The sequence below is a fragment of the Equus quagga genome, chromosome 11, assembly GCF_021613505.1.
Source record: "Equus quagga isolate Etosha38 chromosome 11, UCLA_HA_Equagga_1.0, whole genome shotgun sequence".
NCBI classification, from domain to species: domain Eukaryota; kingdom Metazoa; phylum Chordata; class Mammalia; order Perissodactyla; family Equidae; genus Equus; species Equus quagga.
Genome location: NC_060277.1, coordinates 33,024,365 through 33,083,475, shown reverse-complemented (window position 1 = coordinate 33,083,475; position 59,111 = coordinate 33,024,365). Strand labels below are relative to the sequence as shown.

General features: G+C 44.0%; 1 protein-coding gene across 1 annotated transcript; it reads left to right on the top strand.

The window, feature by feature from the left end:
* The first annotated feature begins 32,431 nt into the window (after positions 1 to 32,431).
* PRDM13 (PR/SET domain 13) lies at positions 32,432 to 39,851 on the top strand. Its single transcript, XM_046676254.1, has 4 exons — positions 32,432 to 32,575; positions 34,054 to 34,185; positions 34,484 to 34,604; positions 38,107 to 39,851. The coding sequence occupies exons 1-4, from the start codon at positions 32,432 to 32,434 to the stop codon at positions 39,849 to 39,851; spliced, it is 2,142 nt and encodes a 713-aa protein (XP_046532210.1).
* The last annotated feature ends 19,260 nt before the right edge of the window (positions 39,852 to 59,111 follow it).

Here is a 59,111-nt window from a genome sequence, read left to right as displayed (position 1 = left end):
CATAACCTGGGTGGCTTAAACAATAGACATTTATTTCTCACAGTTCTGGAGGCTGGGAAGTCCAACATCTAGGTGCCAGCAGATGCTGCTCCTAATAAGAACTATCTTCTTGGCTTGCAGATGGCCACCTTCCAGCTGAGTCCTCACATGGAAGAGAGAGAGAATAAGGACACTTATCCCAGTATGGGGGCCCCACCTTCATGACCTCATCTGAAACTAATTAATTCCCAAAGGCCCCACCTCCACATTCCATCACAATGGAGATTAGGGCTTCAACATATGAATTTGGAGGAAGTACATAGGTTCAGTCTATAACAGTAACGTTGGTCAAACTCCTTAGCCACTCTGAACCTCAGTTTCTTCATCTGTAAAAGGAGAATAATCATACTCCCTAAGTTATAGTGTTCTGGTGAGGTTTAAATGAACCTTAAATGAAATTAGAATACTGCTTGGTACACAGTAAGAGCTCAGTAACTCTTACCTTATACTTTTTTTTGCTTTCTGCTTTTATTATTTAAAACAAGTTTAGGGGCTGGCCCGGTGGCACAGCGGTTAAGTGTGCATGTGCTACTTTGGCGGCCCAGGATTTGCCGGTTTGGATCCCAGGTGCAGACTTGGCTCGCCATGCTGTGGCAGGCATCCCACATATAAAGTAGAGGAAGATGGGCATGAATGTTAGCTCAGGGCCAGTCTTCCTCAGCAAAAACAGGAGGATTGGCAGCAGTTAGCTCAGGGCTAATCTTCCCCCCCTCCAAAAAAAGTTTAGATGCTACAATCTGGACTATAAACAAGTCTGTTCTGAGAGATAAGGAAAATAGTGCTATCTTGATACAAAGAAAGATGTACACTATCACTTAACACTAGCCCTTGACACTTGAATGCATTTGTCCTCCATAGGGAACAATAATCCAATACGTTGATTTACAATGTGCTGGTTTACTTATGCCATGAGGCATTTGTTCTGCCCTGTACACTCCTGGGTTTGGAATCCCCAAACAGTTTGCGGGATTCCGGAATTCACTTTCTGGTTTCAGTTAGTCTGGAATGGCCTTTGAGAGAACACAATGTATCCGTAAGAAATCTTAGAGCCGGAGCCCAGTATTCTTATTGTTGGAAGACTCCCAGGACCAAGAAATGGCCCATTTCCAGAAAGATTCCCCAGAACATAAAATGTCCAAATAAGTTCAATCAAGGTGATCCAGCTGGGGAATCCTGTCTGGATTGTGATTATAACAAAAAGTTGACACCAAGTTATTCTATTATTTTACTTAAAAAAAGAAGGTATTTAAGGAAGGGAAATTTATGGACTATATAAAAGGAGATCAGAAAGATCAAATTTGTCACGGTGTCTGTATGAGTTCCATATTGCTGCTATAACAAATTGCCATAAACCTAGTGGCTTAAAACAACACAAGCTCATTATCTTACAGTTCCAGAGATCAGAAGGCCTAAATTGGTGGGTCTCACTGGGCTAAAATCAAGGTGTCCGCAGGACTGTGTTCCGCTCTAAAGGCTTTATTTTATTTTTTTTGGCGACAAGGATTCATCCTAAGCTAACATCCATTGCCAATCCTCTTCTTCTTTTTTTTTTTTTTTTTTTGCTTGAGGAAAATTAGCCCTGAGCTAACATCTGTGCCAGTCTTCCTCTACTTTGTACGTGGAAAGCTGCCACAGCATGGCTGATGAGTGGAGTAGGTCCTCGCCTGGGATCCGAACCTGTGAACCAAGGTCGCCAAAGCAGAGCATGCGGAATTTTAACCACTTGGCCATGGGGCTGGCCCCTCAAAAGGCTTTAGAGGAGAATCTGGGTTTTTTTGGCCTTTGCCAACTTCTGGAGGTTGCCCACATTCCTTAGCTCATGGCTCCTTTTCATTTTCAAAGCCAGCAATAACCAATTAACTCTCACAGAGCATCACTCTGACGCTGACTCTTCTGCCTCCCTTTTCCACATTTAAACTACCCTTGTGATTACTACATTGGGCCCATCTGGATTAGCTAGGGTACTCTCTTTATTTTAAATTCAACTGATTAGCAACCTTCATTCCATCTGCAAGCTTAATTCCTCTTTGCCATGTAAAGAGGATGTGAACATCTTTGAGGGGGAGGCATTATTCTGAGTTCCACAGTGCTTTCAGCTTTTTCAGTGGCTCTGGCCCACAGACTTAAGTATCTAGCCTCTACAGCAGGCATGTTCTTAGAATAGAATTAGATGCATCAGAGTATTATAGCTTGATAGCACTAACTCTAACTGATCTAATTATACGCTTACCAAGCAATCTTCCAATAATAATTTGGCTTTCCACTGATTTTCCTGTAGAAATATAGTTCTCTGAGCATTGAACAAAAGTATCTGGTCAATTTGGCAATTGTTGTTATCCTTATAAATCAGTAAATTTATATTAGTTTTTCAATATATTAGTTTCTGTGTGCTTGATTTATGTGTGCCTGCACGTAAGAGATGATCTAGACTTGGTAAGCTGGCAGGTCAGGTTTCTGAGTCTGCAGGAGTAAAGGCCAGATCCCCAGACCCTGCGGAAGTCCATCTGTCTCAGTGGTCTTCCCAAATGATTGAAATCTGACTTTAATATACTTTTCTCTTCAAATCAAAACTCAAAACAGATCTCACCATTTGGCTATGCTCTCCTAACTTATTCCATTACATCTTTTATCTTTGGAACATTGGCAAATTCCCTTCCTTCTTTTTATTTATTCTTATTTCACATATGTGTATTTTAATTAGACTCTTTCGGTTGCTAAAGTTACTTCCACAAATTTACGCTTCACTGTAAAAAGAAACGTGCATTGACACTAGAATTTTAATTAGAAAACTGTCCAGAATTGAGGCCCACTTCTGTCTGTGTGTTTTCTCTGTTCCCAATTGGCCCATACTATCTCCCCATTCTGTATCTACTTCATAGTATCAGCTCATTGTAACTTTAGTTGGCATGCTCTTCAGCTTTTCTCTACATGATGAACTTTCAGCTTCACTTCCACTTTGCTTCATCATCTACTTATTTCTTTTATTTTGCTTATTTTCTTATATAGATAGAAGTCAGATACAAAAAATATTTTTCTGGGGCTCTGTGTAGTAGTGGCAGCACTGATTAGAATTACTATGATTGGCTTGGAGTGGTGATCCTTACCCTTGATTATACTTTAAAGTTACTTGGGGTACTTCTAAAACATTCTATTTCTCAAAGTCTACCCCTAGACCAAATGTCTTCTGTAGAACAAATACACATATACATGTATTTATACGCCTGTGTGCTTGTTTTGTTTTGTTTTGTTTTGTTTTTGAGGACGATTAGCCCTGAGCTAACTACTGTCAATCCTCCTCTTTTTGCTGAGGAAGACTGGCCCTGAGCTAACATCCATGCCCATCTTCCTCTACTTTATATGTGGGACGCCTACCACAGTATGGCTTTTGCCAAGTGGTGCCATGTCCGCACCCGGGATACGAAGTGGCAAACCCCGGGCTGCTGAGAAGTGAAACATGTGCACTTAACCACTGTGCCACCGGGCCGGCCCCTGTGTGCTTTATTTATGAGCAAGGAGAAAGATACGGACATTACAATGGTAATGGGGTTAGTGGGATAGAACAGGGCCACTACTAGAGTGTGGGATCTTGGGCAAGATTTTTTGTGGAATCTCTTTCTGTATAAACATTCAGATTAAAAAATGCACTCCACTGGAAATTGTAAGACTAAAGACAAAAAGAACTGTATATGAAAATTATACTCTGGTTTGTAAATTTGTTTCTTAGAGGAGTATAGATTAACAATTCTGAAACTGCTTTACATTTGTGCTGAGGTTGAGCAAATAAGTGAATAGATGGTAAATAATGGGAGCCAGTTTCTCATTGTTAGAGAAAGAAGGTACAAATAATCAAGGAAGGAAAGATAGAATGAACTCTATGGTAATAGGTTAGAGTCAGAGATTACAGAATTAACTGGGTTAATATATATACACAGATAGATATAGAAATAATTATAGATATGTTTCTACACATATATTAGTAATAGAAGCAATAGCACCCCAATTGCCATGAGCACACTCACACTCAAATCTTGGTTTCCAAATATCATTCTCCAATAAAAGGAACCCAGGATCTTTGGAGAAATGGCTAATTCTAAGACGAGGCAGGGAAAATACAAGATTATCCTGACTCATGCTACCAGTAAGGAAGAAAGGAAGTGCTCAAAAAACAGAAGAATGGGAATATGTCTAAAGCCCACAGGAGTCAACCTGAAAGAGACCCCAATGGCCTGAGCTGGAACAATGTGAACAACAACACAACAAAATAATGTAGTGTTATAACCCAAATAATAAAATATCTGAATCCATACTGAAGCAACTATATGATTTAGTAAATAAATGGGTGAAAAGAGATAAATCTTCCTTACTGAAGAATTCCAAATAATACATGTAAATATTCCTCCCCTCCATAAGATGGAAAGTAATCCCTCTCCCTTTGAGTTTGGGCTGAACTTAGTGGCTTGCTTCCAAAGAAGGGATTATGGGAAGGGAAAAATAGAAACTTTATAGGGGAGACACCCGGCAAACATTACCTTAACTAAGTGATCAAGCTTAATAACAGTGATAACAGCGATAAGTCATGTTGATAGATTTCCGACATGATGTGATGAGAAGAACATTTTACCTATGTGGTCTTCCTCCAAAGGCCCATAACCCCATAACTAGTCATGAGAAAAAACATCAGACAAACCCAAATTGAGGGATATTCTACAGAACACCTGAACAGTACTCTTCAAAATGGTCAAGCTTATCAAAAACAGGGAAAGACTGAGAAACTGTTACAGACCAGAGAGAGCTAAGGAGTCTTGATGACTAAATGTAATGTGGTGTCCTGGGTGGGATCCTGGAACAGGAAAAGGACATTAGTGGGAAAAACTGATGAAGCCCAAATAAAGTGTGGAATTCAGTTAATAGTAGTATACCAATATTAACCTCTTAATTTTGACAAACGTACCATAGCTATATAAGATACTAATACTAGGGAGAACTGGGTGAAGGATATACAGGAACTTTCTCTACCATCTTTGCAACTTCTCTGTAAGTTTAAATTGTTTTGAAATAAAAAGTTTACTGTAAATATATATACTCCAACTTATGGGGCCCCTGAGGCGTGAGCTGGAGTAGCGTCTCACTTAACTGAGTCTAGGGGCAGTACTGGTTCAAATTTGCCTCGTGTGTGGTTGATTTAGGCATGGGCATGTGACAGTTCTGGCCAAGCAACAGAGGCAAAGTCCACTGAGAGCTTCTGGGCAAAGTCCTCCTTGGTCTTAAACTGAAGCATTTGGAGGAAAGAAAAACAGTCTCTCTTCTGCTCCTGCTGATTGTTGCGTCCGTAAGTCAGGGGTTGTTAACTGGGGGTGATTTTGCCCTCCACAGAACATTTGGCAATGTCTGGAGACATTTTTGCTTGTCACAACTGTAGGGAAGGTGCTAAGGGCATCTGTCGCATCAAAGCCAGAGACGTTTCCAAACATCCTACAATGCACACAGCATAGCTCCCCCTAACAATGAATTATCCAGCTCCAAATGCCAATAGTGACAAGGTTGAGAAACTGCTGTATGTGATTAACGTGGTGCGGCAGGTGTGTTACGATTATGAGAACAAGGAGATCAGGCTGAGGATGACAGAACTGAAGGACAGGAAAAAAAGTGGTTCATGGTGACAATATGGTGGAACCACTGAATTAACCGGCTCTTGGGCACCTGCCTCTGGACTTCTTGTTAGGTGGAAATAATAAGTCCCTTTATTGTTTAAACAGCTTTCAGTTGCCATTTCTGATACCCGTAGACAAAAGCATCCTAATTGACATAGAAGGAGAGAGAACGAGTAGGACAAAAAAATGTGATGGGGCTGTAAGAACTGGGTAGGAGGAAATGGCCATTCTGGTACCAACTTTCTCTGAAATCCTACTTCCTCTGGGAAGCCCCTGAAATTAGTTCCAGTTGTTGGGATGCTCAACTGGACACTTCCATCACATTAAATTGCACTGATTTTATTTGTCATGCTCAGAAATTAGGATAAAACTTATTCGTAAGTGATTTGAAATCAGGAAGCATATGTTATACTTTTTATATATTCTTTGAGGAAATAGCTCCAAAACTTTTCTGTTCAAAGACACTTAAAATACTAAAAAGGAAAAGTAGCATGATAACTTTAAATCTATAACTTAGAAAAATTTTTGGAACTGAACTTGGAAAATAATTTTTATGTTAATTATTAAAACAGTGGGTAAATAGGAATAGAGAAAAATGGAGAAAGAAAAACATCGTATTTTTCTTTTCTTTTTTTCTCTCTTTCTGATATGATAGGAGGGGAAAAAATCAAGGAATACATACCATAGTGAAAAGCGTTAGATGGTCTTATGGGAACCATTTATTTAACAAGAGATGCGTGGTAGCAACACTGGAGGCAAGAGAATCAGGCATCTATGGCCAGTAGGAGCAGTGCTCTGGATAAACTGATTTACAAGTTTTCTTTAGACCAGCCTGGTGCCCTAGTGGTTAAATTTGGTGTGCTCCACTTTGGCAGCCCAGATTTGGTTCCTGGGTGCAGACCTATACCACTCTGTCAGTGGCCATGCTGTCGTGGCTCACATAGAAAAAGAGGAAGATTGGCAGTGGATGTTAGCTCAGAGCAAATCTTCTTCAGCAAAAAAGTAAATAAATAGAAGTTTTCTGTAATTTGAAAGCCATGGTTCAGTCAAGTTGTAAAAGAAAACACTTGAATTTGGTGACCTAATGCTCTGTCTCCTAACAAATTGTAAATTTAATAATGATTAGAAACACTTCAATATGAGTTAGTCTTCTTAATTCATATTTTTGAATATAGAATTCCTTATTTCACCACTGGGTAATCAATTCTTGATATTCTCTGTATTCAGCTACCTGAAATCAGCTACCTGAAATGTTATCACAGTTAATAATAGTTACAGGTATATATTTTATTTACTCCTATTAACAAGCCTTTTAAGTAGGTATTATTATTATACTCTTTTTATGGATGAGAAAACTTATGCTGAAATGTTAAGTAATGAGCCCAGGTCTACATATGTAGTATGGTGGGGCCAGGATGCAATACCAGTCTGTGTGCCTGGAGTGTGAATGACTTCTGTTTCATACTGAAGTGCCAAGAAGGAACAAACGAGCTATGTGTCAACATTGAACATATTAAGGACCAGCAAATATCACACTCCCACAGGCCCTTACATAATATTGAGTACTTAGTTACTAGTGGTTCTTCCATAAATGCTTATTAATTAAATTTTTTAAATGTCCTTGCTGAAATATAACTCTACTGTAACAATGGTGGGCAGAGCACAGAGCTAAGCATCACACCAAGATGCTAACTAACAGGGACTCTTTTATTAACTAACCAGGGGCCTTGGACAACTTACCTTACCTGAGGCTCAGTTTTAAAATCAGAATAACAATACCTGCTGAGCCTCCTTCCCAGTGTTGGGACCATCTATGGAGAAGTTCTTTGGAAAATGTGATTTGTTGAACATTGAAAGCCTTTACAGTCTCAAACTCTAAGTTCAAAGAAGCCTATTGGATACAGAAACGGGAAACCCCTCCTTTGGAAAAACCAGCTCAACCTCTACTACACAGACTTGACTATGGTGTGAGCCTAGCTCAACATCCCACCTGCGTCTGGCTAACAACTCAGGATTCCCTCATTGTATCCTACTTCTTTGAACTTTTTTTTTTACTTTTTCATTTGAGTCCATCACCCCTCCACCCAAACTAATCCCTTTCCAAAGTCATTTTCTGGAGCTGAAGAGAAGAAAGTAGGCTGCCCAGAGTTAACACTGTCAGGGGCATTCTGTTCAAAGAACACGGGAAACTTATATCCATTTTTCTCACCCCAGGCTGTATTAACCATATTTTTAATTTTCTGTATATTATGTTTTGACATCTTAAAAACTCTTTCTGGCTGGAAGGGGAGAGACTGCCTCTTCCAGGGCTAGCCAATTCTTCGAGATTGCAAAGGGCCCAGCCTGCAGCATATCTTTGACATGCAAACCAGCCAAGCCAGAGCCACACTCCTCCATCCGCCCACACACCCCAGGAGGCAGTATTCCTCTGCCTCAATCATCCCAGGACCAGGTTCCAGGCAACTAGGGACCATTCCCAAGGCCCCAAATCCAAGGAATTTATTCAAACTAACCAACCCTACACTGTTCACCCTTCCCAGATTTACTCGTCTCACAGAAACTCTAATAAACACTCTGGCGTAGACGTATTGCTTGCTCCTGCCTTTGCTTCTTGACTAAAACCTGGTGTCCCTCTTGTGGCCCTGTGTAGCAAGCTGTGCCTCTTGTTTCTTGGGGGAACTGTGAGTAACATTAAACTTTTCTTTCAGTGGTGTTGACCTCTCCGTGTTGTCACTCAGTCACATTTATAAATTAAGACCTAGGCACAGAACACAGGCCCAGCAGGTCTTTTCAAAGCCAGAAGCTAAAGTAGCTTAAGAGGAAGTGGAGTAGCTAGAACTATTACCAAGACTTCTAATCCTCCGTGAAGGTGTCAGAATGTATTTATTTAATGATTCTAATTCCTTTAATTGGCAGTCCTCCATCTAAGTTAAAACAGTCAAGACTTCATGTGACTAAAACTCACAATGTTTCTTTATGAGAAAGGAACATGGGACACAGTGTTAGCCCCATGATTCTCTTTGTTTGTTTTTAATCATTGGGCTGTCTGCATGCTCCCTTCTCCTCATGCTGCTTTTTTCACCTTACTTATTCAGCCTTTGTCTTCTTTGGATGTTCTTCCTTGACACTAGAATGGAAGATTATGTTTAGACCTTAAAGACAGACATCTTTCTCTAGTGTACAGAATATACCCAATGTCTCAGTCCATTTGAGCTGCTGTAACAAAATACCATAAAATGGGTGTCTTAATAACAAACATTTATTTCTCACAGTTGTGGAGGCTGGGAAGTCCAAGATCAAGATCTCCTGTAGTTTTTTTTTTTTTCAAAGATTGGCACCTGAGCTAACAACTGTTGCCAATCTCTTTTTTTCCTGCTTTTTCTCCCCAAATCCCCCCAGTACATAGTTGTGGTATGTGGGACACCGCCTCAGCGCAGCCTGACGAGTGGTGCCATGTCCAGGCCCAGGATCTGAACCAGGGAAACCCTGCGCTGCCAAAGCGGAGCCCAGGAACTTAACCACTTGGCCACCGGGCCCACCCCTCCTGTAGTTTTGGTGTCTGGCGAGAACCCATTTTCTGGTTCACAGACAGGGTTTGTCTTTTCCCTGTACCCTCATAGGCCAGGGAGGAAGGTATCTCTTCCGGGTCTCTTCTACAAAAGCACTAATCTCATTCAGGAGGACTCCAACCTCAAGGCCTAGGCACTTCCTGAAAGCCCCACCTCCTAATACCATCACGCTGGGCAATAGGTTTTAACACATGAATTTGGCAGGACACAAACATTCAGACCACAGCACGGAATACCATGAGAAAGCAGGGGATACTTCCTTATGCCCACAGAACACAGAACTGATCACTGCAGGAGATCCCTCCCATCATCCTTGACCTTATTGCTCTCTCCCTGGAGACCTGTGGAAGTGGGAGGGAATGGTTCTAGATCTATCTGCCCGGCCCTGCTTTCTCTTCCTGTTCTTTTGGAGGTGACCAATGAGAAGGTGGCCCAGAGGTGGCATCTTCTTTTCTACAACTGCTCTTGATACCTGCTTCTTTTTTCATTCATTCAACCAACTGGAAATGTAAGCTTGCTGAGGCCAGTTGCCTGGTCTTTGTTGTTCACGGCTGTATGGGTGTCTGGCACATACTGGGCGCTCAACAAACACTTCAATGAATGAACCATTATTTTACTGAGCGCTGCTGTGAGCTGGGTACCGCTCTAGGAGCTGAGAATAGGGAGGTAACGACTACATTGAGCTTTCTTTGGAGGCGGACACTAGGGAACTAAAACTGACGCACTCTGCTCTGCCCAACAGGGGGAACTCGGGGCTAAGACCAGCGCGAGGCGGCGCTGGGTGGCGTGCGCGTCTGTAGGGTCTCTCCTGGCCTGGTTCATGCTCCTCTGGCTCCCGCGGCGCGGACCGATCTGCAGCGCCAGCAATAGACCTGGGAGCAGCTTAAACGCCAGATGATTCCTCCCGACGGAGGCGCCCCGGGCGTTGGGCTCTCGCTCCCAGACGCCTCCCGGTACCCCGGGCTCAGCAGCACACACCTGTCGACCGCGTCGGCCCAGCTGCGGCTCAGGCCTGCAGGACTCCAGGGAGCGATGCGCTCCTCGTCCCCAGGCTGTGGACCAGAACAGCAGCGGGGCCTCAAAAAAACCTATAATTCTTCCCTACGACCCCACCCACTCCGCTCTGCTAACGAGGCGTGGACTCGGGTTCGAGTTCCGGGCAAAATGCGTGGAGAGCAGCCTCGAGGGCATTTGAGGCGCAGCACGGCTCTGCGTTTCTTTCCCCGCGTGCTAGAGCGTCCTCCACTAGGTGCCCTCACCTCCATCAGAGCAGGGTCGAATCGCCGCCGTAGGGCTTCTTCCGCAAGCCTCAGGTTTAGTTGGAGCCAGAGAAACCCGTCATGCCCAGGGACCAGTCTCACGGGCGGAATTCCAGAGAAAGCTGGAAATTCCTCTCGTCTCTTAAACCCCAAACGGCTGCAAGAGACCCGGAGAAGGGAGCGCGGCTGCCACGTTGGGGCTGGCTGGGGAAGTAAGTTAGCAGCAGAGGCAGCCGGTGTGTGAGCCTCCCTCCCCTCCCAGACGCAGCCTTTGCCAGCCTGCCCGGCCTCGGACGCACGGGGAACGTACTAACCATCTTTTACTTAAGCAAAGAGCCCTGAAGACCTGTTACCTCTCCCTGACATCCCCAAACACTGGCAGCCCTGCCGTTGTTGTGTGGCGAGTACGGCGGTGGAGGTGGGAGCGAGGACTAGCAGGGGAAGAGTTTATTTCCCGCGAGGAATATCGCATCTGTACCCTCCTGTCTCTTGCGTTTTATTTAAGGATAATGTTAGACTTCACCAGATAGTTCAACTGACAATTTCAGCATTTTCACTTTCAAAATTTTCTAAGAGAAAAAAAAGTCCTTTCTCTCAATAAGCATGCTGTCTTGTTTGTGTTTCATAATATACAGAATCATATTGCCCACTATGTACACAGGAAGCAATCGCTACCTTTTACAATCACAGTCATCAATTTCCTGTATTTTCCCTTAGGATATGAATACTTAAGTTGACTACAGTTTTATTCAGCTGTAGTTGTAACTCTTTAAGTAGAATTGATTTTACACATTCAAACCTTTGGGAAAAAAAGGAAGTAATCATGATAAAAATCATCTTTAGAGTCTTCCAGATCTTCCTCGAGGCAGTGACTGCCGTGCACCAAGTCCTTGACCTTGGTGCATTTTTTCCCAACCATCAAAATCTGGGCCTGACCCCAGACCTGAGCCTGGGACCACGCAAGTGAATTGAACAATTTTTTTCCTGAGCGCCACCGAGCCTTTCTTTCTAAGTCACCAAGCTCTTCAGACCTTTTGACAAGTCTATGTAACAGCTACCTTGCCGTGCTCCTGGCAACGTGGGGGAAGATCATTTGGAAGAGCCTGCGAGGGCCTAGAATGATGCTTGTCAAGCACGAGCAGAGCTGTCCCAATAATAAGTGCTCATTACGTGTCTACGGAATGCGTGAATGAGGCGTGAATTCATACAGGGGGCTCACACCGAGAGGCCGGTTACTCAAGCTTTTACAGACGCAAGTGAGCTCCTGATTCTCTTTTGTTACCATTTACGTCTTTATTAGTAAAAACATTTAATGAAATTATTTTAAAAGGCTTCCTGCTTGGGAGTCGGACGCCAGCCTGAAACAGTCACGGTGGCACCTGTCCAGCTCTGATTTAGGCACCCCTGTCCACCTTGCCCCCTGCTTTTCCCGAGCTGTGCGGGCCACGGGACCCCAAGACCCGGCTCGCTGCGCTTTGCCTCCGGCAGTAAGCGGCGCCCGGGGCAGGGGAGCGGGCGGGTCCGCAGACGAACCACCCAGCTCCACCCGGCCACCCTGGGCAGCTCCGGGACCCCACCCCGAGGCGCGCTCCCACGCGCACTTCAGAGAGGGTTGCAGTCGCCGTGAGCGGCTTTCCAGGAGCGTGTGGTCCCAGGGCCACGGCGACGCAAGCTGACCTCCAAGAAAGCGTTAGGGGAGACGTCCCCAGGGAAGAGGCCCAGGGCCGCCGCGGAGGTCCGGGCGAACCTTTCCTCTCTGCCTCCGCACGGAAAGAGCCTGCCGGGCCGGCGGGTCCAACACTCGCACCCCGTCCTTTCCAAGCCGGGGAGGAGGCCGACGCGCTCCTCCTCCCTGGGGCGCCGGAGGGAGCAGCAGAGGCTCGACTGCGCCTGAGTTCGGCTGTCGGGCAGAGCATCTTGGCTCACCGCTGCGGGCATCCCTGGCCCAGCGTGGTGCCTCCCCAGTCCCCAGCCGGGGATCAGGGTGTCTCTCTTCGGCGGCAACGGTGGGCCTCGGCCGGATCTGCAAACATCCCCGGCGTTCCTCCCTCTGCCTGGGCTTGCTCTGCATCTGCGTTTCTGCCGATGACCGAGGTCAGACAATTTTGTAAGAGGCCCCGAAGAACCAAAAGGGGGAACCGATGTAGTCTCACTCTTCTTTCCTTTCTCTCTCCTGTGTTTGTCAAAGGGCGCCTTGTGTGGAGCTTTCTGCACCTGAGCATCACTGTGATGGAATGAAGAAAGTCTTATGCACTGAGCAATCACTTCTTGTCGGAGATGACCCATTTAATCATTGGAAAACCAGTCTAATTGCATTGCTCCAGAAAGAGGAATCGTTTTGAGATCCCAGCATTCATTGTAACATTTAGCATTTCAAGAGTGTAAAACCGATTGTTCGCATCGATTTTCTAAAAAAGGAGGTAGAGTTGTAACGTGGTTACAAACTTCTAACGAGTTTTTAAAAGACCATGCAATGCTGAACATTAGTTGGTAAATTAGTAGGAAGTACAGGAAGGAAAACGTGGTTAGAAAAATTAATTTAAAACGCCTACTGGAAATTGGTCCCCCTTTCTTTATCCTCTCCTAGCAGTTTTCTTCCTCCTATTTCAATCCCCAATTTGCAGGAGAGAGAAGCAAAGCAAAATACCCACATCTCACATTTAGGTTACAGAAGTTATTGTCAAATTATTCAAATAAACACCCAACATTTCTTTATTCTTTGATGTGGAGGTCTAACTGCCTAGGTGTAAAAAGTTGGGCAGAAAATTTCCACGACCTTTGAATAGTTGAAGCACTGGTTCTTTTCGATGTCTATATCCAGCCTCAACCTTCCTTGATCTCCTCAGATGGAACAATCCTACCCAGCGAAGTAGAAAGAACAGTCTGATTCGGAATGTATTTTGGAAGGAATAAGTTTATGATGCTGAGAGCAAGAGATCTTCTTGCCTCTTCCATCTATCACCATGTTTATACCAATATCTTTTCTTAAAATATGTATGTCTGCTTGCCAGATCTCAATATTCTTACTCTTGAATTTAGTTGGTAATATGAAAAAGGGACATACTCTTTATTTTAACTTTCTTCCATGGTTACTGCCTTGGGTGCCAAGAATGAAAAGCCGTAGGTTAGAGCTTTGAGTAAATCACAACCATCCTTAGTTCACAAATTCTTTCTAACTTGGAAGAGGGTGTAACTTTCTTCCTGAGACCAAACAGTATTGACTTCTCTTTTTCTTATGTTATCTCCCTGGCCTTCCAGTCTACTAAGAGGAAGTCTTGAAAATTCCTTCTCCATTACATAGAGAGTATGAAAGAAGTAGGAATGATTTCAGTGGTCAACACACATACTGAATTTGCTTTATTTTCCGTGTAAATATTATGTAGAGTCTAGTTAGTTCTCCACCATCATCGTTATCATCTAAAATAGTCAAAGTTAGAATTTTGAGGATAACGCTATCCAGCATTTAAACAATATCAATAATTTTAAAAATTGCTTCATTGGATGTCTGGGCAATTTAGTCTTGACTGAGTAGCTATGGATTCTTTAAAATGGACTAAAATTCAAGAAAATTAGCCTCTGTCTTCAATATCCTCATAATTAAAGAAACATTTTGTTGCTTTTTATAACTTTTAAATATTTCAGTTGCTCTCAAGTGAAATGTTTAAATTGTCTTGTCCTTAAACACACCAAAATCTTGGGGATTTACCCACTTGTTGTTTCTGTAGAGGGACATTATTGGAAATAATAAACTGCCCCGAATTTATGCCTGCTATTTGACAGTGACTTTGTGGATGTTCCCCTCATTTTTGGGTATAATTTATGTGCTATAATGAGAGGAAGTAGCTCTCTTTTGTTGGACTGTAAAATATTAAGGCCAAGGAAGCTCAAATGTGACTAGAGTAGAGGAATAAAAGAATAGTACAAGAACCTATGACTCAGATGGTCACCTGTTCGGGTACCAGTAATATCCGATTAAGATGTCCTGGAGCCAGCCCTGGTGGCCCAGTGGTTAAGTTTCATGCACGCTGCTTTGGTGGCCCTGGGCCTGATTCCCTGGCTCAGACCTACACCACTCATCCGTCAGTGGCCATGCTGTGGCAGCTGCTCATATACAAAAAAAGAGGATAATTGGTGACAGATGTTGGCTCAGAGCAAATCTTCCTCAACAATAACAGCAACAAAGGATGTCCTGCAGGATTTATTTTAATTCAGGAGCCTGGAAAAGTGCTATTTATTTTATTTGAGTTATATCTTACCTATATATATTTGGATTTTTAAAAAGTATCTTAAGATTGGTACCTGGAGCATCTAGATGTCCCTTCAGTTCTGAGATACTTGGCTTCATGAGATGCAATACAAATGGCTTTTAGGAGTTGCCTGGTAACTGGGATATGGTGGTATTTGGTAGGGCTGTATGAAAGGACGGGAATTCAGCCAGGCTTGGGAGAAAAAATAATGGTTTCCCCAAGGAGGTGATCAATTCAAACTAGACTATAAACTCATTTGATTTCAGACCCCAGAATCAAAACTCTTTAGATGAATGCATCTAAAAACTCATTTAGACCTTGGTTCACCCAAATTAACAAGGGTCCCAGTGCTGTTTGCAGGAAAGCTGGGGGCCATGCTGGGGATGACCCATGCAGGTCAGCCTTCCTGCCTGCACTGGAGGAGTGCTAGGGACAGAGTCAATCCCTTTGACTTCCAAGAGGAGACACAAGAGGACCAAGATGAAAAGGAGACATTGCTTCTCTCACCTCCTCCCTTTTAAATTACTCTAGAGGAAGCATGGGGAGGTGGAAAGGGCAGGCTTCACCTCTTGCTGGTTGGATGGCTTTGGGCAAGTGTGGCTACCTTCTATGCCTCAGGTTCCTTTTATAAAATGAAGGGGTTTAGACTGGATGATCATTAAGGCCTTCAGTTTCATGATTTGATGAGAGATGAGGAGGAATAGCCTGAAGGATTAAATTTTTGAGCCTGTCTCCCAATATGCTAGAAATTTTCACCTATGTGCTGTTATAAATCATCCTGATTTAACTCTCAAGTAACTCAGCAGTTGTCCCCTCCTCTCTCTTGCACCATCAATATGTTCCTCTTTTGTGAATCATTACCATCATCATATAAGCCTGCAGTAATATCTACCAACCTTTAAAAACTCCTTGATTCCATATCCTCCTCCAGTTACTACCCTATTTCTCTGATTCCCTTTATAGCAAAACTCATTTTAAAAAGTAGCTTATGGTCACTGTGCCTACTCCCTCTTCTTCCATTCTCTTTTGAACCTACTCTTTTGTGTGTGTGTGTGTGAGGAAGATTGGCCCTGAGCTAACATCTGTTGCCAGTCTTCCTCTTTTTGCTTGAGGAAGATTGTCGCTGAGCTAACATCTGTACCAGTCTTCTTCTATTTTATTTGGGATGCTGCCACTGCGTGGCTTGAGGCGGGGTGCTAGGTCACTGAAACTGTGAACCCCAGGCTACCACAGTGGAGCACATGAACTTAACCACAATGCCACTGGGCCAGCCCTGAACCCACTCTTATCAGATTTTTACCCCCATCACTCCAATGGAAACTTCTCCTGCCAAAGTCAGCATTGACTGCCATGTTGCCACATCTAATGGCCGGCTCCTTAAATCCTCATCTTACTTGACTTTTTGGCAGCATTTGACACCATCATTCCTTTTGTCTAGAAACTTCACTTGACTTCCAAGACACTACCCCTTTAGTTCTCCTTCTGGTTCACTGGTTGCTCCTTCTGTCTTCTTTGCTGGCTCATACTCACTTCTCTGACTTCTAAAAGTTGAAGTGCCCCAGGGCTTACTGCTTGGATTTTTCATCTTTATATGCACTCAGTCCTTTAACAATCTCATCCATTAGCATAACTTTAAATATATACTTTGTGCTGATGACTTCCCAATTTATGTCTCTAGCCTGACTGCGCCTTTAAATTTTAAATTTATGCATTCCTACTTAACTTCTTCTCCACTTGAATGTCTAATAGACATCTCAAATTTAATATGAACTCCTGTTTCTCCCCAAATTTGCTTCTCTTTCAGTCTTTTTCATCTTAGTAAATGACAAATCCATACTAACAATTTGCTTATGCCAAAAACCTAGGAGTCATCCTTGATTCCTCTTTCTTTCACATTCCAACCCAATCCATCAGGAACTCTTGGTGGCTCTGCCTTAGAAACATCTTTAGAAATTTGCCTCTGATCACCACCACCACCGTTTCTTTCCTGGTCCAAGCTACCATTGTCTCTCTCCTGGATGTTGTTAAGTCTCCTAATTAGTCTCTACTTCCAGCTTTGTCCCCATTAGCTTTTTGTCCATATTGCAGCAGCGTGATCCTTTTAAAGTAAAATTCCAATCATCTCACACCTCTGTTCAAAAACCTATAGTGATTCTCCATATCACCAAAGTAGAATACACAGTCCTTAACACGACTCAAAGGCCCTACGTGAATAGGCCTCATTATTTCCTCTCTAATCTCATCTCCTACTACTCTTTTCCTTACATGCTCTGTTCCAGTCACACAGGCCTTCTTGCTATACCTTGAATTTACTAGGCACACTTCTACCTCAGGGCCTTTGTATCACCCCCAGGTATCTTACATAGCTTTCTCCTCCATTCCTTTGAGTCTCAAATGTTACCTTATCAGAGAGACCTTTTCTAGCCATTCCATGTAAAATGGCTTCTTACTTCATCAGTCTCTCACCATTTATCTTGATTTCTTCTTCTTCATAGCACTTATATCTGCAGATATTATTTATTTATCTAAAAGTAGAACTTCTCTAAGCATGGTTAATTCAGTGGCTCAGAATGGCTTAATGACAACAAGTCTCTGGCCTCCTTGGCATGTTGGTTTCTGTTCTCAGGTTTGTTCTCTCATGATTGATTGACGCTGTTCTAGGAAATCTCATCCTCATGCAACATTCAAAGACAGCAATAATGGGGACGCTCTCCTTTTGGATACCACTGTTTAGGATCAGGATAAACCTTTCCCAAGTATCTCCAGAAAACTTGGCCTCATGTCTGTTAGGCCAGAATTGTCCCGTATGCCCATTCCCAAATCAAGCACAAGCAAGAGGAAAGAACTGCCAGGATTGATATAAGCTAAGCAAGACTCACTTCCTGGGACTTGGAGGGCCTTAGAATTCCCTAAAGCACTTGACCACTTTTTATACACAAATAAAATCAGGATCTGTTAGCAAGAAAGAAGTGAGGACAATGGCTGTTGGATAGACATATTAATAGTGTTTTACATACTTGTGATCAATCAAAACCCCCATTTTGTTGGCCATGTCTTGTCTTAATAGGTTGCTCTCTCACATTTCTAGACAGCTGATATTTCATTCAAGGCCATTCCTCCCTGTACTTAATTGTACAGTATTTACTTATAAGAAGTGTGCCTATTATCTGTTGTTAAATATCTAACGACCTTGAAACTTAGTGGCATAGAACAACTATTTGCTCATGATTCTGCAATTTGGGCTGGGCTTACCTGGATGGATCTTTTGCTGGTGTCACCTAGGCTCATTCAAGTAGCTATAATCATTTAATAGGCAGCTGGAGGCTTGGTTTCTCTCTTCGTGTGATCTTTTACCCTTAAGGAGACTAGGTCAGGCTTCTTCACATGGTAATCAACAGTGTATCAAAAGGGCAAGCCCCAATGTGCAAATACTTATCAAGTCTGCTCACGTCACATTTGCTGATATCCCACTGAGCAGAGCAAGTCATATGGCCAAGCCCAGAGTCTTTGTGAGAGGACTCTATACAAGAGTATAGACACCAGGAGGTTTGAGTCACTGGAGACAATTATGTAACAGTTTACCACAGGAGATTAACCACTAAAGAGAACAGAAAAATCACTGGAAGAATAGTGAAAATCAAAGAGCCATCTTTTTGGAGATGAAACTGGACCACTATCCTAGACCACACAAAAAAATAAACTCAAAATGGATTAAAGACCTAAATTAAGACCTGAAACCATAAAACTACTAGAAGAAAACATAGGCAGTAAGCTCTTTGACGTTGGTCATAACGATGCTTTTTTTCAATCTGTCTCCTCAGGTAAAGGCAACAAAAGCAAAAATAAATAAATGGGACTACATCAAACTAAAACGATTTTGAGCAATGAAGGAAATCATTAACAAAATGAAAAGGCAACCTACTGAATGAGAGAAGATATTTGCAAATGATATACCTAATAATGGGTTAATATCCAAAATATATTAAGAATTCGTACAACCCAATATCAAAAAAACAAAGAATCTGATCAAAGAATAGGCAGAAGATTTGAATAGATATTTTCCAAAGAAGACATAAAGATGGCTAACAGGCACATAAAAAGATGCTCAACATCACTAATCATCAGGGAAATGGAAATCGAAACCACAGTCAGATATCACCTCATACCTGTTAGAATGGCTATTATCAAAAAGATAAGAAATAGCAAGTATTAGCGAGGATATGGAGAAAAGGGAAGCCTTGTGCACTGTTAGTGGGAATGTAAATTGGTGAAGCCACTATGGAGAACAATATGGAGGTCCCTCAAAAAAATAAAAATAGAGCTACCATATGATCTAGCAATTCCACTTCTGGGTATTTATCCAAAGAAAACACTAATTTGAAAAGATATATGCACACCTTGTTCATTGCAGCATTATTTACAATAGCCAAGATACAAAAGCAACCTAAGTGACTATCAACAGATGAATGCATAAAGAAGATGTGGTATATATGTACAATGGAATATTAGCCATAAAAAGATTAAAATCTTGTCATTTGTGACAACATAGATGGATCTAGACGGTACTATGCTAAGTTAAATAAATCAGACAGAGAAAGACAAATACCATATAATTTCACTTACATGTGGAATCTAAAAAATAAAAAACAACAAACAAAACAAAACAGAAACTCAGGGGCCGGCCCCATGGCCAAGTGGCTAAGTTCGCGTTCTCTGCTTCTGTGTCCCAGGGTTTCACAGGTTCAAATCCCGAGCAGCGACATGGCATGGCTCATCAAGCCATGCTGAGACAGTGTCCCACGTAGGACAACCAGAGGCACTTACAACTGGAATATACCACTATGTACTGGGGTTGGGGGGCTTTGGGGAGAAGAGGGAGAGGGAGAGGCAGAAGAAAGAAGATTGGCAACAGATGTTAGCTCAGGTGCCAATCTTTAAAAAAGCAAAAAAACCCTAGAAACTCATAGATACAAAGAACAAATGGGTGGTCACCAGAGGAGAGGGCGATGGGTGAAATAGGCAAAGGGGCTTAAGAGGTACAAACTCTAGTTATAAAATAAGTAAGTCACAGGGATGTAATGTACAGCACAGGGAATATAGTCAATAATATGGTAATAACTTTGTACGGTGACAGATGGTTACTAGACTTGTCATGGTGATCATGTCATAATGTATAAAAATCACTAAGTTGTACACCTGAAACTAATATAATATTGTATATCAACTATACTTCAATAAAACAAACAAAAACAAATGAAGAACCATTCTTTTGGGAATACTACACAACTTTTCTAAGCTATGACTGAGTGAAAAGTAAAAATGAGAGCACCAAGTCTGCAGAATAATACTTTTGTATGTATGATTTATTGTATACTTTTAAAAGTAATTAAAAGTTAATTATCTGAAAGTAAATTCAGGTATGGATGAAGGCAACAGAACCAGGTACAGGATAAAAATGAAGCATCTTCCCAGACATTTTTCATGTACAAAAGCAACTGAGCTTTGTCCTGATTTATTCTCTGGCTATTGGTTTTATTTTACCCAGCATCATCGGGTTATGAAAACAAAAGTCAAGTCGTTATTAAAACAAGAACCAGAAAATTGTCTTCAGTTTATCAACTTCATTAATTACTTGGCTACATATCCTAAAAAGACATATCCTTTCTGCTCTTGTATAATAATGAGGGAGTAACTTCTGATTGCTGATCTTTTGTTAAACCACTGTTTTTATGGCTAGTTGACACTGAAATATCTAAGTCATCACAGAAGAGAAAATATTTTGCTAAATTAAATTTTTCCTTATGAAGTATTAAATCCAGATGTCGTCCCATCAGAATCCATCTCTCCCCGTGTTTGCAATCATACTAATCAGCAAGTCACTCCGTCTTTCTCTGTTGTTCAGCTGTAAAGAATCCTTTCTAACAGCTTCTCTCCCCCTCCTCACTTCTCTTCCTTTACCTCTCTCCTACCCCTTTGTCATCTACTTCTCTCTCCCTGCTTCTCTTTTTTATTATTCCTCTTTCTCAAATCAACTCAAGTCTTCACATGACTCAAAATGAAGCAGCTGAAATTAGATACAGTCCTCTGTTGTCACCACCAGAGCTAAAACTAAGGACTATATGCTTATGGCCTTTGGTTTGATCTTGAAACCAGTAAAAGTATCTCTTTCATCTTCAGTGATGGGAACCTGCTTTTTCTCCCTCCACTTAACACAGTTTTGCATTTGTTGCTTTTAGCTGAGAAGCCTAAAATACATCACATAGCTGTTTGGTATCAGGAATGAATAAATTCATCAATTCTGAAAAACTGAAGCTAGATACTATGTGAATAGTTTAATATATTTTACTAAGCAGCTACTAAAATATTCTTAAACCTTGGGTCAACTGACAATGTCTATAATTTATTCCACAAATCCATGAATGCACAGCACTGCTATACTGGATTCAAAGGATGTATTTAATTAAAAAAATTAAATGGCAGTTTTCAGGAGAATGGTTCCTGTTTTAATAATAACTTGAAATTTTGCTTTTAGTCTCCAAGTATTTTGGGTAAAATGAAATCAATAGTATCTCAATTGATAAGGTTTGTATATTTATAAACCTCGTGAATATAACAATCAACATAAATTACAAGGAAATCCAAAAAGTCAATTTATTGATAACACACACCCAAAAGAACCAACCAACATCTTCCATTTGTCAGTAGTACCTCTTAGGAATTGCTTTCAGTTGCAAGGAATAAGACCCTCTCCTCTCCTCCTCCTCTCCACATACCCAAAGCAGTAGTTTAAAGACATTAGTGTTTATTTTCACCTAAAAGAAGTCCAGACATAAGTAATCTGGGGTTGGTGTGGTGGGTCCATTAAGTCGTCTGGGGTCCTGCTTCCTTCTATGTTCTGCTGGTGCATCCTCAGCACCTGGCTTCCATACACAGAGTCATTTCATAGACCAAGAAGGCTTCTGTAGCTCCAGCCATTGTATCTGCATTCCAGCATGAATAAAGACAAAAGGGGCTGAGTTTTCTTCTTTGTCTCAGACAACACTCTGCTTACCTCACATCAACCAGAACTTATGTAACCACATCCAGCTACAAATAGGCTGGGAGACACAGTCTTTGTTCCAGAAGCAATGGAACCAACTGAAGTGTAGTCACGGTTCTGTTAGAAGATGGGGAGAATGGATGCTTGGGAGGCAAATAGAAGACTTTGCTGCAGTGACTAAGACAATGTAGTGAAATTGTGTCATGCTTTTTTTCTTTTTGCCACCAGAATTGATGAAGACTCTTAGATTCTTCAGATGGCTCCATCCTTCCCCTGTTTGTAAGAAAAAAGCTCACTTTCTCAGACTTCTTTTTGCATCTAGGGCATAGGAATGAAGTTTGGGATCTTTAGGATCTAAGTCAGACACTACCACCCAGGACCTTGATTTGAAAGTAAGTAATGTGAAAAAGCCGATGTCTGTGCGCAATCCATTTTTGTGAGAGTAGCAGCAGAGTTATCAAACTTTCTGAGGCACAGTGGCAGCGGTCTGTGCTCCGAGTTGGCAGTGCAGTTTGTGGACTGTGGTGTCTCCAGTGCATCCATCCTGTGGTCTAATTTGGGCAGTTTTCCTGGTGGTGTAGCCTCCAAGTCAGACTTTCTGGCTCAGACCTTAGATTCGTACTTAGAATCAGAACCACCTAATATCCTTTTGTGCTTCAACCATGGAGAGGGTTTTTGATGTTTGTACCTGGATTAGTTTGCTAGGGTGGCTGTAACAAAGTACCACAAACTGAGTGGCTTAAACAACAGAAATTGACTGTCCTACAGTTCCGGAGGCCAGAAGTCCAAAATCAAAGTGTTGGCAGAGTTGGTTTCCTCTGAACAAACTGGATGTGAGGGAAGGATCTGTTCCAGACCTCACTCTTTGGCTTGTAGATGGCCTTCTTCATGTTCATATGACGCTCTCCCTACATTCACGTCTGTGTCCAGATTTCCCCTTCTTATCAGGACACCAGTAATATTGGGTTAGGGCCCACTCTAATGACCTCGTTTTAACTGGATTACTTCTGTGAGGTCCCTATCTCTAAATAAGGTCACGTTCTGAGTTACTAGGGATCCGGATTTCCACATATGAATTTGGAGGGACACAACTCAACCCATAACAAGACATAAGAACCCTCACTGATGCAGGTATGTCTGGGGACATTGAGTGAGGGGCACAGTACCCCCAAACTTGGCAGTAATGCAGAAGACTCTCGTCCTCTCCACTGCCTTCCCTCCTTCCTGTTGATCTCAAAAACAGAACTGCGAGGCTTCAAAGGTCAAGGATGAATGTAAATAACTTCACTGATTCTTCTTTAAAGGAAGGTAGTAGTGAAAATTAAATGAATTTACGCCATTTAGTGTTGACTTAAGCACAGACATTTGGTGGTTTCTGTTCCAACTGAGAAGAGGAGAAAGTTCCACGCCATGGGATTAGCATTTCTGGTTGTGACCACTTTGGACCGGTGTCTGTGGGTTCCTGAGGCCTGGTGGGGCACCACTGTAGCTGTGAGGATTCCAGACGGCCATTTAGATCACAGAGCCTGCAGCTCAGCACATTTTCTCTGGCTCATCCCTGGTGTAGCTTCTTAAAAGATCACAGAAACAAAGAACCTATTTTTTTTTAACTGATTTCAATGGAATATTGGCAATGTATACACATCCTCTGCCTGCCTCAGATCTCTCTGCCCTACTGGATTCAAAAAATGTTATTTTTAAATCACATTTTATACTGGAAAATTTCCTTCACAATCAAAAGTAGACGGAATAGTGTAATGAACCCCACGTTCCCATCGCTCAAATTCAGCAATTATCAATTTATGGCCAATTTTGTTCCATCTATACCCATTGGTTCTCAAATGGGGGCACTTTTGTTTGCCAGAGACATTTGAAAATGTCTGGTGTCATAATTAGTGGAGGGATTCTACTGGCATCTAGTGGGTAGAGACCAGGGATGCTGCTAAATATCCTACATGCATAGGACAGCCCCCACAACAGAGAATTAGCCAGTCCAAAATGTCAATAGCCCTGAGGTTGAAGAATTCTGATCTATGCCTGTACTCCCTGCCTCCTCACCTTAGGAATATTTGAAGCAAATCCTAGACATCATATTTAATCTGTAAATATTTCAGGGTATATCTCTGAAAAATAAGGATTAAAAAACATTAAACATACTACAATTATTCCACTTAAAATTAATATTAATTCCTAGTATCATTAAACATGTAGTCAGTCCTAGAGTTATCAAGTTGGGATCTGCAATGTTTTTTATGGCTTAGTCTTGAAAATCACACACTGTCACTTCTGCCTTATTCTATTCCTTACTAACAAGTCACTAAATCTGACTAACATTCAAGGCTCTACCTTTGGAGGGGAGGATCGTCTAAGAATTTGTGGACGTATTTTAAAACCACCACATCCTTTAAGTCTCTTTAAATCTTTTGATTTTCCCTTCCTTTCCTTTTTCCCCTTGCAATCTATTCATTGAAAATTAAAAACGGTCATTTGTCCAGTAGAGGGTTCCACAGTCTGTTTTTCTGAGTGTTGCCCATGGATCTGTTTATCAAGTTCGTCTGTGCTATTTCCTACTTTCAGGGCAATCAGATTCAGGTTTAATTTTGTTTGCTTGCTTGCTTGTTTTGACAAGACTATTTCCCAGACACTGTTGCATTCTTCCATTCAGAGGCACATAATATGTAGTTAGCTTGTTATTTGTGATGCAATCATTGCCTGCATCCATGATGTCACTAAGGGTTGCAAAACAATAATATTTGAATTCTCGAACTCCTTCTTTAGTTTTTGGGAATATGTCTCTAAAGTGAGGCTTCCCCTCATCAATTATTTGTTGCCCTGAGGTATGCATGACTGTGTCTTATGTGACTGCTTGACTCAGTGGTCTCTGGTGTCAGAAGTCCTGCTCTATTTAATTTATCCTGTAAAATTTCCACCCCAACAGTATAGTACCTTATCATAGGGCTCAGTGAATGATAAGCATAAGTGTCATTCTAAACATGTTAATAACTAACATTTCTGAGCACATCCTATGTCCCAAGTGCTATGCCAAGCACTTTCCATCGACATCTCATAATCTCAACAACTCTATGAAATGTCTTATTACTCATATTTTACAGATAAAGAAACTGAAGAGTAGAAGGATTACCCTTGTCCAAGCTCACATGGCTATAAGTGTCCAAGGCAGGATTTTAGTCCAGGCAGTCTGACTCTAGAACCCACTCTCTCAAGCACCAGGACATCCCATGACAACTTAATGATCCTCATAGAGAAGAGGAGGTATGTGGAGTCATTAAACCTTCTGAAGGCAGTGTAGTCAAGTGAAATAGCCTGGGCTTTTAACTCGGAAGGATGTGGGAAGAATTCTGTATCTATTATTTATTGTGTGACCCTAAGCAAGCTTCTTAACCTCTCTGAACTTTTCTCATTGGAAAAGATAAATAATAAAATCTACCTCATAGTGTTATGATGCTTAAACCAAACAACCTGTTTTGTGCTGGGCATTTAAAAATTATAAAAAATGTATGTATGATAAAAAGAAAAATCACCCAATTAGAAATTGGACAAAGGATTCGAATAAACATTTCTCCAAAGAAGATATACAAATGGCAAAAAACATATGAAAGGATGCTTGAGCACTAGTCACTTAGTCACTAGGGAAATGCAAATCAAAACTACAGTGAGATACCACTTCACTCCTGCTAGGATGGGCATAATTAAAAAAGACAGATAATAAGAAGTGTTGGAGGATATGGAGAAACTAGAAGCCTTATATATTGCTGGTGGGAATGTAAAATGGTGCAGCCACTTTAGAAAACAGTTTGACAGTTATTCAAAAAGTTAAACATAGAGTTATTTAATAACTCAGCTATTCCACTCATAGGTATATATCCAAAAGAAATTAAAACACATAAACACACAAAAACTTGTATGTAAATGTTCATAGTGGCATTATATATAATAGCAAAGAAGCAGAAACAACCCAAAGGCCTATCAACTAATGAATGAATAATGAATACATGAAAAGGTGATATATCTATACAATGGGATATTATCCATCCACGAAAAGGAACGACAAACTGATACACGCAACAATATGGATGAACCTTGAAAAATTATGCTAAGTGAAAGAATCCAGTCACAAAAGACCACATGTTGTATAATTCCATTTGTATGAAATGTGCAGAATAAGCAATTCTTTGGAGACAGAAAATACATTGGTGGTTGCCTAGAACTGGGGAATTTGGGAAGAAATGGGGAGTGATAGCTAATGGATCTGGGCTTTCTTTTGGAGAAAGGGGATGAAAATGTTCTAAAATTAGATTGTGGTGATGGTTGCACAGCCCTGTAAATAAACTTTTAAAAACCCAACATTGAATTGTCCACTTTAAATGAGAGAATTGTACCGTGTGTGAATTATATCCCAATAAAGCTGTTTAACAAAGAAAAATTGTGTGCATAAGCATAGAAATTCATCTTTTGTAACCTTACCAATTTTCATGTTGTAATTATGTGATTCCCTACTGTAAAAGGAATGATATATAAAATTCAAATGTGACTTCAGGAAACTAAAATATATCATCGTTTGGCCATGGACATGAATAACACAAGCATGAACAACACGAATGATGGTATTGCATTTAAATCAGGCAACTACAGATTAGTGGTGACCTTAGGAGGGTATACAGGATCCTGCTAGTGAACTTACCAATTATTATTCAGAGATGCTGGTTATGAACCTGAATTTGGTTTCGCTTGTGCGAAAAGCTGGATATTTTTATTGTTTTTTTTCCTATTTCTATCATAGTGACCACATAATGAACTTCCATCATTCACAGTTTGTCCTAGAGGCTATAAAGCTATCTGCTGGGACAGCTTCCTCCCATTATGTACCACTTTCCAAAGAGCTGATAACTGGAAAATAAAGGATAAAGGAAAATTCTATGGCGCCTGAACATAGGTTTACAAGTTCTTTCTTCACGAAGTGGATCAGTCTGGAAAGAAAGGAGATTTTTAGGTCTGTTGAGGAATTGAAAGAGAGACAGAACGTTTGACTCATGGCTCACCACTGGAGCTTGTCCCTTTGTTATATGATCATGTCCTCTGCCCAGAATTCCCTTTGTAGCTGGAGAACCCACCTTCCCACCAGGGCTCAGGCAGCAGCGTGGGGGCCTGGATTCAGTGTGGTCAACAGGTCTCTCTAGAGATATTGGGCTTGGGAGCCTAATTTTAAGTAGAAATTTATTATAAAACCACCAGCTATTATCCCTTCTCTGGATCTGCACGTCACCTTCTTTTCTTCCCTCCCTCTTTTTCCTTTAGCCTTGTGCCTATTTAAAAAAATAAATTTCAAAAATAACTTTTAATTGGAAATACATTTTATGTTACCAAATCCAAAACAAAACCAAAAGGGATCCAATGAGAAATCTCATTCCTGTTCCCAAGTGTATACATCCAGAGTCTCCTCCCGGCCAGGGAACCAAAGTTTCCAGGTGGATTTAAACAAATTAAGAAACAAAGAAATCCAGATAATTTTCGAAGTGTCTGCTCTCCCCCTCAGTATTCTTTTGTTCAGTGTTCATCTGTCACTTCTGGCTTCTCTGATCCTCAGGGGCTAAAAAAGGCTGTCACTGCTCTCTGCTTAGACAACCGTCCCAGCCTCAGCTCAGGCTGATTTTCAGCTTTTAAAAGGCATTGTCACCTTCAGCTCAGAAACTCAGCGGCCACTTCAAGGTGGAGATTTACAAGAGACTACAGATCTGCATCCACAGTCTGAATGTACACAATGACTTACCATTATGCTTGTTTATTTATTTAACATAGTGTGTGTATATTTTACCCACACACATATCAGGAAATACCTTCATTGACTGACTTATTTGGATGTGAAGTTCTCTTTCACATACAAAAGAAGACACTTTTGTTTCTTTTGACTTTTTTTTCCCTAACAAATATCAAATTGTTCTTATTATTGCCCCAAGAGAGAGTATGTTCTTTGGGGGTGGGGATGAGAGGCAGAGATAAAGAGAAAGAAAGCCTAGCTCTTTAGAGGAAAGGAAAAAAAAAGAAAAGAAAGGGAAAAAAACACGTCTGGGAATCTCAAGAACATCTTTATTTCGCCTTTTAACTCTCCGCCTTTCTGATTAAAGAGTTCATACCCGCTCCCCCTCCCAGTTCGATTATCCTCCAGCGTCTTTTCTCAGAAGCTGTCACCACCACTTGCTGAACCGCAGCCCCATCGTGAGCCATTAGCCCAGTTCTGTTCCGTTTCGCTTTTCTTTCCTCAGTTTCTCCCCGCAAGCTTTATAAATCTCCCTCGGAGGAGGAGCGTCCAAGCGGGTGGAAGTCTGAACACAATGCAACCTGAGAATTTCTGTCACTCTCTGCATATGCTCCTAAGTGCTTTAATCCCAATTAGGGGCGGCTGACACACGGTTCTATTCATTCCCATCAGCTCTTGAATACATTTGCCTAGAAATGAACTTCACAAATAGAAGTGCTCCTAAATGTGCCCAACAGCAAGGAAAATCGAATTGAGCGCGGGCTCATTCGGCAGCGGCCGGCAGAGGAGCGCTGAATGTGGAGGTGCCCCGAGACATTGCAATTCAGCAACACGCTCGCTGGCTTTTCTTTGCACCATGTCAACCGAAAGAACCAAGAAATAAGTTGGGGAACTCCGGTTAAAAGGCAACTTGAGAGGAACTCTGAATACTTTTATTGAGCCGCTTCCAATGAAGGACTTAAAAAACAACAAAAAAAGGCACCACAAAACCCACCAGCGGCGTCGGGGCTGCGTCCTGGCCGTGCGTTTGGAGCCTCCCGGGCCGCGGCGCACCCACCGGCCTCGCAATTAAGGGGAAAATGGCCTCGTCGCCGGCGTGTCATCTGGTGGCGTTCCCAGAGCCCGTCGTCGCCGCCGCCCTATTCAGACCCAGCCTTAATGTCCCACCCGCGCCTCGGGGGCCGCGCAGCTGGTCCGCGCTGACCCTCCGGCCCGGCTGGCGCGGATACCCTTAGGGGGCGCGGTCCGCGCCACCGCGGACCCGCAACTCCGCCGAGTCTCCGGGTCTCCGCCTGTCCAGCGTCCTTGCCTGCGGTCCTTGACCCAGCGCCACTCCCTCCATCCCGGGGCTGGGGAGTCTGCGCGCCCGCCAGGGTGGGCGGCATTGATGGCAGCCCCAACACTCAGGGGGCGACCACCTCGGCCCCCCTGGGGACGCGGAGCCCAAGGGCTGTGCGCCCCAGGGACCGGCACTCTGGGTGTTCCAAAAGGAGCCGCTAATCTCAGCCCCGAAGTCCAGTGGGGGCTCTTTTCCTCCAGGCGGAGCCCCGCCAGCTCACACGTGCTCGGCGCCGGCAACACTTCCAGCCGGGCGCGCGGACGCAACAAGGCGCGGGCGGGCGCCGCCCCCAACGCAGCCGCTGCCGAAAGCGGCGCCGCGGTGGGACTAGGTCCCGGCAGCCCGCCCCTCCGGCGGCCTGCGGCTCTCGAGCATCCACGCCTCATTAGGGACAACCTGTTACCGGGGCCGGAGTCGTGCCTGCGCCGTTCCACGGTAGGCAGGAGCAGGGCCGCCCCCAAACCGCCCCCCACCCCGCACCTCGGTGCAGAAGGGATTTCGCTTTAACGGGGCCTCTGGACGCCTATTTTAAGTCCATAAAAAAGTCGAGTGGAATGTTTTGATTGAGTCTCAACATTGTCCTTGAATAAGGCTGAGACCATGTAATTAATGTGTCTTTTTAATAAGGGACAATACGGCCGTTCAAGCTATTTAATTTCATTTAATTTTCCATCCCATTTGCTGCACAGCCCGCTTTTACTTTTAACACCCAGCCTTTCACGGCCCATCTTGCTCCACTGGGCACATTAGATTGGTTTCACCCTTGCTTTTTAGGGAAGGAAAAATAAAAGAAAATGTGTTCCTTTCCTCCTTTGTGAAAAATTTATTTCACTTGGGGAACTTCAACTCTGAGCCACAGGACAGAATAAAACTGGGCGAGCTGGTGTGAATGCCTCTGGCGCAGTCCCTTTCTTCTCGCGGGGCTGGGAACCAGCCACAATTGGCTATATTAATAAATAACTTTCCTCACAGTCGGCCTTTACATGGTCCTATTGATAAAATTGTTCGCGTGTCGTTCACGCTTTTTCACTCATTAAGGAGGGCCGGGGAGGAGCCCCGAACCCAGGCCCCGCGCTCGCCCCTTCCCGCTAGCGCTGCTGGTAATTTAAACTGGGTGTCATCCCGGAGTCGCCAGGCCAGAGGTTAGAGGGACATGTTCATGGCTTAAATTTATTGCCCTCGACTCTTCGGAGGGGCTTCCTCTCTTCCCCTCCTCCTCTGGCTTTTTCCATTCATGGGCCTCCCGATCAAAGGCTCCCTCCTCTCCTTCGCCGGCATCCTTAGCAGCTCACAGAGGGGCAACTGGAGGGTTAAGAGGAAAAGTCAGTGGCAGCTCCCTCGGAAAGTGGCACTGGGCATGGAGTGGCTGCACGCGTGTGGCTGCCCACAGCCGCAGAGCGGCTCTCTTCTCCGAAACCCGAGTAGCCGCGTCTCCATAGACCTTTGAGTTAGCACCGAGGCACGCCATCCATGTGTCACCGCACCGTCTGACTTGAGATGCTTAGACTTGAGACCCTTGACCTGGCCTGGATTCCCCCACTGCGCAAACCACGAGTTCTGGAGCGATCCAAACGCATTCACTCTCATTGAGTGATCTCATTCACAGATCATTGCTATTGACCTTCGCAACAAACCTGAGCGAACCGCGAAGTGGAAGCCAAAGGCCACTTTGCATCATCATTCCCGTTTTACGGATTAGGAGACTGAGGCTCTGAAGTAATTCACTGAGGGTTCTCCGAGCCTTGAGTGACAGAGCACAGACGGAGGGACCCTGGGTCTCCTGACCGTGTCCACTATGGCGAACGCATGTCTCCATCCATCGACGGTTGCCACACGGAGCTTCTTGAGGGCCTCGTGGGACAAACTGCCAAGCTGCAGGTGTCACCACCTTGGGTCCTGCCGCCACTGTTAGTCAGAGTCACTCCTGCCAGTGGCCTAAGAACCGCGCCTTCTGCCTGGAGCCAGGTGAATTCCCGGTGGCGGCTCCTGGGAGTCCTCTGCCCACTCGTACAGTGGTCGGGCCTCCAACACCAGGCGAGAAACCGAGTCACTCAGGCCTCTCCCAGAACACTGCGTGGGGCTCACGTCCTGGTCCATTGGATTTAGGGAGCGGTGCCAGTGATGAGCGGTGTGTGGCAGGTGCGGGCGGAAATGTCACAAATATCTGATGAACTTGATTACTAGGCTATCTTATGAAACTAGATGCCCCCGTGCAGATCGGAGGGTTCCCTAAAAGAAAACGAAGAGCACTTTGGTTTAATTCCGAAATACCCGTTAGCTGGTTCCTGAACCGGGCTGACTGAAGGGGTTGCCAACGCCCACCTACCCTTCTTTTCCACGATCTTTGACAGATTGCTTTTTGTGCTGTTGTTGTTTGTTTTTAAAGAAAAGTCTGGCTTGCTGGGTTCTGGGAAAGTTAGCTCCAAGGACTTCTTCCCCATTTTAAACTTAAAAGCAAATCAGGACTTGAGGCGGTCGGTCGGCCCTGGTTAAAAACCCAGCGGGCAGAACCCCTCTTCAACTCTCGGGTACAGTCAGGGCGCGGGATGCCCCGCAAAACCGCGACTCTGTAGCCGCTTCCAATTCTCCAGAGAAAGTGCGGGCCTGGGGAGCACCCGAGAGCAGAGATGCACAGCTGACGTGTCTCCCAAAACTGGTCCAGACGCTTCATATTTTGGGGTGAAACTGGGCGGACGGAACGATAAAGCGGTTCTAAATAGACGACTGGCCTGAACCCAAATCGCTGATATGGTAATATGGTCGTTATTTAAAAAGTGTAGGTATTTTCTGGTGTTTTCCCATCAAGTACCTGCCTAATTTCTGTATGGCACACGCCAGAAATCAATAGAAGTTAACAAGTCCTCAAACAGTCCCCATCTCTTTGTTTAATCTCCTTTACAATAAAGCCAAGGGGAGAGAATTAAAAATCTTTGAAGTAGACCAAGGCTCAAAGGAATCAGCCAAGTAGACTTAAAGTAGTCACTTATTTCCCAAAACTGGTTTGTCGGCGAACAATAAAAGGAAGTAAAATTTATGGAGAAATTATACAGTGGATTTGTCACTTAAAATATCGTAACTGTCTCGAGGACAATACCCCATGCTGAGGATTAATGGTCCCGCCGGACCTTTGATTCACCAGCGCCTTTTCTTCGCCCTTGACAAATTGGATTTTTAGGAATGGGAAGGTCGCCTGGACCATTGTGCGCCAGCCATTCAGAGGCCTCGATTATGCAGGGGGCTGAGGGAACCACTCCATGTGACCCTCTCGGGTGGGACTTTGCAGCTGCTCCGCAGCGCAACTCTCTCACCAAACTCCGCGCCCTTGCGCTCGCGGTGCCAAAAGGCGCCCGCCCCGATTGAAAAGGCGCAGTGCATGCCCGGCCGCGTCACTCCGCGGGCGGAGGACGCACGTCGGGGCGCGGCTCCCTGTCTCGCGCGCTGCTGGGGCTCTGTCACTCGCGACCTGTCGAGGACCTGCGCGCCCGAGCGCCTGCCTGGCGGCGGCGGCAGCGATGCACGGAGCCACTCGCGCTCCGGCCACCAGCGTGAGTGCCGATTGCTGCATCCCGGCCGGCCTGCGCCTCGGGCCGGTGCCCGGAACCTTCAAGCTGGGCAAGTACCTGTCAGACCGCAGGGAACCCGGGCCCAAGAAAAAGGTATTAGCCATTCCGACCTCCGCCCCCTGCCGTTCGCTTCCCTTTGCCGCGGCCCAAGAAAGGGGTCGATAGAGCAAGCGGAGGAAAGGGGTGATTCCAACTGCCAGGTGGAAGCGGATGCTGATTCCTCCCCGCCAGTCACGTTAACTGAGAGCTGGATGTGCGCCGGGTTGTGGGAGAGGACCTGACAGAGGGGACAGCCCCGGGGTGGGATGCATGGGCTCTTTGCGTGTCGGGACCACTCGGACCCCGAGGTTTTCTGGAGCTCTGGGGTCTCCTTCGCAGAGGCGCCCCCTCCCTCGCCTCTCTCGGCTGACGCGCCTTCTCTAGGTTATACAACGCGCAGCGCGTTGAGGACTTTTCTTCCCTTCTTCCCTTCGATATGCTAATCTGGTCTTACATTTACCTTCAAATAATTTAATCTCGTTTCCTCTGAAAAGATAATTTGGGAACGTCAGTTCCTAGAACCTCCCCAGATTTTCCTTTCCGCGGATGTCTGAGTGCTGGTTGTGGGTAAGAGGATGGAGGCTGAGCCAGGTGGTGGCTCTGACGCGGGCTCCGAGGGCGAGGAGCGCCCACTCGCGTGGCCACCGGGTGCGGGCGCCTGCAGCCCGGCTCTGGGTGTCCAGGGTCGCAACTGGGAGGTGTCAGAGCCAACCGGCCAGCTCTGACTCTCCAAACTGCGTCGCCACCCCTGACCAGAGAGGGGTTTTAAAGGGCCCCACCCGCCCGGAGGCGTCGCAGCGGGCAAAGGTCGCAAACAGCAACCAGGAAATGCAGGCGGGAGTCCGGTGGGGGCTAGGGGAGAGGACTTTAGCTTTGGCGTGCTGGCTGCTTAGAGCTTTCTAGTAAGCAATGGCTCCGGTGCCCTGCCGGCGGGACCAGCATCTGGCTCCCCGCGCAATCTGCCTCTTTCCCCGGGTCTAAAGCCGGGTTTGCCGCGCACCACGCCTTCCTCTGTAAACGCGCTTTAATTGCTTTTAAATGGCCGGTCAGCCTGCGGCCGCTTTGTTCAGATACTTTAGCTGCTTGGCTCGTTGGCACCTCCGGGCCTCAGTGAGGTGCAGCGAGAATAGGGAGGCTCGAGAGGGGGTGGGGGACACTGGGTTCTGGGACTGACTTCGAAACGTCTCTACCCTGGTGTTAGGGCTGCTTGCAGAAGCGCAAGAGGCAGCACTGGGGTGGGGGTCGGGGACGTCTTGGTACAAGATGCACCCGGGCGCTCAGGGAGGATGCTCTCTCCCCTCGTGTTGACAAGGTGGAGAAGAGGGGGGACTGTTACACTAGCCAGCCTCCCCTCTTCCTCCCTCCCACAAGCAAGGGTCCTAAGGAATTGCCCTCTTCCCAACAGCCCCCAGCGGTCTGGCCAAAGCGAACACAACCATTTTCCTGAGTCGGGTGGGTGGAGGATACACTTTCCTTCTGGGCCGTGGGCCTGGCCGTGGCGCGGGGGAGAACGACCACTGCTTGTGTTGCAGGTGCGCATGGTGAGAGGGGAGCTGGTGGACGAGTCGGGGGGCTCCCCTCTGGAGTGGATAGGGTTAATCCGGGCAGCCAGGAACCCCCAGGAACAGACTCTCGAAGCTATTGCAGACTTACCCGGAGGACAGGTACTGTGGGCTTCCCCCCCACTGCCCATTCTATCTACCTAACCGTCACTGAGGTGGCCAGCAATATTGAGAGCAAAGCGCTGTAGCTAGAGGTCTCATTTAAACGTCCCAACAACCTATAAGGTAGATACTATTATTTTCCCCGTTTGAAGAATGAGGGAAGTGAAGTTCAGAGAAGTCCAGTAGCTTTTCTAGGGTCACACAGCTTCAGAGCGGGGATTAGAACCTTTCCTCTCAGTTGTTTTTTGACCAATTACCCAGGAAATGACAGGAGGCTGTCCTGTTCCTTGCGTCCCAGATCTTCTACCGAGCCCTGCGAGATGTCCAGCCAGGGGAGGAGCTGACCGTGTGGTATTCCAACTCCTTGGCTCAGTGGTTCGACATCCCCACGATTGCAACTCCGACACACGATGAGAAAGGTATCACCTCGGACAGGGTGTCTGGGCTAGCGAGGGTGGGCAAGAGTCCAGCCGGCCTCCAGTCTTTGGGGGCATCCTCAGACCTGAAGGGCCTGTCTCTCGTGCTTGTAAAACTGAATTCACACTCCCTGTCTGTGCAGGTAGAGGGGCGATGTCACCACTACCTCCTTAAAATCCACAGTCAACGATAATGACAGCGACAATAATAATCTGGCTCACCATGGCAGGGATAAAAATACTCTTTATGAACTTCATGGGGGTCATCCTTTCCTACTGCATACTCAAAGAGACAGTTATTTACTCAATTAAGAATCAATAAAGAAGCCTTAACATATTATTAGAGTAATCACGTCATGAGCTCCAGATAGCGTACCTCAAGCCTGGAATGCTTGTAGAAGGTGGAGGGCATCTCTTTTCCACTGGTTTGAAGGAGAGTAATGTATTTCCACAGCATTTTAGAAGCATTACGGTACTTACAGCTGGTCAGTTGGCAGGTACTGAGGCCCTTCCATTTAAATAGTATTTATTCACTTCCCCCTCCCTACTTAAATTGAATCTGGGATGTATCCCAGTTTCTTCTCAGATTTATTTGATCCCTTCCAAAGCCAAGAGCGGATTTATGCAAATTAAGGTGCAGTAACTAAAGAGAAAAACATTTTCAAACCCTCCCTAGAACACTGAGGAACACTTCCTGTGGAAAAAAGCCGGGAGGTACTAAAATGGTTACGATCTTGAGGCTCCCTATTAATGCACAAGGCTTCCTTGACTTCCTTTTTTTCTTGCTAATTATTTTAGTTTGTTTGTAATTTCTCCTAAAGACACAGTTATATTTAAAGGCAATGTAATGAATGCTGTGAAATATTTTAACACGCTCTCCTCCTGAATTGCATGCTCAATCTTGTCCCTTTAGAAATAGGGCTAAAGAAATTAATACAAATGTGGGAATCAAGAAACACTTCATGAACAAGACAGAATGAAGTTTATTCAGAATGATGAATCACTTCATTTCCAAGTGTCACTGTCTTCTGTAAATTCTATTGATTTTGTGGGTAGATTTGTATGTACACTATTCATAACAAATCATCCCAAAATAGTTTCTTCCTTGCATCACATTATATTAAATTCTCCTGTCAACTTCTTCCAGTAAAAGAGAAACATGACAAACGCCCCGTAGTGGAGAAGTCTCAGAGCTGCCACTACAGAAGAGTTCAGAGGGCTACTGGCCTTTGGGGCTGGGCATTTCTGCATAGAAGACACTCTTCCTTAGCTGCTCCCAGATAGTACACAGGCTGTTTGTTTGAGTGGTGGTCCTTGTGTTTTCATTTCAACCGATAGAGCTCATAAACATCATATGATAACAGATGTCAAAATAGACACCCGTTTTCCTTTTGGAGAATGTATGGACTTTTTTGAACCTTGACTTCCCCAGCTTTGAGCTGCTTGAAATCTTAACAACCTCAGGGTTACATGATGGAGAGGAGGCAAAGTCACTTATGAAGTGTGTTTGATACTTTTGGCATAGGATGAATTTCAGAGTCTGGAAAACATGTCAGGTGGTTAGGATAAACTGAAAAATGAACGTATTGAAACAGAAAGCATGCATCTGCTTAAATCTCAAAAAGAGGAAGAAATAAGTAGGGATGACTGCTATTCTTCCAATATTGACTAACTCCAGTGGGTTTCAATTGCATAGTAAGATTAAGGAAAATACTGACCCTTTGTTTTAGGAACAAAGCTTAGTTTGCTTTACATTGAGCTGAGTCATTCTGGGGCAGCCTCTGAAAACTCTCTTTAAGAAGAGGTGTTGAGAGGGAGGTTCTGCATTTAAGAGAAGGGAGGTTACTTAAGATATTAAATCAACACACCCATCAAAAGAACCCAGAGGTCTCATCTCTCTCTCTTTTTGTCGAGATTTATTTTACATGGTGTTCAATACAAGGTAATAGAAATACTGAAATGATTTTACCTAAGTCTGCCATAAACAATTAGGATATGGTCTTATAGGCAAATCCTCTTCCCCCCTTTTTTCTGTCTGCTCTCCCTTGGCTTTAGCGGGAATAAACTGCTCCTTACTTGAGCTTCCATCTTAGTTATCTGGGGGAACTACTTGAAAGCCAGAAGTAAAATACATGAAGGGAGGAAGATCTAGAATTTTTTTCCATTGCTGTTTTTGTAGTAATGTTTTAGAAGGGTGAGCTGCTTGTGTACAAGGAAGAAAAGTTCAACTTTTCCATTAAATTTAATGAGACCAACATATACTTTGGATACTTCCTTTGGCTCAACTAACTTCTCACAGACATCCTTCACTTGAGTATTATCAACCACAACATTTAAAAAGAAACCCAACTGCGATATCGCTGTTCTCTGTACAGATGTAACATGAACTTTTTGAGTGAAAATTAACTTTCACTCTGTGATAAGAATCTGTTTCCTACTTGTGTCTCTTGATTGTGTTCACAGACCCTAGCACAATGAAAGACAACTAATGCTAATAATATTAAACACACACAAAAAAGAGTAGACACCGAAAACACACATATAGTTCCTGGTAGAGAATTGTGCACTTATTAAAAGCTGAGTATCTATTTCTATATCACTTATATATATATATTCATGTAATATAAAATAAAACTATATATCTTTTCCAAGGACTTTACTAAGCTTGGATTTGTGTAGCTATCTAGGAGTTAATTAGTCAGCAGGTGGAACAACTGACAGGATAATGCAACATCATCCTTCAGTTTTTAGAATGTCAGGACATAGGACTTTTTCTTTTCTCCCATCAAATTAAATGGGGTTAAAGAGGGAATAAGGATACAAATAATTTTGAAGAACAGCAAATCATAGTCCCTATGTGGTCCTTCGGTTGGTCACGCTCCAGGAAAACCTCAGGCAAAGTGTTTAAGGCTGGGAGGGGGTGGGAAGGGTGGGTAGTGAACATAAAAGACATTGTTCTATGAAAAGGAATGATTACATATGGCCCATACATACAGGATATTGTCTCGCCTGGTAATGAGGCGCTCACAACCATTAGATTGGCCTTTGTTCAGTTTATCCAAACTCCTTGACATACGCCACCTATTCTGCAAACGCCAACAGATGGGCCCGGGCACAGCACAGCCTCAACACTTGATTTAAAGCAACAGCTGCTCTCTACTCTCGTCTCTTCCCTGGCCAGCCTGCCTGAGCGCTGCCCTCCCAACGAAGATTTGCTCGGATGGCCCGGAGGTGGTCTTCGTTGGAAAGGCCCAGGTCATCCTTCTTAGCCTCTGATTAGTCCTAGAGGATGGAGATGGTGACAAAGTTGGCCATTTGGGGCTTACCGGGGTTCTTGCTACAGTGGTGCTACCGAACTCAGTTATTCGCCAGGAGCTAAGAATACTCCTGCTTCTCCCAATACCGCGGGTCAAAACCTGGGCTTTCCCTTGGGTGCGCTGGGGCTTGCTTTCTCACTCTCTGGTCCGCCTCTCACGGGGTCGCTTTTCCACTCTCTCTTGCCCAGGGGAGGAACGCTACATTTGCTGGTACTGCTGGAGGACGTTTAGATACCCCAACAGCCTTAAGGCGCACCAACGTTTCCACTGCGTGCTCAGCAGCGGCGGGAGCCGCGCCTACCTGCACCACGAGCACGCGGCTCGCCAAGGCGCTGCCCCGGCCACGGATGGCCTTCGCCTCTCTCCGAAACCCCCGGCGCCTGACTTCGCCGCGGCCGCCTCGGCGGGGAATCTGCGGCCCCACCCGCAGGCCCAGCCGCCCCTCCAGGCCTGCGGAGCCCGGGAGAGCATCAAGCGCGAGGCGTCCTCCGCGCCCTCGGCCACCTCGCCGCCACCGGCCAAGTGGGGGCCGTCCAAGAAGGGCAAGGAGCAGCCGGACCGCGCCCTGGACATGAGCGGGGCCGCCCGGGGACCCGGCCACTTTCTCGGCATCGTGGGCGGCTCCCCAGCGGGGGGCGGCGGCCTGGCCTTCTACCCCGGCGTGCGCTCAGCTTTCAAGCCCGCCGGCTTGGCCAGGGCGGCCGCGGCCGCGCACGGTGACCCCTACCGGGAGGAGGGCGGCGGCAAACCGGGGGCCGGCCTGGCCTTAGGCAGGCTGCTGGGCGCGGGCCGGGGGGGCGGACGGCCTGGAAGCGGGGAGAACCCGGCGGCGGGCGGCGCGGGCCACCACCATCACCACCACGCGCATCACCACCATCACCCTAAGTGCCTGCTCGCGGGGGACCCGCCGCCGCCGCCGCCGCCTGGCCTGCCCTGCTCGGGGACCTTGCGCGGCTTCCCTTTGCTCCCTGGCCCCCCGGAAGAGGCTTCCGCCTTCAAGCACGTGGAGCGCGCCCCGCCCGCCGCCAACGCGCTACCGGGAGCGCGTTACGCGCAGCTGTCGCCGGCGGCCGGGCTGCCCCTCGAGCGCTGCGCTCTGCCGGCCCTCGACGCGGGCGGGCTCAAAGCCTACCCGGGGGGCGAGTGCAGCCACCTGCCTGCCGTCATGCCGGCCTTCACCGTCTACAACGGGGAGCTCCTCTACGGCTCCCCGGCCGCCGCTGCATATTACCCGCTCAAACTGCACTTCGGCGGGCTGCTCAAGTATCCGGAGTCCATCTCCTACTTCAGCGGGACCACGGCGGCAGCAGCGGCGGCGGCCGCTCTAAGTCCCGCCGAGCTGGGCTCCCTGGCCAGCATCGACCGAGAGATCGCCATGCACACGCAGCAGCTGTCCGAGATGGCAGCCGGGAAAGGCCGCGGCCGCCTGGACGCGGGGACGCTGCCACCGGCCATCGTGGCGGCGGGTGGCGCTGGGGGTGGCGGCAGCGGGAGCGGCGGCGCGGGCAAGCCCAAGACGGGCCACCTGTGCCTCTACTGCGGCAAGCTGTACTCTCGCAAGTACGGGCTCAAGATCCACATGCGGACGCACACGGGCTACAAGCCGCTCAAGTGCAAAGTGTGCCTGCGGCCCTTCGGCGACCCCAGCAATCTCAACAAGCACATCCGGCTGCACGCCGAGGGCAACACGCCCTACCGCTGCGAGTTCTGCGGCAAGGTGCTGGTGCGACGCCGGGACCTGGAGCGCCACGTCAAGTCCCGCCACCCTGGCCAGAACCTGCTGGCCAAGGCGGGCGACGGCCCGGGAGCGGGGCCTGACTATCCCCCGGAGCCCGGAGAGCCCAAGAGCGACAACGACAGCGACGTGGACGTCTGCTTCACGGACGACCAGAGCGACCCCGAGGCCGGGGGCGGTGGCGAGCACGACTCGTAACGAGTCTTCCCAGGAAAGGGCGTGTGTGGGGGGTGTGGACAGAGAGAAGAAGTGGGGGTTCTGTTATGGGAGAAGAGGATCTCCTGGTGGTGAGAATGACTCTGTTGACAAAACCGTTTTTATTTTGGTTGGGCGCCAGATTTGGAACAGTGAGGGGTTCCCGGTCCTATGCTGAAGCTCAGAGCAAAGGTTTGGAGCTGTCTTAGAGAAATCTGGGCTCCCGAGCAGCCCGAGGCTGGCGGGTCCTGGCGCGCTCCGAGTCTCTGGACTCCGCCGACAGGCTCCCCGCAACCGCCCTGGCGGTCTGCTCTCGAGGTTTAGGATCACGCTAATGTGAACGTCACAGCGCCCTCGAAGGCGCCGATTTTAACTGCCACGTATTTTAAAATTGTTCTTTTCTGTGGAGGAAATTGTGCCTTTTGAAATGATGTTTTGTGTGAGTATTTTACATTAGCATTTCACTGCGTAGGCAGAACAGTAGTCACAATTCGGTAGACGTGACATCCATACACTTGTTTCCATTTCACGTGTTCTGGCGTCAAAGACTACGCCTTGCCTCATTGAATAGATAGTGGTAGAAGGAGTACAAATTGGTCAAGTTGCAATTATTTATAAGAGAATAATGACAAATGTAAAATATCTAAAGCATGAATCTAAGAGCACGCAATATATAATTTTAAAGAAAATGTCCTATTTGGTAGAATACAAATGTGATGTATGTTGTTTTATAATGAATGATGTACAGTGGATTCAGTATTTTGGTCTTGGTTCCAGTTTGTGCAATCTTTAATAAAAATAAAGATACAAATGAGAGTTTCATCACTTAGCGATTTCAGCAGATCCTTTAAAGAAACAGTTTAATTCCAAAACGATTTTCAAGGAGACTCCATAATAAGATAAGTCACAGGACACTTGAATACTTTGATTATTCATAAAATAAATGTTAAGCAGTGTTGTAATAGGGAAATATACCATTTTCAATATGTGCATTTCACAGGCTCCCAGATAGCAGGCAAAAAGTTTTCTGAAACCATGTTAATCATGCTAAGTGTTTTATGTTGACAGAAAGAAGCTAATAAGCTTCAAGAACACACACACACATATTCCTTGTCAAAAAGAATCATGGGTCTGTAGAATCATTATTTCTTTTTATGTACCATTTTGACAGAACTTTCCTTGGGAAGAAAAAAAAAAAAGACAGAAACTGGCTCAGTGCCTTTTATGATTCATATACTTTAATATTCATTCAACAAATACTAAAAGAGAATCTATTTTGTTGGAGGTGCTGATCTGTTTGCTCTACGTAGGTTTCTTTTTTCCACGTATTCTTTCCAACAATCTGGTACTGTCGGTATGAGTCTCACTTTACAGAAGAGAAAAATATATTCCTCAAGGTCACTGCGAAGTCCATAATTAGAACGGCAAATTTAGAAGCAGTGACTTTATTTACGGGTATAAAAAAATTAACACTAGCTAATGGAAGGATATAAAGTATATAATTTTGTGGGCTAGAACTGGAAAGCACCCTCTCCCCTTCCTCCCCTTCCTTCCTTCTTTCTGGCTCTCCTGCTCCCAGGTCTGCAGTGCTCTTCCCAGAGGTCGGTGGGAAGATTCTAGCAGGTCACCAAAGGGTCTGGATATTTAACGCAGTTAAAAATGCCCTTTATTTTCTGGATCCTGAGTACTGCAGCAGTCTCCACCCTGCTGTCTCCCAGTTGGGAACACAGCTTTAGTCACCAGGTGGCTGGCAAAGACTTTTTCTGACCCACCACAGCAGGAGGCGTGGGTGGGTGGGGGAGGGCATCTGACTTCTATGGGTGGTGATCAGCAAAAATATTTCTTCTATGAGAAAACTTACTCAGAGAAACATAGATTTTTTAGTGTCAGCTCACCAGAAAATATTTTGCTTTGTAAAAGAAAGCCCAAAGAGTAACAACAAAAAAATGTGTGGGTTAACATGTACGTATCGTTGGCAATGATGTTACCATTTATGGAGTATGTCCTCTGTGCCAAATCCTTAGGCTATTTGCAATTCTTTCTTCTCTGAAGAGGATGATGATGGGCTTGTCCCGCCTGGTCCAGAGATGGCTCAGTTACAGAGGACTGGACATGAACTCAAGCATCTGCCTGTTCAGTCTGAATTCCTGGGCCCAGGGCTTCTCATCGCCTGCTTAGTATCTGGTGTTGCCCTTTGAAGCAATTATTGCTTGAAACCGACCCCACCCTTATAAAGAAATATTGGAAAACTCTTCTGAAATCAGATCATGTAAGTCCTCGGGGAAAGTGAGAAATGTTACTCAGATTTGAAACATAGGAAAAGTTTTATCAGTTATAAAAGTCATGTTTCCTTCTCCCATTTCCTAGCTCAGTACTAAGTCCTACACCTCGTGTTGTTTTTGTGTGAAGATAAGGAAATAAAAATAATTTGGTCAAAGGAAATACATTTAGAATTGGTAAAGATTTAATAATATGAACAAACAAAAATTCTAGCCTTCTGTTTCCCCCTTTGTAAATTGATGCCTACTATGTTATTAGAATAAATTTCAATGTAAAAAATGAAAATTGAACATAGATTTAAAAGGCTTTTAATTGCAGGTCATTTGTAATTCTCCATACGTTGCCTCAGATAACTTGTATACTTGTGTATGGTTGTGCACACTATTAGTCCTAATTAATACGATTTATTTTAATGGCAAAGTCAAATCACTGATATACAATCAGTAACAATAATATTACTTATTTTAAATGGCTCAGTTGAATTAGTGTTTCTCAGATGACTTCTTTCAATCTCTCCACTCCCATCCCTCCACCCTCAATCTTCTCAATCTGGTGCCCTTACTAACTTCAAGCGTTATGCTAAAGCCAAGGGAAGTTTCCGAGATTTTAACTGAATATTTAAAAAAATTAGAAAAAGAAGATAGGAGGATTCATGACTTTTAAAAGTGAAAGACTTTAGATTGTTTGGGCCTAGTTAATTTGGACATTAAAGCGTTTTGCTAACCTAAATAAATCAGGCAGACGTGGGTTCTAGGCCTGCCTCCACCGCTTACTAGCTTGGCATCTGGGCCAGTCTCTCTTTCCCTCACTTTCCGCGGCTGTAAAACAAGTCGAAATAAACAAGAGGGTAGTTGTGAAGACTGAATGAGTTAATGCAGGTAAAACGCTTAGAATCAAGCCTGACGCATAGTAAACTCTCAAACAATATTAAAATAACTCTAGCACCTCTTCTTGGTTTCATGTCGAAGAAATCAACGAATGAGATAAGGGTTGACGCCGCCGTTTTATAAGCATTAACATCTTTTTGCGAGGCACTCGGTCTCCTCTTTGTTCACGTCTAGTCCTAGAGAAACTTGCACCAACTTCAGCAAAGAAAGGTCTCTCACGCTTTTGCTAAGTTAGAGAAACTTCTTCAGACCCCTTATCAAGTCATCTTTCCATTTTAAGCTCAGAAACAGCTTCAAATGGTTCATAGCGGTTAAATGAACGGGAGAAGAATGTTTTTCGTCTGTTTCACTAATTTTTGAAATGCTCAGCTGCGCGGCGAGAGAAGAGTTTAAGCAGAAGAATGCAGCTAAGGTGAGCGCATACATCTCCACTGCTGAGCCGAGCAGAGAGGAGCATGCAGCAAGAGCTGCGGTTCCCCAAGGCTCTTTATGAGGAAAGTTTATTTACTGTCTGGACTCAGAGGGAAGGAGGTGAGGGGCGTCAGGGCTCGGCTTATAACTGCAGTTCAGAAGAGCTGGAGGAGCAGCGGCGGTACTGATGGTGGTGGTGGGGGGGGGGGGGGGGGGGTTCCAGAGTTGAGAGGGCAGTGACTGGCTGCGCGTCTTTAGTCTGAGCACTCCCATTGGCTCATCCGTTGGAGCCAGGGTTGCTATTGGTGGCGGACTGGCAGCGCGCGAAGATGCGGGCAGTCGCTGTCTCCCGGGACCCTGGGCCCAGCGGCGGTGTCTCCGCTCGGGTGAGTGTTGCGGAGGCAGGCCGTGTGTGTGACGCTCTTGAGACAGCTTCACAGTCCCTGGGAACATGCTGTTGCGGGTTCTGGGTTCGGAGCAGAAGTGTGGTAGTCTCTCGAGTTTAGGTGTACAGTTCGGGAGTCCTGGATGGGAGAGAGATGCGGGAAGACCCCTAGGGCGCCCAGCAGGTGGCCGAGGGAGTTCCAGGCGGCGACCTAGTTCTTGTTTAAGTGCCCCTGCCCTGCCGTGGCGGGAGCTGCGGCACCAGCGCAGCGCGCCCTCGCCATCTGCTGCTTCCCTAAAGAGAAGACGGCAGAGGCGCTGGCGCCATCCGGAGGTCAGACGTGACCCTTGGCCACCCAGGTGTGAGTTCTGAAGGCGAGGACTCAACAGACGGCGGGCCAACGTGTTTAGTTCCAGAAGGAGCGTGGCGCTCGCTCTGGGCAGGGTGACCTTCCTACAAAAGATGAAAGGAGAGCTTCTGTCATCTGCGACTGTAGTGTAATTCAAATTAGGTGTAACCCCGTTGTACGACAGACAACTTGTTAATGCCTTTGGCTTGCAAACCATCCAAGCACCCTTCAAAAAGGGACTGAGATGGGGTGGACTATATGTATGCGTGTAAACCCTTTGAAGACACTGATTTTATTTCAAGTAGATGTTTTAATTATTTACATTTTAGCGTTTCATGTAAGTAGAAAAAACTAAAGCATGAGTTCATTAAACAATATAAAAGCAATAGAACAAAAGACAGATTTTTGGCAATTAGAATCAAACAGATTAAGGGAAATGTTTTCATGTAGAGTGAAGAACCTTTATTAAAATGAAAATAGATATCCAGATTTCATGAGTATTCTCTACTTTCTTTGTATCCGCATACACTTTTGTGTAATTCAGTCCTGTAGGAAATGGTTGCAAATACACATTTCTTATTTTTAATGTTGGCAGTACAGAGATGTTCCTGGAAGTTACTTTAAATAGAAAATGACTTAAAATCCAACCTTCCATGGCAAGTTATATTTGAATGGGAGACATTGAATTCCAGTGATTTGAGTAGAAAGCCTTCGGTGGAAATGTCTTATGTGACGGAAGATATAGTGAAGAGAGATGCACTAGCAGATGGCTTTACATAAGAACATAGTGAAAGTCAAAGATAGTTTTTAATTTTTTTTTTTTAATCCCTGACAACCGGCAGAAAGATAAGATTCTGTACTTGACACTGAGCAGTTGATTCCCAAATTATCACCTTAAGGTAAATGGAGACATGACCAGGTCAGGTTTAAGCTAACTTGAGTGCATTGGACCATAGCAGAAAACATCTGTGAGCAACAAAGTGCTTTCAGGTATGCTAAAAGTCAACCCAATGAGAAATGAATCAATGCAGGATGTCGCATTTTATAAGCTTATTTGTGATTTTCAGAAAGCTGAAGAAAGAAATGCCTTTGCAACCAAGAAGACATAGAGAAAAGAAAATACATTAGGGGATTTGTAGGATAGGCTTTCTGAATTATTTAAAGCTAGAGTGCTGACATGTGGTCTCAGGGTACTGGCTTTGCCATCTATAGCTGTTTGTACGTATACTGTGCCCTGTGTTTGTTTCCAAAATCAGTTTGTGTATTATTGTCCTGAATTGGTAGTTTGGGACTTCATGATATTCATATTGGCCAATATTCTCATCATAAAGTGAGCAAAAAAAAAAAAAAAGCTTTCCCTTAAGGATTTTTTTTTGATAGAACTCACTTTATTAAATCTTCATTATCCCATTTAATCTTAATAATGACCTATTTTACAGATAAGGGAAGAGAAGCTTATGTTGTACAGCCAGCTAGAAATATCCCCACAGCCTCACTCTCAACATGCTATGCGTCCTCTTTAAAACACTGTCGTCTGACGTAAGAAGTGTCCAGAAATTTGGTTTGAATCCTTTATAACTGGATCCAGTGAATGTGTTACAGGACACTGATGAGGCAAGCTGAGAGGTCAGTGTGTTCCCAGGCTTTTTCAGCTGGAACCAGAGTTAAATCAGTTAAATTAATCTTTGGCTTGTTATATACTTGAAATTACTTAAGTTCTGGTAGATCCTTATAGGGCCGGATTCAGTTCAGTCTAGTCCGGTTTGGTCTTATTAAACACAAAGATGTGTATATGGGGGTGAGTCTAGAGTGGCCCACCTGTGGTCCTGAGGACCCTGGAAAGGAAGGTATGATTCTTAGATTTGGTTGAGAATTTCAAGACTAACTGTACACTGCCAGAGAATCACCCAGTTCGCAACTTAGAACCTAAAATTTTTCTCCAGTCTCCTAGCATCCCTCGGGATTGATCACCTGTGGTGCAGTTCAGTCAATTTTCAAACTCTTTTTTCATGTAACAGGTGGATTCCCAGGAGTCTGGGTCAGGCTGCATGCAGGGGTGGGCTAAACTGGCCTGAGGCTGCTCTGCTGATAGTGGAACCAAGGGTCATCAGAAGAAGAGAAACACAGAAGCAAAATCCAAATAGAATGCCAGGCATATTATCATCTGGAAAGAGCCAGGCTGAGGCAGGATCCCAATAGATACAAGGCAGCAGAATGGAACGAAACTAGAACAAGAAGTTTGGGATAGAATGAAGGAGGTGGTGGAGGAGCAAGACTTTGAATGACTGGAGCCTGGATATAGGCATTATTTAAAAAGTTAATTTTGCTTTTTAAATAGGTAATATGATCAGATGTTCAAAGACAAAAACTGTATAAATAGGTTTATGTTTAGGAGTCTTCGTCCCACCGGATTTCTGTACACTCCTGTCCTCGCAGAGGTAATTACAGAGGTAGATTTATTGTGAAGCTTACTGGCATGAATTCCTTCCAAGACTTGTGCTGAATTTTGCCTTATTTTTCTTACAGCGGCCCCACACCCCCCCCCCCCCCCCCATCCTATGAATTTTAGAACCTACAAAATCTGGATCTGTATTTTGTAACCATTTATTTTAATTTCTTGTATACTTTCAGTGTTTCTTTTCATAAGTATAAACACCCAAATATATTCTTATTTTCCTTCCTTTCTTAGGTTAAAGATTTTTTTTTTTCTGTATCTTATGTCTTTTTTTTTTTTTTAAATAATATACTCTGGAGGTCTTTCCACAGCAGTCCAAAGAGAACTTTCTCATCCTTTTCTTCTTTCTGCTTCATGGTATTCTGTTGTGTAGACATACAGACATTATTTAACCAAATGTTCTCTTTTTTCTTTTTTGTCAATCTTTTTTTTCCCCCTGCTTTTTTCCCCCAAATCCCCACAGTACATAGTTGTATATTTTTTAGTTGTGGGTCCTTCTAGTTGTGGCATGCAAGACACCACCTCAGTGTGGTCTGACAAGTGGTGCCATGTCTGCGCCCAGGATCCGAACCAGTGAAACCCTGGGCCGCTGAAGGGGAGCCCGTGAACTTAACCACTCCGCCACGGGGCCGTCCCCCCATTGTTCTCTTGATAGACAATTCGGTCTTTTTCTATAAAGGATGTTTCAATGAGTAACTCGTGCTAAGTCACTTTGTAGGTGGGGTCCCGGGATTTTTCAGAAAGTGTCAGTGCTTTGATTGCAGTGGGGAGGTGGTCAGTGATGACTCCAAGCTGGCCAGGACAGTGTCAGAGCCAGACCAGCCTGGAGGAGATGGGTGATTGGCTGACTGCTCAACTTACTCCTTCTCTCTGTGGTTGGAAAACTCAGAGCACCTTTAGCTCTTGACCATTTCCTGCAATAGGGAGACAACAATGCGGCCTCTGTCTCATTCTTTTGTTCTCTTGGGAATTTGGCAAAGAATCCTTGGGAGATCTTGGCTATAGAATTGTACTTCCCTGGGCCAGGCAACATGGAAATCCTAATGTTAGGCTAACATGGAAAATGTGTGTTTGCTTGCATATGCATTTGAACTTTTAAAGTTCTTTCCTATGAATACTACTATCAAATTTTGATTTCCCTCTGATATGTGTTATCTAAAATTACCTTATATAAAACCGTCTTTTGGATGATTCAGACCTGCAACTGACTGACTGGAGTGTGGGCCTATGGTAAGTAGCAGGTACAGAGCACAACCCACACCAGCTGTAGGATAGTGGCAAGCACTCCAGTAGGGAACCAAACGAATGCAAATGAGATGCACTTGGCCATGGAACAAAGATGAAAATGACATTCACTTGTAAATGAGTTTTCTGTGTTTGATGTAAACAGAATGACACGTATTTTGCAGGAAGACCTCGATGACCTTAGGATAGTTGTTGAATTCATTATGTGGGGTTGCACATGTTTCTGACATTTTATCATTATTAGTGTATCTCATGACCTAACAATCTCTAGATTTTTAATTTATTTAGAAGCATTTCCATGATTTTCTGTCCTAGAGATGGTTTGAGAGTTAAGGTGAGATGCTCATCACTGAAAGGTTAAATGTTCTGGAATAAAACTTGAATCTGGCATCTTGCACTCAGATAAGGGAACAGCTGATCTGAGAGAGCTCAGGATCAAGAGGAAGATCAACTTCTCAGCTTTGCCTTTCATTGCTAGCCCTGGTCCCCAGCCTTGGCATTTGTTCAAACTTTAGACTTAGATGATTGCTATATGGCTTTGCTTTCTGAGCCTTATTCATCTTTCAACCCCCATTTAAAATCTCCCTTATTCCCTGTAGCTTTCTCTGACTGTCCCAGTCCAAGGTGGTCTTTTCCTCCTCTGAATTTCCACAGCAGGTGGTCTGTGATACTCATTGTTCACTTATTTTGTCAAATGCATATATTGGGCATGGACTACGCTGTTTGCTTTTAAAAATATCCCAGACATAATACTTTAGACATAGGTAATCGACAAATATTCAAGAATTAATTGATTAAACCCTCTTGAATGTTTCATTCTTCTGAACACTGTGATGAAGCACTGAGAGCCTGCTGCATGCCAGGCACTGCACTGGTTGGGGGTACAGGATGATTAAGATTGTCTCAAGCTGCCTGTGGTCTAGTGGAGGAGGCAAACACAGGAATAGAAATTGATAACACGATGTGCTGGGTATAATAATGAAGATAAGCTTAGGGGAAACGTATCTCTTCAGTCAGAGAAAGGAGAGGGTAAGGGCAGGGAAGGAGTTCTATGGGGAAAGTCTTCCCAGAGGAGGTGACACTTGAACTGAGTCTTAAAAGAGGGGTAGGAGTCATATAGGTCAAGGGTAAAGAGAGATGGAAGGACATTTCCAACAGACAGGCTAGCATGAGCGAAGAGACTGAGTGGAGAAGCAGCATGGGTGTATATGAGAAATTCCAGGCGGTGCGGTGGCGCTGGTGGGTAGAGCGGCCAGCAGTATTGCTGAGAGATGAGGATCTCTCTCTGAGGAAGTGTGGTGCCATGGTTAAGAGGGTACATTGACTTTGGAGTTAGGTAGAGCCAAGTTTGCATCCTGGCTCTGCATCTTCCCAGCTATGGGAACTTGGTCAAATAACTTAACCTCGGTATGCCTCAGTGTCCTCGTCTGTAAAATGGGAACAACACAGCATTGTATTTAAAGGGCTCTTGTGAGCATTAGTGGAAGTAATGTTTGCAAAGTGCTTTAGCACAGGGTAAACACTCAAAGCATGTTGGCTAGTTGCTTCTGTGAGAAAAAGACAACTTCGCAGAGTTGTGCAGGGGCTGTAAAGAGAGGGCCTCTGGAAGACGTAAACCAGCACTGACAGGCTATTTGCATTGCAAGAGGACTGTTTCGAAGGGAGGAAGACCAGTTAGGAGGAAGTTGCATTCAGCATTTCAGGTGGTAATAGGGATGGAAAAGAGAGGATAGAGTTAAATATCTAGGAGGTAACATTGATAGGATTTTGTGACTGGGTCGGGGAAAATGAGAGAGAGTGAGGAGGTAAGTGTATTGGTGACAGGACAGTTACAAAGTGATCAGTAGTATGACCCTGTATCAACAGGCTATTGGCAAATGCACTTTAGGTCAAGATGATCTTAGAGGTGTTCTGTCTTGTTGAGAAATACAGCCTAAAAAAGACTGATGCATTTGAATATATAAATTAAATACAGATAACAATTATAGTTTAAGAAAAATAGTAGTTTTGCCAATAATAGAAGGCAATAGCAATATAAAGTAATGAATATAAATATCTCATTAAAATTTATGAGAAAGCTTCATGATTCTGAAAACTAAATGGCAAATGATAAGAATTAAACAAGTTGCTGGTAAACAAAGTTGTGCAAACATATTCTTTCTCATAGAAATCAAAGATATGCACATTAAAATATCCTTAAATATAAAAATTAGATAAAAATCTAAGAAAATCCTGGTAATATTCTAAAATTGATGCAAGTACATTTTACTGATGTCACTAAAATCATTTGTCCAGCAATGTGGCAAAATTTTGCTGTAATATAGGCTCAGAACTCATATTTCTGAGGATTTATTCTAGAGAAACAATTTAACAATTTAACAAAAGCGTAAAGTTATATGCAAGTGGTTTTTCACTGCAGCACTAAACCCTTGAGAAAAAAAACCCAATGAAATATTAAAAATTAAGGTACGGTTATTTAGGGAGCATCAATATTATGGCGCATTATGAGATAATGTTAAAAATAATTACGATAAAACAGTGGAAAACTGAAAATACTAAGTGAGGAAAACTGAATAAAAATGATTGCTCGTTATGTTTGCACTTACTTAAGAATATATATTTCCTTAGATAAATACTGGAAAGTGATATGCAAAATACGAATGTAGTTGTGCTGGCCTTGTGCATATTCTCACATGAGCTACATTGCCTTTTAAAATTTTGCTTACCAAGTCTACTTCTGTGACATTATTTAGTAATTGTTAACATTTCAGTATTTTGCACTGCTGAGGTATTTTAAAGTACATTATAGTTATCATGACATATTACCCCTTAATAATTTAGTGTGCTTCAAGAGCATTTTTCTCCATAACTGTAATATCGTAATCGTATCAAGCAAAATGAATCATTCCTTAATATCTAGTACCCAGTCAATACATTCAAATTTTCCTAACTTATATATTCTTTTTAAAAATGAAATAACTTCATAAATCTGCCCAGTCCAGTGGGATTGTACACTGCTGGGTAGAGAGCGACGGGATCCCAGGCCGCTGGTGCCATCGTGGTGAGTGTCCCCCAGGCTGGCCAGCTCGGAGCGATCAGCCGGCAGCCCTCTGGGCCTCTCCATGTGGAGCTCTTGGAGGAGGAGGACAGCTGGCTCAGAGATGGTTGGCTCCATCTGCAAGTAGAGCTGCCTCTTTTTTTCCTGCCCTCTGCTCCTGGGAGCCGGGGGCACAGGCTCTTAGACCCTTGCAGCCAGCTGGCAACGAGGAGTGGGAAACCAGCCAGCAGGTCTGTGCACACGGGGTGAGGAACTTCGGAGTGGCGTCTTTGTCAAGCCAGTTGTGGAAGCTCCAAAGATTTCACACAGCCCTCCCTCCAGCCCTCCCGCCTCTGCTTGGTGCTGCCGGCTTCTAAACACCTGGCCAAGTTGCTGACTTATCTTCTCTATGATTTGTGCAAAGAACTGTCTCTTCTTTCCATTAGCTGGATCTCCTGAATTAAATCAGGCCTTAAAAAAACGACCATGAGGGATAGGACTACCTAATAAAGTCAGCAAGGCTGTCCTACACTATTGTAAAAAAAAAAAAAAAACCAAAACCCAAACGAACAAACAAACAAAACCAGTAAAAAACATTTTGCTATGGGAGTTTTCTAAAATTCCCCAAAGTAGAGAGAATGGTACAATGACCCTTCTGATGTTTTACCGATCCTGTTTCACTTTGCTTTTGCTTAAGTATTTTAAAGAAAATTGCAAGCATCAAATCAGTTCACCTGTTAATACTTTACACCTGACAACTGTCATCTCCTAATATTATCTAATACTCAGTCCATGTTAAAATTTCTCCAATTGTCTTAAAGACGTCTTTTTATAGTTAAATTTGTTTGAATTGGGATCTAAACAAGGTCCACTGATTGCCTTGATTTATGTTTCTAAAACTCTTTTACATTTTTAATGGTTCTCCTTCCCCTCCCCGCCCCGCACTTTTATTTGTTCAAGAAACCAGATCCTTTGTTCTTTATAACTTCCCGTATTCTGAATCTGCCTTCTGCCTGATCATTTCCCCATCGTGTTGTTTAACACATTACTCCTCATATTTTCTGTAAACTGGTAGTTACATTTAGAGGATTGATTAGATTAGGGTTCCGTGTTTTTATTTGGGAGAGGGGCAAGAATACTTCATAGGTGATGCTACTTACTTCTAATTGTATCACATCAGGAGGCGTGTAATGTGTGCATGTGCTACTTTTAGTGACGTTAAGATTGAATATTGGGTTCAGGCGTAGTCGTCATCTTTTCAGGTAACGGTTTTGGCAGCCACTGATGAAACTTGCTTAGATCCATTCTTTCCTTAGGGATGCAAAAGAGTGGTTTTCTAATTCTAATTATTCTAATTCTAATTCTACTATTCCTTCTGCATTTGTCATTTCTTCTGTTACCTTTTATACTGCAGGTCTCCGTAGCTGGTGGCGTTAGCCAGTTCACACCCCTTAGCCCGGCCGTGGCTAAGTTCTTGGCACAGCTGTAACTTGGCTGCTGTAATTCTGATGCTGCTTTGACAGAGAGCCTGGAACCAGCGTTTCAGAGGGAGATTTCCTCCCTTCCTCTTTCTCTCTGAAAGCTGTAAACTTTCAAAGTAATGACAACTATCAACAGTGTCAGCTTTATGCCCTGGCATAGTTTTGAGGTCTGTGTGGTATGATCTGACAAGAGGTGAAAGGTTGGCCTGATGAAAATATTTTCCTCTTCTTCAGCTATAGTGTCTGACACCCCCAACAGTGCTATTCTCTCTTGGGGCCTTCTGCAGACTCATGAATTGTAACTGGGTTAAGCTACAATGTTACCTGGGAGTGAGGATGGAGGAGAAAAGACCTGCACGTTAATGAACATATTAGCAGGAATTTGTTTAACTTATCGTTAGCTGCTTACCACCTGTTTTCTCCGTGGTTGGGTCTGGGACATGTAGTAGGAAATGGAACATGGGACTGTCAGCTTGGATGAGGGACGGAGGTTCCCATTGGCACAGATGATGTGCAGACCTGGGGCCTGATTCAGATTTTTATGTGAGAATCTCCAAGAATGAAGACTATTGAGAGGGTAGAAGGCAGAGGAAGAAAAAACGTTGAAAGATGTGAGAAGACAAATGACTGCTTTATACTTTTGTTGAGGATGACTCTGCTTAAGCCCTCAGAGTAGCCTAAAGTAAAAACAGGACTGTGCTTCCTGTTCCGTTCTTTTCTTTTCTACCATGTTGGCCAGGGGCATGAAGCTATGGGATTCTAGGTCCTAGGGGAGCTTTCCTCACAGGCCAGCAGTAATGAAGAACAGGAAGTTTGAAGGTGGAATTTAAGCAAGGTGAAGGACTTGAAAAAATATGTGAGAAACAGGAGGAATCACTTTTTTAAAGGTGAAAAATGGCAGATTGAGTCCTTTTGCCATAGAAGAAAGTTCAGTTTGCTGTTTTAGAGAAACAGACCATTTTCCCTTTCCACCTACTCAACAACCAGTTCTAATAAAGAAGTTTCATTATTTTTATCTTTATGATAATTTCAGAAACAGTAGCCCATTTATTCCTAATAATGTTACTGAAAAATACCAGTAATTATATAATGACTGCAGAAATCACATTTTTAAGTAAATGAAGAGGGAAATGATTTTTTCTTATTATATGTCCCCAATTTATATGTAATTATCAGCTATAAAAGAACCTTCCTGGTATGCCTAATAGCCACCTTTTGTCCTTGCATGAAAAGTCGAGGTTTTTTTATTCAAGGTTTTGTTTTGCTCAGCTTATTTCTGGCTGGTTGGGGAGATAGAGGCAGCTGTCTTGTGACATACCTCACAGGCCTTCCTCAGACCAGGGAGCGTATTACTCTGGAAACCAGCTGGCCATGTTCTTTGCCTGTCAGACCCAGTGCAAGCAAACAGAATTCGGGCAAACCAGTGGAAATCCGCCAGTACAGGGAGAAGTGGCTCTTGATCAGAAAACGAGGTCATTTTAAGCCAACAATTTCTGATTACTTGCAACTTTTCAGATTGGTAGATAATAACACATGATATATAAACACATATGCTTTTTTCCCATTGACTTTGACTTTATCGGTTATTTCCTCTTTTATGAAACATCCTTTGAAAGCAAGGCAGGAAATTGAACAGAACAAAATAAAACAGAGCTTTCTTTTCCTACTTAGTGATGGTGTCAGGTGGTTATATATCTACTGTCTATACATTGCAAGAGCAATAATAGTTAGAATAATAATTTTCCTTTTAATTAAAAATAAACTCTTAGCTTTTTCTCCTTTCATAGATTTATCATCTCTCTACAGCTAGATAGCTAACATAGTTTATTTTTGTATTTAGTATGTTCAGATATCATATACCATAGTATCTTTATTAAATTCTTTCTAATATTTTCTAACTTTCACATGAAGTAATATTGATATGTGGGATAACATATAGACAATATCTTTGCATATGTAAATATAGCATTACTTATAACAATATGAAGCATGTGTCCATATATTACAGCCTTACATTCATTCATTTGTGGGTCCTTTTGTTCATTCATTCATTAGCTCCTTCATGAAACATTTGTTGAGGGCTTGGTCAATGCCAGGCACTGTGCAGTCATAAAGCTACAAAGGCATGGATGGTCAAAAGATGCTGTTGGCTGCTGAGCAGAGTAAGCATTGTGGAAAGAGGCTGTTAAGGAGTATACGGTTTGAGAGAGGACCCAGGCAGGTAAACAGGATTTCAGAAATACGAAGTCCCATGGGAGTGCAAAAGAAGGAGGGACTAACCAATTCTCAGCTCACTGATGATGTTGATTTATTATCAGAGTAGGATGAGGGAGGCTTTCATTTGTTCATGTGTCAGATGGCGGGATAAATGGATCCCAGAGATCCAGCATGCTGTGTAGACAGTGCTTGGGAGCCAGGGCAGGCACACATATACCTGCTTCATGTGATATAAGTAGGTGGCCCAGAGAGGGGAAACTTAGCTCCACTTGGTGTCTTACGAACTTGGACACATGGCGATGTCACTGAGCCACCTCATTACTGGAGCAGGGGTAGGACTGGGTTTATAGGTGGGAGGATGAATGGGGTGGATGGGGGTGCAGGGGCACAGAGGCATGGACTGCGATTGCTAATGCTGTTACCTCTGCTTGGAATGCTTTTTCTTTCCTCAGTGTGGAAGAAAGCTCCAGCTCAAATGTAATCTTTTTGCTGAAGGCTTCCTGGATTTTCCTTGCAGTAGTAATTGTTCCCAATGCGTTTTGCACATATCTATATTATAGTATTTATAACATGCCTTAAATCTTTGTTTATGAATCTGTCGTCTTTAATAAAATGTCAGCTCTCCTAGCACTGAAACTCTATATTATTTTTTATATTTGCATTGCCACTCATAGCAACAGGAAGATAGTAGGCAATTAATGCATAATTTTTTTTTTCCTGAGGAAGATTTGCCCTAAGTTAACATCCATTGCCAATCTTCCTCTTTTTGCTGAGGAGGATTCACTCTGAGCTAACATCTGCTGCCAATCTTCCTCCTTTTGTATATGAGCCACCATGACAGCACGGCCGCTGACAGACGAGTGGTGTAGGTCCGCACCTGGGAACCGAACCCGGGCCACCGAAGCAGAGCGTGTCGAACTTAACCACTAGGCCACTGGGGCTGGCCCAATACAAACTTTTTAAATGAAATTAACGAGTCAGTATGTGGTTATTTTAGCAAGGTTTTTTCTACTGGGTGGTAACCCTTTTTGTTTTTTCTTTTATTTAACAAACAATAATGAGAGCAAACAGTGTGCCAGACACTGTTCTAAGCCCTTTGTACACTTTGATCCGCATAATGATCCTGTGAGTTAGGTAATATTATTATTCTCCACTTTACTGATCAGAAAACATAGTAAGCCATAAATTTGTATGTGTTTCCAATCTGCATTCATTCACCAAACATTTTTTGAGTGCCTAATTTTTGCCAGGCAACATTTTATGGATAGTGAGTACAGTGGTGAACCAAGTCCCTTTTCTCACGAAGGTTACATTCCAGTGGCAGAAGACAAACAGGAACAAATGTGTAAATAAGCAAGATACCAGGGCCGAGTGTTATGCAGATAAAATTGATGATGTGACAGGGAGGGACTGGGGAGCTTCTGTGGATCTGGTTGTCAGAGAGGCCTTTCTGAGGAAGTGACATTTAAGATGAGGTCTGAATGAGCAGAGGAGCCAGGCACTGGATATCAAGGGTAAGTCCTCTGTGGCAAAGGCAAAGCTAATGCAAATACCTTATGTCAACAATGAGTCTGGTGCTCTCAAGAGAGAAAGGCCAGTGTGACAAGGTGAAGAGTGGGATGAGCTGAGACACCTGAGGGAGGCAGAGGTGAGGTTGGTTAGGGCTCTATAAGTCAAGGCAAGGATAGTGACTTCAGTTCCAATGGTGGTAGGAAGCCATTGGAAGGTTTCAGACAGGGCAATGATGTTTTAAAAAGATCATGTTGGCTGCTGGGTGGGGAAGGTATTTGTGGAGTGAGGCAAGAGTGGAATCAGAAAGGCCATCTGAGAAGTGATGGACGCATTTCAAGGGAGAGGTAATGGTGGCTTGGACTCTACTGTTAGCAGTGGAGGTGGTGACAAGTGGTTGAATGCTGGCATATGTTTTGGAGATGGGATCTAAAGCACTCGCAGATGGATTTCATCTTGGAGATGAAGGAAGGAGATGAATCAATGTTAACTTCTGGATTTTAGGTGTGCAAGCTGGGGTGGCTGGTGGTGCTGTGGCTGAGATGAGGACGGCTGGGGGAGGAGCAGTTTGGGAAGTGAGGATTATGATTGTGATTATGATTTTTCCTGAAGGACTTAGCAACAGTACAAGATTAATAGAATGTAAGTGAGTGGATCATTCCAGTTTAGTCTTTGCAGTGGGAATTGGGGAGGTGACCACCTCGCAGTTGCACAGGGAAGGAGATTGTATAAGTTGTGTACTTGAAGAAGAAGAAAATGTTGATGTGCTTCAGCATGATGCAATCAAAGATTGCATGTACATTCAGGTGGGAGAAAGCTTGAAGGATGAGAGGATGTTGGAGTTTGAGATTTCAGATGTGGAACTCTCTGGATGATGGTAAGATCCAAGATGTCCTGGATACATGGACTGCTGAAGTAGAGTGGAGGTAAAATCTTTAGAGTTTAAAATGTTAAGGAAATGTGGTACTGTTGGAAAAGTTGTTTTTTTAAAAATGGATATTGAAGTCCCAAAGAATGATGAAGTGAGCCAGAGAAAGGAAAGTAACCAGGTGCCAAAATCATGGGAGGAAAGATCTGGCAGATGACAAACATGAGGAGATTTGGAGGGTGATGCAGAGGCAGCATGGCTCTCAGAGACTTGCGTGGAAATGGAGTTGTCTGGATGCAGGAGAGGGTAGGAGAATGCTGTCCCCAGATCCCTTGGAAGAGGGAACAATCCTTCTTCAACAAAGGGAGCCCCCGGGGGTGCTGGGTCCTGGGATAGTGGGAAGCCTAGGCTTTTGTTTGCTCTGGAGTTACAGGGAGCACTCTGTGGGAGGTTCAGGGTGCAGCAGGACCTGCTCATGAAGGACTTGCTGGGCTCAAAGGGAAACATAGAAAAGACTGAGCTGGAGGAGGACAGCAGAAGAATAAGCTGTGAGCTAGGGGTTGGAGGAGAGGGAAGAGGACTGCAGCAGGGCGTGTTCAGAACAATATGGGAAGAGGATAGGCTGCCAGAGAGACTGGCAGTTGGGGCAGTAATAAGAGCCATACAATTTCCACATACAATGATAAAACTTTGGGACAAAGTTGTTTGTTACAATTTGATAGGATTAAAATCCTAGTTCTACACAAAAGATTAGTTATTAAGGTACCTCTCCAATCTCTCAGAGACATCATAACCAACATATCCCATTTAACATACCAGTAATGTGACAAACTGACTTGCGTCCTCGTTGAGATGCACTTTAAAGGACCCAACAGCAGCTGCCTAGAACGCCTGCCAAAAATGTTTGACCTGAATCTAATCATGAGGAACAGAACAATTTAAATTGGGGGGATTCTTCAAAACAATTGGCCTAGATTCTTCCCAAAGGTTAATGTCATGAAAGACTAAAAAAGACTAAAAAGCTGAAGAACTGTTTTAGATTAAAGGACATTAAAGTGATAACAATTAAATGCAATGTGTGATCCTTGATTGGATTCTGGATTGGAAACACACACACACACACACACACACACACACTCCCCAAAATCCAATTATAGAGGACATTATTGGGAAGATTAGGGAAATCTGAATATGGATTCTATATAAGACAATAGTGTTGGATCAATGTTTAATTACCCAAGTGTGATGATTGGTTTCTTTTTTTGAGGAAGATTAGCCCTGAACTAACATCTGCTGCCAATCCTCCTCTTTTTTTTGCTGAGGAAGACTGGCCCTGAGCTAACATCCGTGCCTGTCTTCCTCTACTTTATATGTGGGATGCCCACCACAGCATGGCTTGACAAGCGGTGCCATGTCTGCACCCGGGACCTGAACCAGTGAACCCTGGGCCGCCGAAGTGGAATGTGCGAACTTAACCACTGTGCCACCAGGCTGGCCCTGATGATTGTTTTAAGGTTATAAAGAAGAATGTCCTTTTTCTTAGGAGATGTAAACTAAAGTATTTTGGAGGTGAAGTGTTGTAGTGTATGCAATTTACTGAAACTTGGTTCAGCAATATCTATGTATCTGTGATATCTGTATTTATATCTCTATAAAATATATTATATCTATCTTTCCATGTCTTTATATTTAGAGGGAGAGAAAGCAAATCTTTAAATTGATAGATAAAGCAAGTGCTTTACATTTGCAGAATTGATTTTTGAATTGTGATCAAAGTAAAAAATATTTCAATAATTACATTAAAAATACCACTTAAATAAAAATTATTTTAAGAATTATATTAAAACTAAGCATAGAGCACCATCAGTCCCTGAGGGTTAGTATGCTCTATTGCCAGATCAATAACTAGTCATCATGACCAGTTTAATAATATAGCATGCCTTATTTTACATCCCGGAAGTCATCCAAATATGCTATGTTGGGCAGATAGAGAAGAAAATGAACTTTATTATTTAGGCAAATCAGCGCTAATTGCTTGCGCTAAAATACTTCCTTCACTGAAGAGAAAAAAGAGAACTCCTTTAGATGGACCTTTTTCATTCCATCCATACATATCTACCATTTGTGGCATCTCTGGGG

Bases quoted from the DNA above. Each gene is read 5' to 3' on its own strand.
- PRDM13 (XM_046676254.1), top strand. From the start codon at position 32,432: ATGCACGGAGCCACTCGCGCTCCGGCCACCAGCGTGAGTGCCGATTGC. The intron at 32,576-34,053 runs GTATTAGCCATT...CTTGTGTTGCAG, and splicing joins AACCCGGGCCCAAGAAAAAG to GTGCGCATGGTGAGAGGGGA. The intron at 34,186-34,483 runs GTACTGTGGGCT...CTTGCGTCCCAG, and splicing joins CAGACTTACCCGGAGGACAG to ATCTTCTACCGAGCCCTGCG.